Raw genomic sequence first — 54932 nt, forward strand, 5'->3', positions numbered from 1 at the left:
TGTTAGCCAACCACCTGCAGAAGGATCTCTATCAGTTTCAAAAGGAAATATTCCCTATCCACTAGTTTTGGACTTTTGGATGCAAAGACGTAGAAATGTGGAAGAGGTTACTTTGTCTTATGCTACAAATAGCATGTTCTGTACTTTAATAACCTTGGTTTGTTTAACAATTTTAGAGCTCTTATAAATGTACTCAATATTTAATTAGATTCTTGCATTTTAAAAATATATAATTATGTTTTTATATAATACAAAATTATTTTACTCAAGTATTTCTAGTTAAATATCTACAAAAAGTTTTAATAGTTTAAAAATTGTGATGAAATCCCTATACTAAACCATCTTGAGAAAAAAGGAATAAAAATTTATCTTCTAAAATAAAGAAAAAGATAAAATGGTATAATATAGTGAAAGACTTAGTTAAAAACTTCTAAACTATCAAAATTTGATAACAACTTTTGGTATATAGATATAGTAGTATATATAACATTACAATGACAATAGCAACAACCTCCATTTGCTTCAGCCCATCTTCTGAATTTCTGGGGATGAAATTGGCAAAACTGAGATACTTCAAAACTATGTCGTTTCGTGCTGGTTCCTCTGCCTCAAGATCTGTCTTGCCTGGTGGAGGCTTCATTCCTTGTTTGCGAAGAAACAAAAATTCTGAAGCAATTCAGACAATAAGAGAGCGTGGATTCAGAGAAGGAAATAATCATAATAATGACCAAGTTCAAGTTCAAGTGCTTGAACAAGAAGCCTTCATTCATGATTGGTTTCATGATGTGGAGTCAACTCTCAATCAGCTGGTTAGTAACTCAGTAATCTCTTAACTTCCCAAATTACAATCCATAACCATACTGCTGTAACATTGCTATAGAGAGATGTAACTAATGATCATGAATCCACTAGGGAGGCAATAGAGTATTTGTATAATGTGTATAATAGATTATTTATTTGGCCTAATATGAGTTAACAAATGAACATTCAAGATAAAATACTACTAATTTCTTAAACACAATACACCTATGCTATCCAGAATAACCATCCAAGTATTAAGAATAATAAACATCTAATATTCTATTGAATCAAACATCCATATACCTCCATTGTACATATTGTATAGATAATCCATTGGCTCCCTATACTTCCTCACAAATTATTATATTCTCCGAAAGATCAACGACATTATTGTTGTTGCGAAATAATAAAATAATGTTGATGGATGGTGTGTGTTGATTTACAGAGCAAGTGGATAGTAACGACCTTATTTGTGGCTTTCATTCTGTGGAGACACGACGGAGAAGCCATATGGTTTGCAGGAGGATCTATTTCAAATGCAATGTTTTCTATTTCGCTTAAGAAAATATTGAACCAGAAACGACCTTCAACACTCAAATCTGACCCTGGCATGCCCTCTTCACATGCACAATCCATCTCCTTTACCGTCCTCTTCGTAATTTTGTCAAGTAATTTCTCTCCTTTTTTTTTTGTTAAATTTAATCGTTAGTTTCTATATTTTCAGTAAAATTATAAATTAGTTCCTACACTTAAAAAGTGTATAACTGGTCCCTAAAGAGAATTAAAATTTGTAATTTAGTCCCCACTAATTAAAAAGTGTTGATTTAACAGAATGTTCTCAAAATATACTGAAAATATTCTATTAAAATAGAAAATATGATGAAAATATTCTGTTAAATCAAATACTTTTTGAACGACGGGAACTAAATTGCAAATTTTAATTCTCTTTAGGAACCTAATTACAAACTTTTAAAGTGTAGGAATCAATTTGCAATTTCACTGAAAGTGCAGGGACCAACTGTATAATTTAACTTTTTTTTTTACATGTTTGACAAATTTTTAATAAAAAAAATATTTTTTAACTTACCATTTTAAAAAAATTTATTTTATAAATAAAAAATTTTTATGAAATATTTAAACATAAAATTATTTTTATTTTTTTAAAATTTTTAAAAAAGATTTTTTTTTTTAAGTTTACCAAACAAGCCCTTGAGTGCTGATCAATTTTCCATGTTGCTGCAGGTTTCGGATGCCTAGGGGTAAATGCATACACCATTACCTGCAGTGGGATGGCCTTGGGGTTTGGTTCTTATTTTGTATGTATTTCCTGTTAATTAATTGGTACATCTTCAGATTGCTTCATTTGCAAGGAAAATATAATTTCACTTCTTTGTCATTAGATACATCGTGTTAGATAAATTCATAATTATTCAGTTTTCATTTTTCAATTAATATCAACTAATTTTTTTAACTGATCTTTTTATCTTAAATTCTAAAAATTTAATTTTGACATACTATAAATTTAAAATAGTTTTATATGTGCATTCAATTCCATAATGCTATATCAACAAAAATAACTCTTTTTTACATTAATGGCATAAATATTCATCTAAAAAAATAGATACAATTAGATGACTGTGTAAAATGTTTTACACTGTCAATACATTAAAACAAAACTTAAATTTTAATAAATTCTAAATCTTAAATAATAAAATATTAAGTTTTAGTTATAAATTGTAAATTCCTAAATCTAAATTCTCCAAAAAAATAGGATTAATAAAATAATGTTATAATAAAAAATTTAATTAATATTAATCAATCAAAACTTAATTTCTTATACTTATTTTAATTATTCAAAGAGAAATTTTTAAAAGTTAGTAATTTTTAGTATTTTTTATTATTATTTAGCCGGCACAAATATTAAATTATTTTTAATAAGTAAATTTTATTAATTTAAATATATAAATTCTAAAAAATATGAATACAAAATATATTAATTAATATGTATAAAATTTTAATAAATATAAATATAAATATAAATTATTACTGACTAAATATTGACAAAAAAAATTGATAATATTTGTTAGATATTTATTCAAATAGTTTGGCTAACTCAACATGATAGTCCCTCAATTTTATGAGATATATATCCTATCTTATTTGCACTTGATTAAACTATTTGTCTCATATATAATATTTAGATATTTTTTATTTCTTTTCTTTAATTAAATTTATCCTAAAGAATGATGCCATTTTAAAAAGAAAATACAAGTAATATTACTTGAATTTTATCTTTTTATTTGACACATCGTTTTTTATTATTATCAAGATATATTTTTGTTTTCTTTATATATTTTTTATTTTAACACAGATATGATAAAATAGATAAAATACTATGTTTTAAATTATTTTATTTTACAGATAGATATAGTTGAAAAACAAATTGCTTTATATATCTCATTCCATCTAATAGTAGTAGAGCAAAATGAATCAACTCATTGCATTAGATATATATTGATGATTTTTCTATACTTTGAGGATGGAGTTGAATCAAGTACACTCTGTCCTTTTCATCTCTTTTGATTTTTAGTCTAAAAATCTATTATATTATTCTAGATATTTTTTGTATTTTATCTAATAAACATAACCAAAAAAAATTATATAAGGAATGCTCTCTTTTCTTGTCTTCAATTTTTTTAAAAAAATGCAAACAATATAAATGATGATTTCTGCACCTCCAAATCTAAATATTTGTAGGCTGTGCTTATTGCATATCATGATGCTGTCCTTTATCCTTCATTATTATCCAATCATTAGTACAAATTAATGTTGTCATTTTTCCTTATTTTGAAGTTTGGCCCCCAAATTTGCAGCTTTCTTTCTTTCTAATTTCAGCACTATGTCTTATGCTTTGGCCTTGTGAGATTATTCTAGCTCGACTTTATTTTGGGATGTTCACTTGTTGATTTTGGATATGCCCAATACTAAAAGTAACACTCACATCGAACTAAACTAACAATTTAATTTGGATTAATTCATAATCCAACCAATTTTTGTCATCATTAAATATAATTAATTTTATCTCTGATATCTCTCAATATATATCATTAAAAGTAAAAATTTAGATGCAGTTAACTTTATGTGAACTTAATAATTAAGAATCGTTAAATGACAATTTAGTAAAATCTGTCAAATCATTTAACGATTTTTAACTATCAATTTCACATAAAATTAATTACACCTGAGTTTAAAAAAGGTTTAATTACTCTGTTGATATATTCTTATAGTTTCGTGAAATTTTCAATTAGATCCCTATACTGTTTTTTCTTTTTAATTGAGTCCCTACACTAAATTTTTTTCAAATAAGTCATTCTTAATTAGTAGTAATTGGCTTAATTTTATAGGGACCCAACTAAAAAAAGAATTGGTATACGTACCTAAATAAAAGGAAAAAAAAGTGTAGGGACACAATAAAAAAAATTTGGTGCAAAGACTCAATTAAAAAAAAAGTATAGAGACCTAATTAAAAATTTTACGAAACTATAAGGAGCAACAAAGTAATTAAACCTTTAAAAAAACATTATCACTACTATTTGAAGTTTACAGTATGCTGATTTAAGCGTAAATAAATTGCTTACGGCTATTTTGTATGCTATGTAAGCAGTCATATCTACGGGTGTCGCAAAAGCTTCATACAATGAAGCAGGTGATTGTTGGAGCAATACTCGGATCCATTTTATCTATCTCGTGGTATTGGCTATGGAATTCTTTCGTCTTAGAAGCATTTAGATCCTCTTTGTGGGTCAGGATCACCATTGCTTTGCTGTCTACTGGAATTTGTCTCAATTTTCTTTTCCATGTTATTCGCCAATAGTGGCTTAAAGAAGCATATTTTTTTTAATTATTTTTTTTGTTGTATCTACCGTCAACAACGATGAACGATAATTATTTCATAATAAGAGTTAATTTTTATTGTATTTATAGTCATTAATTATTTAATTTTTTAAATTTTTAATAAAACATTTGTTTTTTTATTTAATTTCATTAAATTTAAAGTAACTATTATTTTTTTTTCTCTTATTTGTAGATATAATAAAACCAAGAAAAAATAGTACTATATTAGTAATTTAAACTTTAAAATTTTATTAATTTTTTAATAAAATAAATTTTAAATTATTCTATTTATCTTCAACTTCAACTTCATTACTATTTTTTCTTTTCCAAATATTAAATTTTCACATTCTTCGATTACCACCGTCTTAATCACCTTTTCTGATCTATTATCAACTCTTCTATAGTTTTAGAAAAAGAAGACGAAGAACATAAAATAGACGGCAATTGCGACTCAAAAACTGAGTTATGATAGGATGATAGTAGGGATTTAGTGCTCTTGGGACTGAGAGAGGAGCAAGAACAAAAATGAGATAGAATTTTTGAAGTTAAGCTTCTGTATCTGAGTTTCTTTAAAGGAAAAGCCTTCAATAAACGAGAACTCGAATCTTTGGTTCTAAAAATTACTACAGGAAAAAGATCGGAGGACTCTCTTATCTGTTACTAGAAGAGTCTCTTGGAAAAAAAAATTATTTCTCTTCTTTATCTTGATTCTCTTTATGCTTTTTGTCTTTGTCTTCTTCACTCTACCATGGCCAGAAATTATGACGAAGAAGGAGAGGCAGTGATTTCAGTTCCCGGTGAGCTACGGCAGCTCCATCAAGGTTTCGATGGTGCTGTTGGAGCTTGAATCTGGTGGTTTTGAACTCACCACCGTACTGAGGTAGAGGTAATTTGTGCACAGACTTGAAACAACGCTAAAGCCGTCGTAGGATTTAGGGTGGGTGCCATTGGAGGTGACAGCATTGCGTGGAAATAGGTGAATTGCCTGAAGGCCTTGTCGTCGTCTTTGTCATTATTGGCGTGGAAAGATGGTAACGATGGTGGTGGTGGTAGTGGAGTAACAAAAAATAGAAAAAGTGGTTAAAGTGGTACGGTGGTAACAAAAGAATGTGAAAGTTTGAAATTCGGGAAGAAAGAGATGATGATGAAGTTGACATTGAAGATAAAGAATAGAGTAATTTGAGAATTTTATTAAAAAATTATTGTATTACACCCATTTTTAATAGGTACAATTTTAATTATTTTTTTTACGGATACTTTTATTCAGATTCATAAAATTTATAGGTATAAATAGTTATTTTTTTTAATACTTACTTTAAAGAGAATTTTGTCAACTATCTTTTTATATATTATTGGTGTTTGTTTGGTGTATGATATATAAATCCATATATAAACACAATAATGGTGAATTTTACGCTAATTATTATTATAATAGATATAGTGACTAGGGACGGATTCAGAAAGTTTAGTATGGAGGGGCCGAATTTTATATAATTTTTTTTTTCATTTCATAAAAATAATTATTAGTTAATTTTTCAAAAAATTTATCAATATATATATATATAATTAAAATTTTTTCACAATACATAAAAAAATATAACAATATCAATAATGCATTATAAAATTATAAAATACCAATAATTTATAGTGTGTTTAGTTAAAAATATCACATATCTTATTAATTAAAATTAATTCTTTCAAAATTTTTTAAAAATTTAAAAATAAATTATAAATTATTAATTATTTGAAAGACACAATACCTTTATAGAATACAAGATATAAGATATTTTTATAAAAGTTTTTCTTTCAACAACATAAATTTAGAAGAAAAATAAATATTTTTTATAAGAAAAGAATATCTAAAGTATACAATGTGATTACCAAAATATAACTACGTAAGTTATTATTAATATAATAATATAAATTTTAAATATGTTAATATAAAATAAACAAATGATTTTCTTAAATAAATATAGAGATTATTATATAAAAACTCATTTGAAAGTTATAAAGACTTGAGGGTATGATATTAAATTAGTTAAGTGAAAAATATTAGTGAATTAAACAATTAAAACATAAATCTATCACATAATAAAAAATAACACATATAAAAATACTAAATTATATAATATTTTTTATTTTTTAAATACATATCTCATATATAAATATAGTTTCTAAAAATTTTGGGGGGCCGAGGCCACTACTCGCCCTCTCTAAGTCCGTCCCTGACAGTGACTATAAAATTTTGATAATATTTAAAAATATAATTAAAATTAGAATTATATTTTTTAATTATCTAGCAAAAAGTTTGTAATTTAAAAATAAAAAAGAAAAATTATTATAAAATCCGTAATCAAATTTAAAATATTACTAAATAATTAAAAAAATCATTTTATTAATTTTAATTATAATACGTACCAATACCATATAACTAAGCTAATGATAATCATCATAAAATTCACTCTGATAATACACGAGACACCACATTTGTACAGGATAATTGATGTCGCTAACTATTTTAATTTTTTTTTTTCGCGTAGAGAAAGAAAAAAAGAACTAATTATTTGAAAGAAGCTGATTAACTTTTTGTATATGTGTACAATTGAACCATCCAAATCAATTTTCAAAGACATACAAAATTAGCAAAAACTTGCTTTATTTAATATTTATTAATTATTACATAATTAACGAATGTTAAATAATGCAAGTTCTTCTATTTTTTTTGTTACCAAACATTTCCGTTTTCAAAAGGATAAACCCACCCAAACTACAAAACTAATCAAACAAACAGATAAGTATTAATATTACTCTACATCTTCTTGAAGGGAATTAAATGAATAAAATCCAATACAATCTTGTTGTTACACAGAGAATCAAGTGTAATGAATGACAGGCTTGTTGGTTTTGAAATCCCACATGCCTCCTTCCTTCAGATACTCAACATACCTGGCGAATTCAGGCCTTGCCGTTGTTTTACTCTTCTTACGAAGATCCAAGAAACTCAACAGTGGGTGGCTCTTCTTGCTACCATTATTGTTGTTGTTACCATTACCCCTCTTTGTCGGGTTTCTTTGCAAATTTATGTTCCCAAATAATGCTGAACTACCCATTTTTCTCGAAGAAGATGATAGTGTTCTATGAGCAGGCAAACTTGTGCTCCTCTTGAATTCCTCATGAAGCAGCGCAGTGGTAGAAGATTCTTTACCTAATTTCTCATATCTCCCAGGGCCTCTCCTCGTCGTCATTGATCTCAACATCGTTGCTGAATTCTACTAGCTAGCAGCACTTTTGGATTTCTTATATCTTTCAGTGTAAAATGAAGAGAATGGAAATGGATGTGTGTGTTTGGCAGCACAAACATAAAGGAGAGGTTTATATAAGGATCTTTCAGTCGGGTCAAACTTGGATTGCTATACTTCTAATTTTCTTTAAAATATAAATAGTGGGTAGATATATTATATTGGAATTTAATTTTGATGTGCAATTAGTAATACAAAATAGTTTTATATGTGTATTTAATTATATATATTATATCAATAAAAATAATTATTTTTTATATTAATCGTATGAATAGTCATAAAAAAATAAATATGATTAAATAATTGTATAAAATTTTTTACATAATCAATGTATGTATCAAAATTAAAGTCCTAAATTTTAACTTATTAGAAAAGTGAAAATTCAAGTGAAATCAACTCCACATGAAGTCGATTTCACCTGAGTTTTTATCTATTAAAAATTATTTTATCTGATAATGTAAAAAATTAATTATAGACTAAATTATTCTTGAAAACAAAAGAAATAAATGGTGACCGGTGAGAAACAAAAATTAATAGGAATTCATTTAAGTTTTTATTCTTTTGTCATTTACATGTTTTAAATGTTCGTCAAGAGTGTCATTTGAACACTATTATATATTAGATATGCAATTGTTGACCTTGCTTTTGTGCCGTCCCTACATATATATCCATCTAAAACTAATAGTATTTGTGAAACAATTGACATTTTAATTAGTTTTAATTATAGTACACCAACATTGATTTTTCCAGTCAAAACTTCTTAAGACGTTAGGTTACGGTTTTTATTTTGTTTTACGACTTCGTTAACAGCCACCTGTTAAGCTTATTTAATTTATGCTTGACTTTTTTGAAAAAAAAAATCAAGTATATTACAAAAATATTAAAAAAACTTAAATTTTTTAATTAAAAAAAATATTTCTACATTAAACATCCAAGGACATATATTGCAGGGGAAAACTACGCCTGACGGTATACATAAGAGAATGTGACTTTAAAATAATTTTCGTTGCATACATATATTGTATGGGAAGTTTATATATATATATATATATATCTATTATATTTATTACGCCAAAAAGTTACATTTTAAAATAATAATAATAATAATAATAATTCAGAGGAAAAAAAATAATGAGTTAAAAAATATGTAGAGTTCTAAAATAATTGATAACTATATGTAAAGAGAAAGGAAAAACAATTAAAGATAGGGCACATTAAAAATAAAAATAAAAATGAGGAAAATATTGTGAAATAAAGAAGCAAAAGAAGTGATGACAGAGGAAAGAAACGAAACTAAAATACAAATGTCAAAAAAGAAAAAAAAAATGATAGTACATATAAATTATTCTATCGTATACGGTGAAAAATTCAGATTACTTGCCGATAAGGTTAGACAAAGTCTGTTTGGACCTCAAATTAAAATAATTAATGACCTGGTCACACCTGGTATCAAGTTGAATTTAAAAAAGAAATAGCAGAAGAAAGAAAGGAAAAGAAAATTAAAGAAATTAAAATGTTCTTTAAAATATTATGTATACATTTATTTACTCCTTTAAAATTTTAATAACTTAATTTAGTGTTTGAAAGATATCTAATATGAATTAAATTGATCATTTTGTTAATTTTTTGTTGATGTACGTGTCATGTAAATATTAACGTGTGTCACATTATTATCTGATAAGACACGTGAGCAAAAATTATTAAAAAGATCAATTTAATTCTTATTAAGAATTAGTATAAATTAATTTAGCTCGGTCGAATTACTAAAAAGAATTATAATAAAAAAATTATTATAAAAGTTATTAATTTTATTAATAAATGAATCTATAAAATCGTTACAGTATTATTGGGATAGATTCTGTTAACAAAAATTTTTATAACAAAAAATGAAATTATTACATTACAAAATCATATTTAGTGCGGGGTCCAATCGCAACACAACCTGAAGTCCTGAACACACCACTCTCATCTCTTCACGCTGCTATCTGCGTCGTTTCTCATTTTGTTCGCCGTCTATGTTGTTTTTTTCTATCCGTCGTCCTTCATCTCACCGTCCAATATCTCTCTCTCCAAAAACAAGTGTTCCGGCTGAAAGGTACTTATGGCCTAGTTTGAATATTGGATAGTAAATACAATTCTGTTAGAAAGACGATAAAAAATCTAAATAACGTAAATAATGAACTGCAGATTTAGTTTAATACATGTAAAAATAAGAAATATTTTACAAATTAACTAAATAAAAAAATCTAGTTATTTAAAAAAAAATACTATTTTAAACTCTAATTTATTAAAATATTTCACTTCAATATTTTTTTTAATCGGCTGTCACCCCATCTTTATCAATAATCATTCCACTTTATCGTTCATTCCACTTTATCGTTACTGTTTGGTTTGCCACACTATGTCATTGGCATCACTCACTCCTAATAAAAATAACCATCCACTTAAAGATAAAAATAATTATTCGCATACTTAATGAATTGAACATCCACATATTTTAATTATATATAACTAAACCTAATCCAATCATTTTGTAGTGAGAATGGGTTTAATTGTCGAATGAATCCTCTCAATTGTTAAAAAAATAAGAGTGTAAAGTGTGATCTTTAACCCTTCATTATTCCTTCTCTCATATTTATTTTTAGTCTCATTTATAAAATTAATGGTGAGAGATCATACTTTACTCTCTCAATTATTAAAAAAAATTAAAAAGATCCATTCCCATTTAACTGCAAATTTTAATTTTTTAAAATTCAAAATTTTTTAATTAGATAATTAATAAAAAAATATAAATTTTAATTATAATTCACCTTTCAATTTAAAATCATTATTCACATTGTTCATACATATAATTATTTTCTCATACTTTCTCTAGTAATATTTGTCCAACTCATGTCTTGATACTAGTGAGGATTTCAAATATCATGTTTCGTGGTATTGAGATAATTTAAAATTACAAAAATTTTAGGAAATCAGTAGTTTTTAATAATTTTAGTTATTATTTAATTAGTATAAATATTAAATTATTTTTAATAAATAAATTTTATTAATTTATATGTGTAAATTCTGAAAAATATGGATATAAATTATATTGACTCATGTATGTAAGTTTTGATAAATATAAATATTGGCAGAGTTTGAAAAAAAATATAGCGTAAGAAAAAAAATTTAGCATAAAAATGATGTAATAGTATTTATATTAAAATAAAATTCATAAATATAATTATTTTTTAAATTTATTATTAATATAATAATAAATAGATAAAAATATAAAATAATTTATAATAGTATTTTTTTAATATTGAACGACTTAAAATCTTCAATAATTATTAAATTAGAACTAATTTTTTTAGAAATTTTTTTCTAAAAATAACTAACCAAATTATCTACAAAAAAATTATCCTTCATTTTATTTCTTAATCTTATTTTTATTATTTTCATCGCTGAAAATAATCACTGAATTTACTATTCAATTCTAAAAACATCTTATCAATTGTTTAACTTGCTATGGTGTTATTCTTATTAGGTATTACTATTAGCGTTTTTTATTTTTCAGTTGAGAGGCAATTGGATTCTATCTTCATTTGGTTATAGAATCATAGGAGTCTTTTTCTTTCAGTCATGGAACTAATAATAAGTAAATGCAAGTAGTCAGTATTGAACATAGTAGCTCTAATGAGAGAGAGAAAATGTATGCCATTTGAACTAAATTTTTTTCATGCACAAGTACTACTAATTTTTTTATAAAAAATTTGGGATCATAATTTTTATCGTCAAATTAAAATTCTATCACTAAATATAAATATAAATTATATATTTTTTATGTATAAATATCTGCAAATATAGATTTATTAGTTTAAATGTAGCATTGTTAAAAGGAAAAGTTTAAGGAATTAGTAGTTTTTGTATTTTCTGGCCAGTACTTAATCATTAAAACAAAAGTGAATGATTTTTTACCATTAAATATAATCTCACACTATTAAAAAAGCCAATTAATAATTACAAAACATCAAAATTACTGCCTTTAGTATTCCTCTCGTTAAAAATGGCATGACTAGTGTATGAACGTGAAAGGAGACCTTCCACCTGTTGCACTCTTGTCATTTTTAAACTTCACTCCCACAATTTCGTTTCAATTAGCAGACTCCATCTCTCTTACAGAACCAACTACATGTCACTGGGCCCTCACACTGATCGATGATGAGCATGCGAATTGCAGTCTTAACTCTTATCGGAGCGCCTTTTGAACACTAGTGAGATTCCCACCCTAAAGATATTCAATGTCCATCTAACTATACAATACTTTTTCTTTCTCAGAAAGCTGATGCTCCTTTTTCTTTCACCTCTCCATATCTTTGGTCTTTAGAAGCACGCACAGAACAAAAGGAAAAGTTGCCAGATGACCTCTTATTGGATAAGGTTATATAAAAGTCTCTATATGGCCTTCGACAAGCTTCACGTCAATGGTTTACAAAGTTTTGTGCCACACTAATGCAGCATGAATTTAAGTAGTGCATCTCTTTAACCCAAAAAAAATACACCTTTTCTACCACAACATTTCTAACATTCACATGCCAACTAATCCATCACTTTATGAGAGATCTACTATCACTTTATTATCAGGAAGAAAGTCGTAGAAGCTCGCATTGTGAAGCTAGTGTATATTCCCAGGAAGCACCAATAAGTCATAAATATTTTCACCAAGGCGCTCTCAGCACCTCAGTTTTGTTTATTTCAACTTGAGAGAGGATGCATTGTTAGCTTACTCAATTGTATAATTAAGTTAGATTCATTTACTTATATTTGATATAGTAATAGGCTTTATTCCTTACATACAATACACCTATATATAAGTGAACTTATATAAGTAAATAATTCAATTCTGCATCAATAACAGAATTAACCCATAAACTCTTCCTGCTCTCTCTCTCTCTATCTCATCTAACATGTTCAGGAACCCTTAGTACTACAAAGATGATTATGTGTGCAGATGGTTATTCTAATATTAAGATTTTAGGTGGGTAATTTGGAAGTGTAGTGTATTTTGATTTGATTGATGGTTGTTCGTATTATTCAAAAAAAGTTATTGGTTACCTAGCATAATCCTAAAAACAAACCGTCTGGTACATAAAACAAAAACAAAGACACCGCCCTAACCAACCATAACAAGACAAAAATTTAACTATTTCTAAGACATTGCCATGAAAAAAATTAAATTTTTGTTATTAACTAAAAAGCATAAACAAGACAGAATATTGACACAAAAAGCCTATTACTAATTACCTAAGCAAAGCTTCTTCTCCAGGGATACATCACATCGTCGCAAACTTCATTCCCTAGTATTACTTTAAAATGTTTTGATTCCTAAAATTTTGGTCTTACCCCATTATAAACAGAAATGGGATGCCACAAATTAAACCAAGCATCATCAACATGTTTATTTATAAAAATCGCAAATACCTGCATACACAAGACGCAGAGGACAATGATGCAATCCCATGGTTTTGAATTCCACAAAATAGAAAAAGCGTGATTTATTTAATTGAACCATGCAAGATGTAAGATTATTAGTACTAGCTAGGAAGCAAGCTAAGGAAGAGAGTTCTTAGGCTAAAGTTTCGGCCAAGTAAAACCCTTGTTAATGTGTTTGTATCTCCAAATAGAAAACATATATAGAAACAATATTAACGGTCCTTCATTCTATATCTTATATCTGACTTGGTCAATGTTGTGGACATCGCGGATCCTCACTGTCTCATCAGAAACTACAAACCTATTTTCAGGATTACCCTCTCTTCTTATAACCTCTCTCTCTCTCTTTCCTTTCCCCTTCCCCCTTCAATCTCAAGAGGTCATTTTCTTTCCCCAAATTTCTGCACATCTTTTATTGCATCTTCATGATGAATAATAATTTGTTGCTGGGTTTTGCAGGTTGGAGACATTTGTATGATGAGTGCTTGATTATCCGAAATACCAAGCACAAGCATTCAACAAAAGCAACAATATGTCTGCACCTCTTTCTCCCCCGGCAGGTTTGAATTTAAACCAGCCATTACCTTATGAACGAAGATGATTTATGAAATCTTCACTTATTATTATTATTATTATGATTGTTTATGTTGCAGTCTTAGAAAAGACTGACCGGGTGGGTTCGTTGAAAAAGAAACTTAGAAATTCTTTCAAGAGGAAGGGGAGGCGAAGTAGTAGCAAGGTTATGTCCCTTGAAATAGAGGATTTTCGTGATGCTGGTGAGGCTAAAATTGTTGATGAGTTTCGCCAAGCTCTCATTTTGGACGAGCTTCTCCCTTCCAAGCACGATGACTATCACATGTTGCTCAGGTTCATTCTTAGTAATGCATGCTACAAAGCTTCATCATAATTGAAAAGATAATTGTTAACGAAAAAAAATATTACAGGACCATTAGAATTTATTATTCTTAGCCATCAATTAAAAATCAATTGGTAACTCGTCAATACACACCTTTTAAGAACTTCTTGCCAATATTAGTTAATATCAATAAGTATTTTCTAAAAGAGTAAATATCGTTTTTGTCCCCAACGTATGGAGTAAATCCTATTTGTGTTCTTAACGTTTAAATCGTCCTATTTGTATCCCTAATGTTTGTAAAAGTGATTCAATGTTATCCTACCGTCAATTACACATTATGAACGCTTTAGTTTGAATTTTAAAAATTTCTTCTCGAAGTTAGAATACAAATGTTTAGGATAAAATCGATAATCCACTCCGAAAAATATCTCATCAAAAGTTGAAACTAATTCCTACAACATTTACATAATTTACTTTTCTAAGGACATAATTGAATCCAAACACAAATAGTGGGTATAATATTAAAATCGAACACATTTAAGTGAGACCTAATTGAAAATGAATACATCCAAGTGAAAATAATTGAAAAATATAATCTGTATAATTGATAGTAGGATAACATTGAATCACTTTTATAAACTTTAGGAATACAAATAGGACAATTTAACATTAGAGATACAAATAGAACTTATCCTAAACGTTCGGGACAAAAATGATACTTTATTCTTTTTAAAATGATTAAAAATTGATTTCATGTTGTTGTATTTGTGTAATAGGTTCCTGAAGGCTAGGAAATTTGACTTAGAGAAATCAAAGCAAATGTGGGCAGACATGCTTAAGTGGAGGAAGGAATTCGGTGCTGACACAATCGTTGAGGTATTTAGTTTGAAAGCTTGCATGCACTCTCCTTGTTTAACATTATTCCTTTTTTTCTTTTATTTAATATAATTATATGTTTTTGGTACTAGGACTTTGAATTCAAGGAAATTGATGAAGTGTTGAAATATTATCCTCATGGACACCATGGTGTAGACAAAGAAGGACGACCAGTGTATATCGAGAGAATAGGGCAAGTAGATGTCACCAAGCTTTTGCAAGTCACAACCATGGATCGTTACATCAAATACCATGTCAAGGAGTTTGAGAAAACCTTTGATATCAAGTTTGCAGCTTGTTCCATTGCTGCAAAGAAACACATTGATCAAAGTACAACCATCCTTGATGTGCAGGGAGTGGTATGCTCTTTCAATTAATTATAATTCTAAATTGGTGTGTCAGAATTGGACTGGACTAGTCTATCAAGACCGATTAATTAGAGAATAATAATTCATCACATGAAGTTGTTTTATACCAAAATGATAGTTAAAAATCTTTAGATAATAATTTAATCAAATATATTAAATTATCTAATAATCTTAATAATTTATCTATTTTATATGTGTATTAATTAAAAAATAATAAGAATATGTATAAATAATTAAATTTTAATTATTCAACATTAGAAATTTTTTTAACCCTTGTTTTCTAAAAATATTTAAATTTAAAATTTAAAATAAAAAAATAATTTTAGAAAAGCTATCTGAAAAAATGGACTCTTTAGTTAAACTTAACTATCAAAATATTTGAATTAGTGAAAATTTACAAAGTTAATATGTTCAAAAAACTTGATAAAAATAAAAATAAAAAGTTTCTTTAAATAAAATTATATATTGTGTATCAATATATTATTTTGCAATATTATTTGAACTCTAATTGAATTTCAATGAAAGTTTTAAAGTTCCAAATATGGATGGTCAAACTTTCAAACCTACAATTTAGGCAGCATGGCTTGGATAGTGTGATCTTGTTAAAAGAAAATGAACCTTGATAACTATATGAGAAAGAAAAGGATTAAGTGATCAAGTATGACATTTAATCTACATAATACTTATTAATTTTTGTTTTGACGCATGTCGCAGGGGCTTAAGAACTTCAGCAAACATGCCAGAGAGCTCATCACTGCCCTTCAGAAGATTGATGGCGACAACTATCCTGAAGTAAGTCCTTCCCCTAATCCCCTGCTTTTGTTATAGTAAATATGGATTATAAAAGAGTTTATGTCTCGATCAAATGTTTAAGAGCAATGCTAGGGGACCAGTAACATTTGTAATTGGTAACCATCAACTAGCCATCAATGATGATTTAATGGTGTAGGATTGGTGTGAGATTTCATCCAATGGCTCACCTTTCTTTACTAGTTACATGCTGGTCAAAATGCAATAAAATTGCTGGCCCCTAAACTTTTCCAATATTTAATTATGTCGAAGTAGAGAGTTTAATTTTAATATCATTAAATTGGGTCTTTCATTGCAGACCTTGAGCCAAATGTACATCATCAATGCTGGTTCTGGATTCAGAATGTTGTGGAGCACTGTCAAATCCTTCCTTGACCCAAAAACCACATCTAAGATCCATGTAAGAACAAAGATTGTATGCTAATTAATCCTCTTTAGTTTTCTCAAGGAAAGTAGGATTTAAACTAAAATTAATTCTACATTTACAGGTACTTGGTAACAAGTATCAAAGCAAATTGCTAGAAGTGATTGATGCTAGGTGAGCCATATAACTCTAATTACTTTTAATCCCTTTTTAATTTTTACACTCTACATTGTTCTTATCCATTACTTTTGCATTCATAGTGAGTTGCCAGAGTTTTTAGGAGGTACTTGCACATGTGCTGATCATGGAGGCTGCATGCATTCTGATAAGGGTCCATGGAAGGATCCAGATATAATGATGGTAACTTCGACCAAACCATTGTTAATTGTTTATTTGGTTTGATTTTCATTTTTAGCGTGTTCTGTTTGTAAGATTTTGTAAACAGAAAAACAAAAAATATGATGTAAAATAAAAAAACTAAAAGTTATTAAAAACTCAAACCAAATACATTTATTGAAAATTTAAGTTTCTGTTCATTTTTGAATCCATATATGTATTATTATAAAATTATTTTTTAAAAAAATTTAATCTATTAATTTACAGCATATTATTAGTTTTTATATATAATATTTACTATCTAATTTATATATGGATTTACAGATGGTTCAGAATGGGTTCCACAAAAGATCAAACCATAAAATTGAGACAATTCCAGAGAGCAAAAATGAGGTATGATAGCTTTTTTTGTTTTTCAAGTATCTTTCTACGTTTGTTCTATTTTTGAAATCGTTTCTTTGTTATCTTTATTTTCATTTTGTTATTACTGAATTACGAAAGTAACCGTAACCAATTAGCTTGTTTAGGAACCTGAAACTCCAAAGCTTGGGGGAGCTGCCACCTCACAAGTGTCTACCATTTCAGCTGAGGTATGCTACGTACTAATTTGTAATTTCCATTTCACGTGGAGTTGATAGCTAAAAGTTGTTAGATGATTTGACTAATTTACATCTAATGATTATCAATTTCATATGAAGTCGACTGCACCTGAGTTTACACATATATTTTGACAATTATTTCTTGTCTTGTTTATACAAAAAGCATTGTTTTGACTAAAGTTTTGGTTCTCTGAGAAAATAAATGACAGGTGTGTACTCCTAAAAAGGTCTCTACTCCTAAGAAAGCTTACAATAACTACGGTGCCTTTGTCCCTGCAACTAACAAATCTGCTCCCTGGAAAAAAGTAGAAGAGAATAACAAGTTTGCAATCACAAAAGGTAATGATGAGTGATACCAAGTCATCATCATGGTGGAATGCTTCTTAAAATTTTACCATCTACAAATAACCATTTGATTATTTCTGGATTTGTAAGTTTTATTTACAAGAAATGAATAATCAGTTAAACACCTCCTTAAGAAACTCTATATCGCTTTGCTGCATAAATTTTTATTTTCTGTGAGTAGTCAAAAGTTATTACCTCTCTCGTACACATGGTATTTTTAGAATTTAATTACTTTATAATAAAATTTATTAAATATTTGTATATCTAACATAATACTAAGAATTTGATGTACACGTGTTATAGTTAAAAGTTTAATTGGAGACTAAAATATCTGTCTTGAAAGTTTTTGATAATCTATTTGAATAATTACTCCAAGAAAACATAATAGTAGTACATAGGAGAATTGTGCACGAAAATGATTAGAAGAAAAGGTGTAAGGAGATAAGGGATATGAATGAGTAAAGAATATTATTAAAAAGAAATTAGATGATTTAGGATTGCTGGCCCGTGATAAAAACAAAAATAAAAATATTATATTAAAAATTAATTATTAAATTAGTAATTATTTATTTTTGTATAAATACATATTTTATTTAACTTAATTTTTATATATATTTTATATTTTGACTTTTATTTTATATAAATAACTAATTTAATAATTAAATTTTTATGTATATCTAATATATAGTTAAAGAAAGTACAATGTGTACACATAAACAAAAATATTATTATATATATATATATAATTAACTATTAAATTATCCATTATATATTTTATAAAAATAACCTATTTGAAAGCTAATTTTTTGTATTCTATTGTTGGAATCTAAAATGAAAATATTATTTATATATTAAAATTAACTATTAAAATTAATTATCATATATAAAATATATAATTTAATTTATTTTTAATATATATTTATATTTTAATATATATTTTATACTAATAACTAATTTTGATATATAACTGATATTACCATACAAAATATATGATTTTGATTCCTGCTTCTCCCCACCCCCAACCAAACCAAAAAAAGAAAAAAAATCGTTTACTATATAATGTTTCAGAGGTGTTTTGAAGAAAAAGTTTTGGGTTTCGTTAGTGTAATTTTAGAAGTGACTGGAGGGTGCGTTTAAAAGAAAAGGCAATAATATGGTTGTAGAAAAATGAGAAAGAGTTAGGGTTGATTCCATTTTGTTATTAATAACTTATGAAGGGTGAATTGATGACAGCACAAGTAGACACATTCAGTAGTATGATTGACTCCTGCAAGATTCACGAAAGGGTGAATTCACAGATTTTCACTGGTTTGATGACGTTCCTGATGGGCATTGTGACTATGGTTAGGATGACAAGGAACATGCCCAAGAAGCTCACCGATGCCAACTTCTACTCCAACACCGCCAGCTACTCCGCCTACAGCAAAGGCCAATCCAGCTCTTCCGATGAGATGACGTGTCCTACCATTTCAGTTCAGGAGTTCATGACTGTCATGAAGCGCATGGCTGAGCTCGAAGAGAAGATGGGAAATCTCAACAATACCCCCTTCGTTATGCCTCCTGACAAGGAGGAGATGCTCAACATTGCTGTCAGCCGTGCCGATGCTTTGGAGAGAGAACTCATGGCAACCAGGAAGGTATGCCTGAACTTGATAATTGATAATTGTTAGATAATAATTTAGTCAAATTTATCGAATTCAGTACTGGATTATGTTCAAATATATTATAGGAAGAATTTTAAGTGTACCAGAAACATTGGTGTTCTAATTATTTTAACCGTTGATCTAAATTATAAAAATATATATAATATATATTAATTAAAATCAACGTTAAAACAATTGGAATACTAGTATTTCTTGGTACACTTGAAATTTTTTCTATATTATATATGAGGTTTCCATTTGTTATTGTTATTAATTTATGAACCTTGGCTTGCTTCTCTAACTATCCTTATGAATTTTTGGTTCCATGGTTCTTCTATATCAGGCTTTGGAGGATTCACTTGCTCGTCAACAAGAAATGACTGCTTATATCGAGAAAAAGAAGAAAAAGAAGAAGAAGATGGTACGTGCACTACTGTGCACTACTGCCTTATAGTCTATACATTTATTCAATACAAGAAAAACGAGTAAATTTGGCAGCTGCGAATAAAGTAATTATTTGATGGTTATTAATTATCAAAAAAGAATTTTGTATTTTTGACAAGTAATAATTAAATTAATTCTTTGATTAAATGACTTTTCCGCGTACAATAATGTATGTATACGTATACGTATACGCACATGGAAGTGGTCTTTACTTATTTTTTTTTTCTTTTGCAATGCAGTTCGGGTGGTGAACTCTCTAAGGATTCAATTTCTGGCTTTTCGAAGACTTGTTAAATGCTCACTTGCTATATATATGTTAAATATTAAACATATGAATACTTATACTAGATGTACCAATGATGCATAATATGGTACAATACTATACTCTAGAAAAGGACTTGCTTGTTCTATTTATGTGTATATAGACAGCCATGGACATTGCAAGTAAAAGCATCTCCTATTCTGGATATACCGCTATGAATATCTTATACAAAGCACGAGTAAGTGGCCCGTCGCGCGTAAACATTAACACGCTCGTAAATCATATCATACTGGGATTTTTATTTCAAAGAAATAATTCAATATTGGTAACGGATAGTTATGCCAACCATATAAGTAACATGTTAATCTAAGTTGCTCAAAAGATAAGAATCTAAAATTTTTTACACATATCTCATAATAAATTAATAATGCAAACAAAATACGTGTTGGGAATAAGACACCATTCTCCCTTGAGAAAACACCTTTGACAGAGAAATAAAATAGACACAATCACAACACAAGAATTTAACGTAGAAACTCCAATTACCGGAGAAAAAACCACGGCCGTTGTCAAATGACAACCAGAGAATATCACTATGTAAAAATTGTTATAACACATAGACTTCTTTCTCTCACCGGCACCCCAGTACACCCACACTCTCTCAAAGTAAATATCTAACTACACCTCACAACACTCTCTAATCAAAGAGTACAGAGGAAAAGAAAAATCAGATACAAGCTTAAAGTGTTTCCGACTGATGCGAAAACAAATGGAGAACTTAGCCTCATATTTATAGCCTAGGCCACCCACTCCATTTGCTATCCTAAGCAATGTGGGACTAATTCAACCAAATCCTAACAATCTCCACCTTGATTGAAATAGTCACACATCTTCAGCTTCCATTGTCAACACCGACAATTCTTTGCTGCCATTGTCTATACCGACAATCATAGTTCAGAGAACTATCATACTCCACCATGAAAGTATACTCACTTGGAATTAGACCACTCCAAGCATTTCGCCTTGGTACAGATCGAAACCTTGCTGAAAATTCATGGTGCAACTTCTAAATTGGCTTTTCCTGGAAGTTCTTCAGCCATCGACCTAACTCCGCCACACACCTTGCATCTCAACGCCAACCAATGCCCGTGTGCAATTGTGGACCCGATTGCCACAACTTATCCTTATCCATGGCAGTGCGGTAATACCATGAGGATACTTCTTGTCTTCTAGAGAACATCATCTTCCATACCAGAGATCTTCTCCTTCAACGCCTTGTGCAAACCTGATTGTATCAACATATCCTTGACTTGTATTTGCCACAAGCCAAAATTGATTCTTCCATCAAATTTCTCTATTTCAAGCTTCACAGCACTTGAATATCCTGACATTGTTGCAACCGTATACTGGAATAGTATAATTCAACTGTAGACCGTGCACTAGAAAGGGTCCCCAGGAAAGAGAGGTGGGTCACAATGGACACACTTAAATACCAAGTCTTTCCTTAGCCAGAACCTATCCAAACTGCACTCTCACAGTGTCACACTGCCTTCCAGCAACAACAACAGCAACCAAAAGTCAACATCAAGCCACAGGACAAAATTCTTTTCTGATGTGGAAGGTCAGACTAGGCTGCAACCACAGAGCATACTAAGAATAAATCCCACCGAACCGAAGCTCTGATACCACTTGTTGGGAATAAGACACCATTCCCCCTTGAGAAAACACCTTTGACAGAGAAATAAAATAGACACAATTACAACACAAGAATTTAACGTGAAAACTCCAATTACCGGAGAAAAAACTACGGCCGTTGTCAAATGACAACCAGAGAATATCACTATGTGAAAATTGTTACAACACATAAACTTCTTTCTCTCTAACACCGGCACCCCAGTACACCCACACTCTCTCAAAGCAAATATCTAACTACACCTCACAACACTCTCTAATCAAAGAGTACAGAGGAAAAGAAAAATCAGATACAAGCTTAAAGTGTTTCCGACTGATGCGAAAACAAATGGAGAACTTAGCCTCATATTTATAGCCTAGGCCACCCACTCCATTTGCTATCCTAAGCAATGTGGGACTAATTCAACCAAATCCTAACAATACGTTATAATTATCTCGTTGACATGAGATAAATCATATTTTATAATAGAATTTGAATCAATCTAAAAGATAAAAATCAATATAGCTTGTTAATATTTGAATTATATTAGTTTGTTTTTTATTTTTTAATTTAATTTAATTTTAAATTTTAAAATATTTTAAATTTAGATTACATAATTCATCCAAAATTTTAACATATGTATTTATATATAAATATAGTTTAAATAGTACTTCCATTTTTTTTTCAACGATGATAGAGACTGAGGGAGAAACTCTGTTTGAGGCAATAAAACACGATACAGGCAACTTGATGTAGATTTTGGAGGAGAATAAAGTTAGGCAATGCTGGCGAAGGGTGGCCGGAGGGGCTATCGGAGGTAGTTGCAAGGAAGAAAGAAGAGAGAGGAAAATGGGAGAGAAAAGAGTGTTTTCGAAAGTGAGGGGAGGGGGTCTCGCATTTTTAATTTAGATCAAGTTTACTGGCGAATTTATCGGCGAATAAATTTGATGGTAATACATTGCGTATGACCAAAATGCAACGTTCTATTATTTGAGTTTTATCGGCAGATAATTCCGACAGTAATACTTGTACCAATTTTTTTTTCTCCAAATATTATCGAGGGATTTACTGTCAGAAAATCCAATTCAACGATAACTTTTTTACTTGACAAATTTATTGTTAAGCCGAAGAAAAGAGGGCAAAAGCCAAAGGATTTCTCTAAATTCACCTTCAGTTGCAACTTCATAAAGGAAACAATGACGTTTACAAGTCTAGTGTGATTTCTGTCCAACCATGTCATCAATCTGTCACTGAAAAAAACTGTTGTTAAGTTTAAGGACAAATTTAGGATAATTTTAAATTTAAAGACGAGTTTGAGACTTGATTACAAATTTAGAGACCACTTTAAAATGTAAACCTTTACAAATTTACTTTGATTACATTTTTACTATTGTCAAACTTACTTTCTTTTATCTTTTAAATACATTATAATTCATTCATCCAATCGTGTCCCTTTATTCTTTATGGCATGAATTATAGTAGTTTTTACCTTGCAATTCTATAAATTGTACATAATTTCTTTTCATATAATAATAATAATATTGTTATACATATTGTTTCCAATCCAAACAAATTGATCATTGCTATATAATTATGTATAATTTCGGCAAGTTTAACTTCACATAAACTTAATCATAAATCTTGGATTGTTTCCTTCTTCTCATTTTTCCTTTATGTACTTCTTTTGGTACCTATAGGAGGAGTAGTTGTGCTACTCCCATATTAGATCCTAAATATAATAAAGATTAGCAGTCGAAAATGATTTCAACAAGAACTAACACTGAAAAATCAGTAAAACATGTATGAATGCAGAATCCAACATTTTAGCTTAGGGCTTGTGTATGTGTAACTCAATTAACTATCATCTTCCTTGTGGGTTACTTCTTTTCCATTACCACCATCATGTTGCCGTTGCTTCTGCTGTTCTTCCTCGTCTTTGGCATCTCGTTCCTTCTTCTCATCCTCCAGTGCCTGATCTTGTTTCTTCTTTCTAAGAAAGTCTATGAGCTCTTTAAGAGTGGTTTCAATGTCGCTGCTCTTGAGGAGTTGCTCTGCCACTTCCGCTGGAGTTACCTTGGTTGTCTGAATTGCATCCTCAATCTCTCCGAAAAGGGTGTGTTCTGTAATTCCGAGGTACGTGGAAGCTAGCTGCCTAAACCCATATGGAGTGCAATAGGACATGTGGATGTGAACGTCCATGCGACCAGGTCGCAGCAAGGCTGGGTCAAGCTTGTCTTTGTGGTTTGTTGTGAAAATTATGATCCTCTCATCGCCGCAACTTGACCATAATCCGTCAATGAAATTGAGTAGCCCAGACAGAGTCACCTGTGATGTGTGTTACAGAAATTTATAGTGATGAATTTTCTGATGATATTTCAAACAAGGTAAATAGAAGGAGCAGTACACTCGTGTTTCTGGTTCAATTTTTTTGACCTGCTCATACTGAATAATATTATCAAATAAAGACCTATACGTATTTTAGATTGGTTTAATTTTACAAGTAATATACATTTTCCTTAACTCATCCCCAAGTCTATATTGCACACAGAAATGAGCCAAATGTTTGACAACAAACAAAAATGTATGCAAAACCAATGGCAAGAGCAAACAAACACCCTTGGCCATTCATCTTGGTCTTCTAGACTTTTTATTTCCCTTGTCTCAACCTCTGTTTTTCTTTCCTACTTTCTTTTGAAGAATTAAAGTAGCAAACAAAGGAAAGAAAAACTGTTAACCAAAATGGACGATTTGTACCGTACAATGGGATAGTAAACATCTTCTCAAAAGTTTAAACTGATTTTCGGATTCACCAAGGAGTCAAGAATCAAACTCACCTTTTCGGATCTAAAGATTTAATACTATGTCATGATATCACTCATCCCAAAAACTTCAGCTGATGGGAAAAGGTAACACTAATGGTTATATCTCTAATATTTCATAAACCTCCATTTTACACATTGTATAAATATTCCATTGGCCCCTCATATTTTTCCTTATCTTAAATTTATTCACAAATTATCTAAAGAAATTTTTTACTACAAAAAAACTCGGTTAATACTTAATAGAAAAAGTCTAAAAGACCAGTATTTTTATTAAAATTTAGCCAACACTTAACTACTAAAAGAAAAGTGACTAATTTTATACCATTAGATTTAATTTTATACCATTAAAAATATTTATGATGACTAATTAATGACTACAAATCATAAAAATTACTAGTCTTAGTACTCCTCTAATTAATATACTCAGTTTAGTTAGAAATGGACAGGAAAAAAAGAGTTGAAATTCGAAAGAGTAAATGGTCAAAATCTACGTGAGACAAGTTGGTTTTTTAAATTTCAATGGGATCATATTTGATGAGTTTGGAAAACTCTAAATTAATATTTGTGATGACTAAACATTATTAATATGATTAATTGCAAAATTAATTTTAGATTTATAATTGATTAAATTAATTTTGTAATGCAGGTTTAATTTGGGCCAGAATGAATGTTATTGATGCAAGCCCAAGAGAATGCTTTCTTGTGTGCTCAGTGTTTGATTCAAACTTACCAGGAAAGCAAATGCTTTTAGTGGGCCAAAATTCAATAAGCCCAATGTGTTTTATGCATGCTATGGTCCTAAAGGAAAATATTATTGGGCCAATTTAAATCCTAATGTTACCAAGCCCAAACATTGCTTTGATGAAAGCTTCCAAGTCTGGCCCGAAACCAAGTTTAAATGAAAGCATAAAGGCTTCTTGCTTTCCCACGGATTCCATTGCTTGCTAAGAATGGATTTCAAAATTAATATGCTAGCTTTGGAACTATGAGAGAGAAATTGACTTTGATTTGATGGGAATCATTATGATTAATGATACACGCCACTCTAAGCTAGGGAAGTGGGACTTTAATTTCATTTTGTTATTACCCATTAGTTTGAGTTCAAACTTCTCTCTCCTCTCTCTTACCTTTACTTATTCTCTTCGGTTATTACACAGGAAGCCATGGAAGCTACTTGGAGCTACCAAAAGGAAAGAAAAGCAAGGCTAAAGACCATCGAGTTGATGGCACGAAAAAGAAAAAGAAAAGTATGCTGTGGCTGAGATTATCACCTAATCTGGTAAGATTTGGTGAGGTAATCTCGGATCCTCCATACCCAAAAAGAAAGAAGAAGATTCGGCCAGTAAGGAAGATCCTTGGAGGCATGGCTTGTCTTTGATTCTGCTCAACCACCACAGGGAGTAGCTAGAGTGGCGAAGTGATGGTTGAAGGCAGAGATTGAAGCAGATGAAGCTATCGTCATCATGAAGCATCAAGGGCCAGAAATCCATCTTGGAAAGGAAGCCAAGGATGGAGCGCTCGGATTGATGAAGAGTGATGACCAAGGAAGGCCTAGAGGTATTTGCATGTTGGTTTCTGCATGAGTTACCTTTTTCTCTCTGGGTGGCCGAACCGGTTTTTGTTGAAGGAAAAGAAGCTGAGCTCGGATTTGTGTTTCAACTGTGAAGGCTTCACTTCTCTATAAAAGGGGTGAACAGTCATGGTTTGATTCAAGGAGTAAGATTTGAGAGTGCAAGGCACAGAGTTCTCAGAGCTACCTAAGCTAGCAGTTCTCTTCTCCTTCAATATTTTCTGTTTAGTATTTTTCTGTTTAATTTTGTCATGTCTTGAGTCTCATGGAAAAAGGCAAACAGTGAGGTTTGTAGAAAAAGCCATAGAGCGGAAAAAGGAAGAGAGTGCAAAATTAAAAGAAAAAGCCATAGATGTCTTAGAGGTCCTTTGTACATCTGTGTTGTGTTTCATGATTCTGTGGGAATCCCCTTGTAAGTTGGGTTAGCACTTTACAAGTTGTAATCTGGATGATTATAGTGAAATTCCATCATTGTTGTGATAGAGACTGGATGTAGGCTGCACTGCACTTAGCAGCTGAACCAGGATATATCTGGGTGTTCTCTTCTCTCTCTTCCTACTTCAATTCTATTTTACTGTTCAAGATGCAATATCAAAAATGTCTCGTGTCAAATGACGAGACAAAATGAAAATGTCTCGTGCCTAGGGACGAGCTAAAAACAGAAAAGCTTTCTCTAAGTCCAGCAAGTTTCAGCAAGCGAAAAGGGGCTAAGATTCAACCCCCCCTTCTCTTAGCCACTGAAACCATCAATTGGTATCAGAGCTTGGTCTCAAAGAGATCAAGCTTTGCAGCTTGGAGTAAAGATCCTAATGGCGGAAAACAGTGGCGCAAATGTGGTGTCTTATAATCTGACCGAAGGACAATCAAGCAACAGACCTCCTCTTTTCAATGGGAAAAATTATACCTATTGGAAGGAGAGGATGAAAATATTTGTACAAACTGTAGATTACAGACTTTGGAAGATCATCTTGGAAGGTCCTAAATTTCCTACTACCACAAATGCTCAAGGAGTAACTTCTCTTAAACCAGAAGCAAGCTGGACCGAGGAAGATAGGAAGAAGGTGGAGTTAAATGCCAAGGCAACCAATCTGCTCAATTGTGCTATCAGCTTTGAGGAGTACCGACGAGTATCACGATGCACAACGGCAAAGGAAATCTGGGACAAGTTGCAAATCACTCATGAAGGAACTACCATTGTAAAAAAGACTCGGACAGACATGTTAAACAGGGAATATGAAATGTTTACAATGAAGGAAGGAGAGTCCATCGATGAACTGTTCGAACGGTTCAATGCCATCACTATTGGCTTAGATGCTCTTGGAATCACACATTCAGAATCTGTGCTAGTGAGAAGAGTGTTGAGGTGTCTCACAAAAGAGTGGGAAACAAAAGCCTTAATTATTTCTGATAGTAGTAACTTAGATTCCATGACACTTGATGATTTGAGAGGAAACTTACTTGCTTTTGAAAACTCCTATTTGAAAAAAGATTCAAAAAAGAAAGGAATTGCATTTTCTTCTGTGACTAACCCTCTGGATGATGAATCCAGTGATAACTCTTCTGAAAATGAGTTTGTGTTGTTTGCAAAAAAATTCAGGAAAATGGCAAAGCTCAAAGGCAAAGGCGGCAGCTCCAGGAGGACAAAGAAAGATCTTAGCAAGGTAACCTGTTTCAATTGCAAGGAAATGGGGCATTTCAAATCTGACTGTCCCAAGTTGAAGAAGGAAGAAAGGCCGAGAAAAGGAAAGAAGAAAGGACTAATGGCTTCATGGAAAGAGTTGGAAAATGACTCAGATGATGATGATGAAAAATCAGAAACCAAGTCCCAACAGTGCCTTATGGCAGATCATGTACATCAGGTAGTCTTTCATAACCCTGACACTGAAGATCTTCATCTTATGATAGACCACCTTTCTGAAAAAATAAGATGCTTTCTACTGGAAAATCAAGAACTTGAACAACAAGTCACCATTCTTCAAGCTGAAAATAATTTTCTAAAAGAAAAAGTGAGAGAGGCCGAAACTGCTTGTGATCTTGTTGAAGAGAATAAGCAGTTAAGAGCCCAAATTAAAAGTTGTGAAAGTGACCATTCAGTCCTTGCATATGTGAATTGTTTTAAGCAAAATGAAGAGTTGCTTAAAGAGGTTAACAGACTTAAAGAAGACTTAGCCAATTTCACCCAAAGTTTTGAAAATCTGAATCAAATCTTGGCTAGTCAAAAACTTCTTTATGATAAAGCTGGGTTGGGCTTTTATAAATCTGAAAAATCACATTTTGAAAACATGGCTTCATCTTCAAATGATGTAAAGTATCAAGACCCAACTTGCTTTAACAAAACAACAACTCCAAGATTTTGTAGACTATGCAATCGAAATGGACACTTTCCTATCCAATGTTTCTTTGGTGAAAGAATGATTGGTGACAAAGTTTGTAAAGTTGTTTTTGATTACAATGGCTTAGGACATAGAAGATGGTTTAACGTTAAAGGATCCAAAAAGATTTGGATACCTAAGGGCTCTTAAGCATTATTTTGCAGGTGTGCCTAGCATCCAAAAGAAAAGAGAACACATGGTACATGGATAGCGGATGCTCTAGGCATATGACCGGAAAGACAACCTTCTTCATAAAGCTTGATGAATATGATGGAGGTTTTGTCACATTCGGTGATGATGCAAAAGGAAAAATAGTTGCTGTTGGGAAAGTGGGTAAAAATCTCTCATCTTGTATAAATGATGTCCTTCTTGTACATGGATTGAAACATAACTTGCTTAGTGTTAGTCAATTGTGTGATTTGGGTTTTGAAGTTATTTTCAAGAAACTTGTTTGCTTAGTGGTTTGTGAAAAAACTGGGGATGTTCTATTTGAAGCTAAAAGATGTAATAATGTGTATGAATTAACTCTTGAGGATTTAAAGGAACAAAATGTAACATGCTTCACCTCTCTTGAATCTGAAAAATGGCTTTGGCATAGAAAGTTGGGTCATGCTAGCATGTACCAAATTTCTAAGCTAGTCAAAAAGAATTTGGTTAGAGGAATTCCAAACATCAAGTTTGATAAGGATCTCACTTGTGATGCTTGCCAATTGGGCAAACAAGTAAAATCCTCTTTTAAATCAAAAGATGAAATCTCAACCAAAAGGCCATTGGAAATGTTACATATTGATCTTTTTGGTCCTACTAGAACTCAAAGTTTAGGAGGTAAACACTATGGTCTTGTGGTGGTAGATGATTACTCTAGATTTGGTTGGGTACTTTTTCTTGCTCATAAGAATGATGCATTTTATGCCTTTTCCACCCTTTGTAAGAAAATTCAAAATGAAAAGGATTTGAAAATTGCCCATTTAAGAAGTGATCACGGAAGAGAATTTGAAAATCAAGATTTTGAAAAATTCTGTGATGACTTAGGGATTTCTCATAATTTTTCATGTCCTAGAACCCCCCAACAAAATAGGGTGGTTGAAAGAAGGAATCGAAGCCTTCAAGAAATGACTAGGGCCATGCTATGTGAGAATGAAATTCCCAAATTTTTATGGGCTGAAGCTGTGAACACAGCATGTTATATTCTGAATAGAACAATCATTAGAAAAGGGTTAAAGAAAACTCCTTATGAGCTATGGAAGGTACCCCTCCAAATCTTAAGTACTTTCATATTTTTGGATGTAAATGCTTTGTACTTAACAATAAGGAAAACCTTGGAAAATTTGATCCAAAATCCTATGAAGGAATGTTTGTTGGATATTCCACCACAAGCAAGGCCTATAGAGTTTATCTCAAAGAACATAGGACCATAGAGGAATCCATACATGTTACCTTTTGTGATTCTAACTTAATTCCCAGTATTGTAAAGGAAAATGATTCAGATTGTGAAGAGGATGGAACAAGCAAAGAAAATTCCAAAACTATGGAAAATGAAGAATCTGTCAGCCCTGTTTTATCTCGTCAGATTGAAGGAGAAACTTCCATTTTGTCTCCTGAGCAGACACGAGAAACTGAAACAGTGAGACCATCAGAAGTTCATCAAAGCTCAACACCTGTCCGAAAGCCTAGAGAATGGAAGTCCATGAGGGGTTATCCTCATGATTTCATCATTGGTGATCCCTCTCAAGGTGTAACCACAAGATCCTCCACCAAAAGGCAAACCGAACCTAGCAATCTTGCCCTCTTGTCACAAATAGAGCCCAACAATGTCAAACAAGCTCTTGAAGACCCATCATGGGTCAAGGCCATGCAAGAGGAACTTGCTCAATTTGACAAGAATAAGGTTTGGACTTTAGTACCTCATCCGGATGGTAAGAAGGTAACGGGTACTAAGTGGGTATTCAAAAATAAACTTGGTGAGGATGGACAAGTTGTTCGTAACAAGGCTAGATTAGTGGCCCAAGGTTACGATCAAGAAGAGGGAATAGATTTTGATGAGTCTTTTGCTCCGGTAGCTAGAATGGAAGCAATTAGGTTGCTTCTTGCCTATGCTGCCCATAAAGGTTTCAAAATGTTTCAAATGGATGTTAAATGTGCTTTCCTTAATGGCTTTATTGATAGAGAAGTGTATGTGGCTCAACCCCCCGGTTTTGAACATAAAGATTTTTCTAATCATGTGTTCAAACTATCAAAGGCTCTTTATGGCCTTAGACAAGCTCCAAGAGCTTGGTATGAAAGGCTTAGTGCCTTCTTGTTAGAAAATCATTTTCAAAGGGGAACCACCGACACTACTTTGTTCATTAAAGTTTCTAATGATGACATCCTTCTTGTTCAAGTTTATGTGGATGATATTGTGTTTGGATCAGCCAATGAGACCTTGTGTGAAGAGTTTGGAAAACTCATGACTAGTGAGTTTGAAATGAGTTTAATGGGAGAGCTAACTTTCTTTCTTGGTCTCCAAATTAAACAAACTCCTAGTGGTACTTTTATTCACCAAGGCAAGTATGCAAAAGAATTGATAAAGAAATTTGGCTTAGAAAATTCCAAACCAATGGGAACACCAATGCATCCTAATACTAAACTTGATAAAGATGATGATGGCCTAGATGTGGATGAGACACGGTATAGAGGAATGATTGGTTCACTAATGTATCTTACATCCTCTAGACCGGATATTGTTCAAAGTGTGGGTGTATGTTCAAGATTTCAATCTCACCCAAAAGAATCCCATTTAACGGCTGTTAAACGCATCATTAGGTATATTAAGGGAACATGTGATTATGGTTTATGGTATCCAAAATCTGATGATTTTTGTGCAGTAGGGTTTTGTGATGCAGATTATGCGGGAGATCGAGTGGATAGAAGGAGTACTTCGGGCATGTGTTGCTTCCTTGGAAGCTCACTCAACATGTGGTCAAGCAAGAAACAAGCCACAGTGGCTCTATCCACAGCTGAAGCTGAATATATATCCGCATCTGCTTGTTGTTCGCAATTAATTTGGTTAAAAACTCAATTGGAGGATTACAAATTAAAGATCAATAGCATACCCTTATTTTGTGATAACATGAGTGCAATAAATATTTCAAAAAATCCTGTTTTGCACTCAAGAACGAAGCACATTGAAATTAAATATCATTTCATTAGAGAACATGTGCAAAAGGGTACTATTGATATTCAATTTGTAAAATCTGAAGAACAACTTGCTGATATATTCACAAAACCCCTCTGTGAAGATAGATTCTGTTTGTTAAGAAAAAGTTTGGGAATGATTGATTTAAATAATGTTGAAAATTTGTGAATTTCTGATTCTGTCCAGTTTTATCTCGTAGGAATGGGCGAGATAAAAACAAGGCATGATGGAGGAGCTATGATTAAGGGGGAGGCTGCGCAGACTTAGCTTCTAATGGGCCCCACATAATCAAGTTTGACCCCTCATTGAATTTTTAATGGTTCCTCACTTTATGCTGATCAAATCTTTTGAGTGTCATTTCAAATCTCATTGGAAGTGGTTATTGTCAAATCAAATCTTTCTCTCTCCATCTAATCCCTTGAAATTAGGAAACCACTTTTTCAAAACCCCTTGGTTAATAACCGCACCATTATGGTTATTAACTTCCCATCATCTCTCTCCAATCCTCATTAATTGCACCACTAACCTCCTCTCTCCTCACCCTCACTCGGCACTCTCACCCTTTCATATTCAACTTCCTCATTCTCCCACCATGAAAAAGAAAACGGCACAAAAGAGAAGTAACCGAACCCCCATTCCAAAAAATCCTCCATTCTCATCACCTCAAACTCACACACATATCCATCTTCATTCTACCTCCTCTTCTACACCATCACCTCCTTCCAAAAGGGCCGACACCATGCGGCGCAAGGTCATTGCTCACAAATCATCCGGGAGAGGAAAGAACAAGGAGCCTAGTGTTCAAGAAGAAGAAGAGGAATCACATACTTCTCCACCTCCATCACCGCCGAAAAGACCAACCTCAACCACCAAAAGCTCTCAAAAAGGGCCGAAAAGCTTTGTTCTGCATGACACAAGGGAACCGGCAAATTTGGAGTCTCTCGACTTCAAGAACAAGTTTCACAAAACTCACTCCCATTTTGATCCCTCCAGGTTTTACTCATGTGCCTTCTATGAGTTTCATCAAGAGGTTTTGCTGAAACGCCCTCTCTGTCTTTCATACCTGGTAAACCTTGAGAAACTGGCAACCAAAGGAATCAACTTTTCTGCCATGTTTGATGCTCTGAAATGGACTCTACTGCTTCACATTCAGAGACTTGTGTACCCGAGGCTGGTTCGGGAATTCTATGCAAATATGCGTTTGATTGATGGCTCAATCCACTCCTATGTCAAACGTGTTTACATGACCCTCAACCCTCAAACAATAGGCGCTGCCCTTGGATATGAAGAAGAAGGGCCAAAAGTTTACATGGTTGACAAGTGGGATGATCAGGTTGGCATTACACAACAAACGGTCTTACAACACATCTGTGCAAATCTCTCTGGTTTGGATGGTCTCCTTCCAACTCATCGAGCACTCGGTCCTGAGAACTCTTTGTTGCACCGAATCATTACTCACATTCTCACTCCACAAGGCGGTTCTCACCATAGAGTAACAGTTTCTGACTCTGTTATTTTATTTGCACTTCTTACTTCTTCCCAAATTTCATTTGCTTATGTTATGATACGTCATATGTGGGAAGCAGTGAAAAGTACCAAAAAGGCTAACCTTCCATATGGCATGTTTCTTACATGTATATTTGAGTATTTTAAGGTTGACTTAACTAATGAAACTGTTGAGAACAAGATTTCAATGATTAAAGGAGGAGGAATTTCGGGCAAAAAGAGCAAGAAATCTGTTTCCTCTGAACCGTCTCTCAGTGATCCGGAGAGCCATCCTGAGCCCTCAAATGTTACTGCATCAATCCGAGAGGTTCTCAATGAGATGCGCAACATGTCAAAGCTGATGTTCAAATCCCACAAGACTGCCAGAAAATTGGAACACGAACAGGAAAGGGCTTGGAAGAAATGTCATGATAGAGTTGGCTTCATGATAAAGACCTTTGATGATGAAATGGGGACAGGAGACTTTGAAGTCGATTCTGGTTCAGAGTTCAACCTGTCTGATGATTGATGGCTGTTGTTTATCTTTATTTGATATTGGCTTCATTAGGCTCAATCTATTTTTTGTATGAGCATGACTTGATACTCCCTGCTCGGTGATACTTTAATACACTCATGTTATTTTGTTGCTTTGTTATTATGGTTATCTTGTGGTATTCTTCATATTTTGTGCAAGTGCCCCATGATGACAAAAGGGGGAGGAAAATAAGTTTCCAAAATTGAAATAGGAAACAAAGAAAAACAGGGGATAAGAAGGATAAGAACAGAAGGATAAGAACAGGGATGAAATTTTCAAAATTAAAAATTCATGATCTCCCTTGTTCAAAAAAAAAATGCATATTAGTTGATGATAATATTTGCATTGTTCAAACTACATTTAGTTTATCATGTTTAGTTAATTCTGATTTGGCATCTGGTTTATAATTATGCTTGATTCTTTATGCCTGGCTGTTGATTCATCATTGATAGACTTATTGGATTGACAATGTATTTTTGGCAGTTCCTTTAAATTGTGAAAAGTATCAAAAACTGCCTTATTTTGCTCTACAAATATTTTCCTTCATGTTATTTTGCTCTGATATATTGAACAGAAAAATGTTTGGATTTTTTTTTAAGTTTGTAATTCTTGTTTGAGCAGAAAATCAATTATGATAACAAATGAGTTTTGATTATCACCAAACTCTGCTCATAAATCAAGCATTCAACATTTTCAAAATAAATATGTTGAATAACATTGTTACTTGAAACTTGATTAAATTGTTACAGGTTAAAGCTTCCCTTGATAAAAATGGCATATATTAAGGGGGAGCCATGTGACAATTTGAAAAGGGGAGAAATTCAAATTCAAAGGGAGTATTTCTTTACTCAATCTTTAATTTCTTTCTATTTCAATTTTAATAATGTTTGTCATCAAGGGGGAGATTGATGAGTTTGGAAAACTCTAAATTAATATTTGTGATGACTAAACATTATTAATATGATTAATTACAAAATTAATTTTGGATTTATAATTGATTAAATTAATTTTGTAATGCAAGTTTTATTTGGGCCAGAATGAATGTTATTGATGCAAGCCCAAGAGAATGCTTTCTTGTGTGCTCAGTGTTTGATTCAAACTTACCAGGAAAGCAAATGCTTTTAGTGGGCCAAAATTCAATAAGCCCAATGTGTTTTATGCATGCTATGGTCCTAAAGGAAAATATTATTGGGCCAATTTAAATCCTAATGTTACCAAGCCCAAACATTGCTTTGATGAAAGCTTCCAAGTCTGGCCCGAAACCAAGTTTAAATGAAAGCATAAAGGCTTCTTGCTTTCCCACGGATTCCATTGCTTGCTAAGAATGGATTTCAAAATTAATATGCTAGCTTTGGAACTATGAGAGAGAAATTGACTTTGATTTGATGGGAATCATTATGATTAATGATACACGCCACTCTAAGCTAGGGAAGTGGGACTTTAATTTCATTTTGTTATTACCCATTAGTTTGAGTTCAAACTTCTCTCTCCTCTCTCTTACCTTTACTTCTTCTCTTCGGTTATTACACAGGAAGCCATGGAAGCTACTTGGAGCTACCAAAAGGAAAGAAAAGCAAGGCTAAAGACCATCGAGTTGATGGCACGAAAAAGAAAAAGAAAAGTATGCTGTGGCTGAGATTATCACCTAATCTGGTAAGATTTGGTGAGGTAATCTCGGATCCTCCATACTCAAAAAGAAAGAAGAAGATTCGGCCAGTAAGGAAGATCCTTGGAGGCATGGCTTGTCTTTGATTCTGCTCAACCACCACAGGGAGTAGCTAGAGTGGCGAAGTGATGGTTGAAGGCAGAGATTGAAGCAGATGAAGCCATCGTCATCATGAAGCATCAAGGGCCAGAAATCCATCTTGGAAAGGAAGCCAAGGATGGAGCGCTCGGATTGATGAAGAGTGATGACCAAGGAAGGCCTAGAGGTATTTGCATGTTGGTTTCTACATGAGTTACCTTTTTCTCTCTGGGTGGCCGAACTGGTTTTTGTTGAAGGAAAAGAAGCTGAGCTCGGGTTTGTGTTTCAACTGTGAAGGCTTCACTTCTCTATAAAAGGGGTGAACAGTCATGGTTTGATTCAAGGAGTAAGATTTGAGAGTGCAAGGCACAGAGTTCTCAGAGCTACCTAAGCTAGCAGTTCTCTTCTCCTTCAATGTTTTCTGTTTAGTATTTTTCTGTTTAATTTTGTCATGTCTTGAGTCTCATGGAAAAAGGCAAACAGTGAGGTTTGTAGAAAAAGCCATAGAGCGGAAAAAGGCAGAGAGTGCAAAATTAAAAGAAAAAGCCATAGATGTCTTAGAGGTCCTTTGTACATCTGTGTTGTGTTTCATGATTCTGTGGGAATCCCCTTGTAAGTTGGGTTAGCACTTTACAAGTTGTAATCTGGATGATTATAGTGAAATTCCATCATTGTTATGATGGAGACTGGATTTAGGCTGCACTGCACTTAGCAGCTGAATCAGGATATATCTGGGTGTTCTCTTCTCTCTCTTCCTACTTCAATTCTGTTTTACTGTTCAATATGCAATATCAAAAATGTCTCGTGTCAAATGACGAGACAAAATGAAAATGTCTCGTGCCTAGGGACGAACTAAAAACAGAAAAGTTTTCTCTAAGTCCAGCAAGTTTCAGCAAGCGAAAAGGGGCTAAGATTCAACCCCCCTTCTCTTAGCCACTGAAACCATCAATATTGATTCGCCATGTTAACTAACGTTGATTAGGACACGAGGAATGATATTGAATTAGAATTTGCACAAGGAAATTATTCCCTGAAATAGAAAAGCGTTACTAACCTGCTTGTCATTTCTTCCCGTGGCAGCAGTAGATTCTGCCATGCGATCCTTGAATTCAATGGTGCAATCAATATCCTCCACAACAAGAATGGATCTATTGGCCATCCCAATGAGCAACCTCCTGAGCTCAGAGTTATACTGCAGCTCCGTCAACTCCAAATCATAAACATCGAAATGCAAGTAATTAGCCATGGCTGCAATTAAGCTCGATTTCCCAGTCCCAGGAGGACCATAAAGCAAGTACCCTCTCTTCCACGCCTTCCCAACCTTTCTATAAAACTCTTTCCTCCTCACAAACCTCTCCAAATCCTTCATCACTAATTCTTTCATGCCTTCGTCCAACGACACCGTCTCGAACGTCGCCGGATGGTCCAGGTTGGTCCCCACCCACGCATCGCTCGCGTTTCCGTACATGTTCTGGTAATCCACCGTGAAGATCCGAAGAGATTTTGCTTCTTGCTTCATCGATTTCGCTTCTTTCAACACATGTGGAAGGTAGGTGTTCAGCACCATTGCCCTGTGCTTCTTGTGGAACGTCAGTTCCAAGGAACGAAGCTCCGAGCGGAGGGTGGAGTTGATGTCCCTAGCGCTGTGGAAGCTTCCAGAAGACTCGACTTGGCGGCAGATTAGGATCCACTCGAAGCTCACGCCGTTGAAGGTGTCGGTTACGGAGCCGCCGCGTTCCATGGTGAGTGTGAAGTCGTTCTCTGTGTCATGCTTGGCGACCTTTAAGCGCTGCGCTGAGGGGGAGATTTTGGCGCCGAGGTAGGTTTCCGCTGCCTCGTAGATTTCGTTGTTGGAGAGGCCGTCGAATTCGTCGATGACCATGGTGACGGTGGAGGAGAACCGGGAGAGGACGCGGTGGATTCCGGCTAAGGCGTAGTCGCGAAGCTCGCCGGGGACGAGGTCGTTGGCTACTGACCGAATGATCATTACTGTGGCGGCGAAGGAGGCGGCCGCGGAGAGGAAGGTCTTTGCTGTGGTCAGGTTGGACTCGGCGGAGGAGGAAGAAAAAAATGGCATTGCCATTGTATTTTTTCTTTTCTTTGTTGAGGGTTGGTCTGCACCCTGTATACCCTTTCTATTGTATTGTAATATGATTATTTATAATTCTTGGGTAATTGGGTTGGTAGTGTGGTTGGAAAACTTTGGTTTTTGAATGTAAATGAGTGTATGTTGGGAATGAAAATGTCAAACGGGGAAGATGAAGGGAAGCAACCAAGGTCCTTCTTGTTAGTTTGAATGTTGACCCCGTTGACTTGCTAAACATCCAGCCGTGCTACACAAGTGTCTTTTCTTCTTAGAATAATTTTAAGAAAAAGTTTAACAAACAACACTATTATTAAAATTTGACTAATATTTAATTATTAAAAAAAATAAATAATTTTACATCTTTAAATTTAATTTCATACCATTAAAAATCCTAATAATAATTAATTGATAAATTATAAATCACAAAATTTACTAACTCTTATCACTCCTCTAATTTTAATTCATTTAATTAAATATAATTAATAATATGGTAACCAAAAATAATAAAATTTTAGAAAATATAAATAATAAATAAGCAATGTGACAAAATTATTGGATATTAAATATAATGAAAACTTACATATAGTAAAACTGTTAATTAAAAATTATTAAATAATTTGATATGTTTAACTAAAATATTATTTAATTGTTTTGGATGATCAAATTTACGTAAAAACAATTGCAGGTAAGTAATTTTTATTAGACATAGATTAATTAGATTTCATAAATAGCTTTAGAAACAAGGTTTTGATGTGATTTTTTATAAAAATTATTTAAAAAATTAAATATTTTAATTTTTAGAATTTAGTAATTTTATATTAAGTAATTTTTTTAATCTTTTTTATGGCGACCAAATTCGTTTTAAAATGTTCTTATATTGTTGTATATTTGTTTCTAACTCTTCTCTCTTTGTTAATTATATATAATATGTAATTTATGAAAAAGTATAATTAGACAATGAGAATACTAGATATATCCAATGTTCAATTCAATAGGTATACAAATGATTATGTTCATTATTTTTAATTTGATGATTATTTCTTTTGATTCGATTTATTCATGCACAGTTAACAATAACTAAATGTTCAATTCACTTGGTGTGCAGATGATTATCCTAATATTAAAATTTAAGAGTAATTTAGAGTGGAGTATTTTTTACTTTATTGGGTGGATTCCAAAGTTCATTGTTCACATTGTTTACAAAAATTATTATTTATCTAACAAAACCCATAATTTATTTTAAGAAATGTTAGGTGAATAAATTATATTTTTAACTAAATTAATCAATTTTTTTATGCTTTTCTTTTTTTTTCAATTCATTTTTATTTTACTAATAAATTATTGGACTACCTTAATTGAATTTAATTACTAAAATATATAATTTAGTCACGTAACATCACTAATTTTTTTATTCATTTCATTAAAAGTAGTTTTAAAGATCTGAACTACTTAAAATTTTCATAAAATCACTAACAAACATCTTCTGTTACTCAAAAACCTAAAAAACTTGAAAAACTTTCTGAACTTATATTTGTGTTTAGAAAAAAGTTTCCTAAACACGACTCAAATATCATTTTTGTGTATTTTTAGCCATTTCGTTTTGAACATTTTCTTTTGTTTTTTTTTCTTTATTCCTTTTTTTTATAAAATATTTAAAATAACACAAAAAATAAAAGAAAAAAAAGATAGCAGATTCAAAAGAAGAAGAAAAAAAAGGTACATAAACTGTTAAAAGTCATGTATAGCAAAATTCAGTTTAACTTAATTACTAAAAAAATTGATTAGACAACACTTCTAAAGAAGTTTATTTATTGTAATATTATGTCCTACAGGTTTTAAAGTCCACTAGAGTTTTCCATTTAATAATTCGTAAGTAATTGACACGCGTTATTAACATCATGAGAGATAGCCCAATAAAATATGATTCATTGGTAACCTATAAGATTCAAATGGCCTTTGTAATTTGTAAAGATTTTCGGACTAGATGAGATTTTATATGCAATAATTTTGCGTGAAGCTACAAGTCTACAATTAACTTTTGAGTTTTGAGGATGATTTTATAAGAAAATATCAATATACTACAACATTAAAAAAGAATAGAATATGTATGCTTGTGCTTCTTTAAATGTGAAAACTCAGGTAAAGTCGACTTCACGTGAAGTTGATATCTGAGAGTCGTTGGATGAAAATTTAGTAAAATCAATCAAATCATCTAACAATTCTCAAGTATCAACTTCACATGAGTTTTCACCTTCCTTAAATTTGTTGTGGAAGACCATGCATAAAAATTGGCACTCCCAGATCCGCAACTTCGGCACTCCTCCTTCAGAATCACTTGACATTTGTCATATGCAAATAATGTTAAAGAATCAAAGTGACTTACATCTTAAATTTCAATAATTAAATTAATTCATTTTAAACTTCAAGAAATTTAAATATTTACTCGAAAAATTAAACATGTATTAATTAATATCTAGGTAGATAACACCTTTGGCTATTGTGATGCCTCTTCGGCTTGTGAACTTTGATAATACTCGACAAGAACCTTCCATCCAGATGGGCACATAAAACCATTTGGTGGATTTTCACCATTTTTTGCATAAGCCCTCATCTACAAAATAAATCATCCAAATATATTAATAAAATATTGTGATCAGTTCTCGTTGACAGAGAGTTGTTATTTTGAAAAAACACAATCTTACATGCAAGTGAATAAGTTTAAAGAATTAACATCATCTTAAGGGGGTAGCTCACAATTTAGTGTTCACTTCCCTCTCAAATATAGATAATCATATTATAGATCATATATTTACGGTTTTAATTATTTTGTACTCTAATTAGAGCACAGTTTAAGAAATTAGTAATAATTGTTTTTTAAATTCTGATGCATTTAATGCATTAAAATATGAAAAAATTTATCTTTTTAAAAATTTTAATAAAATGTTTTCTTTTACGATATTCTTAAAATGCGTTCTAAGAACGCATGTTAATAAGACCGTATATTTATTACTAAAATTTTACAACTACTTACTTTGAACACAAATTTTTTGGAAGCTAACTCTAACCAAGAAACACAAGCAAGAGCAAGAACAATGATTTGACACTAAACTTAACCTTATGTGATTAGGAGGTGAAAGTATGGTAAGCTATTAATAGAGGCTCGTACTTCTACTCATTTTAGGTTTAACTTGTTTTATTAAACAGGTCAAATCTAAGGTTTTTCTAAAGTCTATTAGTTAAAAATGTTAGGTTATAGACTTTTAAAAAGGTTATAAAATTTGTTGGATTGAACTCATTAAAATATTTTTTGTAAAAATAAATTATTTTTAATTAGAACTTTCAACTATAGATTTATAATAGATTCAAAACAAAACTTAAGAAAAATCAATAATCAAGACTAATTAAGATAGTAATTTTTTTGTTCATAAGGAACGATTGATATATAAACAAATTGTAATTTACATATTATGAATTATAAATGATAGAATGTATTTTATGTTTATTAGATATTTTAAAGTTTTTATTTCGAGTATAATTTAAGAAACAATCTTTTCAAATAGTTTCATGGGTTTATCGGATTTTTAAACCGACCAAACTCAAACCTAAAAAAAAACTTATAAACAATCACAGTCTAAACTTAAGCCATATATATCATATGTGATACATTGTCTATATTATAATTCAATAAGAAATGAAGAATGAGCTAGCTACTCGTGATAGTAAATAGATCTTGGAATAATGAGAATCAGATACATACCTTGGTTCCAGATATAAAAAGGAAATCTTTAGCACGGCCGGGATCAAAAAATGCCATCTTATTTTCCCTATTATCATAAGCTGCCACCTGTAATTCAAATATGGAAAGAAAAGCAACAATCGTCATCATACAAAAGGCCAATAATTATAGTGTAAATATAAGAATTGACTAGTGTTAGATAAAAAATAAGACAAAAACATAGAAAAAGTGTTGTCCAGCTAAAATTTCTCGGTAATAAAGAAAAATACCGAGATTATAGAGGGCAACAAAGAAAATTAAAAAATTATTAAAATTTATTATTTTTAATAATTAATTAATCATAAATATTTAAAAATATAAAATAAAATATATTATTAATTAAATTAAAAAAATTAAACTACAAAAATTAAATTAATGACTAAGTGATAATTAAACAATAATAAATTTTAAGAAAAGTCTAGGGCCAACAATTTTATTAAATTTTGGCCAGTATGTAACTAGCAAAAAAATAAACTATTGGATAAAATCTTACATTAATCTCACACCATTAAAATTATCATTGATGGCTAAAAATCACAAAAGTTACTAGCCTTCTAACATTCCTCTGAGTTTTAATCTTCTCTAACATTTCTAACTTAAAATAGAGGACAAGTTGTTGAGGAAGTTATATTATGATTGAAAGTATATAGAGAGAGGAGCATGAAGAGAAGACTTATTACCTTGAAAGGCAAAATGTTAAGCTTGTGAAGGCCAGGAGCCATGGTGAGAACCTTTTTGCCATGATCAGGATCATAGAGATCCCTTTTCTCAGTTGGATGAGCCATGCCGGCAGGATCCCGACCAACAATATAGAAGTTGGCACCGGCATTTATTCGTGCCTTGGCATGCCACTGCACTTCCGTTGGTCCTGCATAATGCATTGGTGATGGAAATATGGCCACTATGGTAGTCTCTGGATCAAGAACACCATCTTCTAGAACCTAACTTGACAATTAATCAATATATACTTAGATCAAGCAATTTTTACTGGTAAAAATTTAACTTTACGTGAAGTTAATAACAAGTTTAACTAAATTGTCATCTAACGGATTTCAATTATCAACTTCATAGGAAATTAATTGCATAGGTATCAATTTCACTTAAAGCCGACTGCACATGAGTTTTCACCAATAACAAGTTATATTATTTTTGGAGTATAATCACCTTGCTATGTTGTTCCATCCTAACATCCAAGGGTACATCATCAGCCTTTGTGAAACCTCCAAGAGGATGAAGCAACAAAATTGGATTCTTGTATCCCATTTCCAACAGGCGCTTCCGAGTATCATTCATCAACAAAGCATGACCATTATGCACTGGGTTTCTTAACTGGAATGCAAAAACTGCATCAGCTTTACGCGATTCAAATTCTTTCCGAAGTTGTTTAGGGGAGAGTCTATAGTTATCAAGTCCATCACTATATTTGATTGGTTTTAGAACTTCCAAATCTCCTCCAATTAACCAATCCCCTGATGGAGTAATCACTTCATCAACATAAGGCAATCCTGGAGCAGTTGTTCCCCATGTTCTGGCAATTCTTTCTTCTTTGTTATGCTTGTATATTTCAATACTGCAAAAAATGTTCCATTGATACAGATACGAGATACGATACAAGATACGCACAATTCGAGTATGGAAAAGTATAAGGTACCAACATATTATCCGCCAACTTCTGCCAACTCTTATTTATATTTATGTTTTATGGAAGTGTGTTCGTAGATGTGTCTAATAATTAATATATTTTAAATACATATATAAAAAGACACATCCAGAAAATATATCTATAAAGACACTTCTATTAAACACAGTTATAAAAAAGACATTTTTATTAGACACATCCACGAACACACTTCCATGAAACACAATTATAAATAAAAGTTGGCAGATATGCTGTTGGTAACGTAGCGGAACCGTTCAAGTATTGAACAATAAACTAACCTAAAAACAAGAAAGGTTTAATTTAATTTGGTGAAAAAGAAAGACTAACCTTCGAAGAATAGCAACAAAATCTCCAAGAGGCCCAACCAAAGCAACATGCAAAGATGAGCCGATTCTCTCTTTTATTTCGTCGTCAATTGCCAACACAATCGGAAGGGACATATTCACAACAGAGCCATCTTCCATCCTCAAACAATTAAAATGCAAACTCTGAAGGTACTCATTCTCTCTCATGAACCCTCTCAATGGGCTAGCCCACCCTTCACTTATCACATGCACCCATTCCATATCAATTCTCGTGAGATTTACCTTCGCCATCGACTCTACCTCTGCCATCTTCGAATCTCTTTGGCTCTCCGGCACTATCAGATCCACCAATGTACCTCCATCAGGCTCTATCAATGAGCTCTTTATCATATTCTTATTACTATTATTACACTTTATTCTTTTTTTCACCTTGCACTTCTTGATAATGATCAATGAGTTAATGTTGTAAATAGATTTGGCAAGATTGTATTTGCTCTTGTGTCTGAGGTTGTTGAGTTGCGATGTTAGATGTAATTTGATTGTTAGAGACATTATTATTCTATAGTGGGAAATTATATTATGTTTTTTTGAGAGAGAAATTAACAAGTAACTAATGTTGTAGTGTAATACAAGAAAATACTATGTGTAGAGAGTTTAATAAAAACTAAAGTGGTGTCTATGATCATGGCGAAAATGTTGTAACGGTAGAGGACCATAAAACACAAGTGGCTCTCTAGTGCTTTTATTTTGACTTTTTAGCGCTTGTAGAGAAAAGAAAATGTAGGCCATTGATGCACCAAACATGCATGCAGCCACCAACATATATTTTTTTCATTTTTATAAAAATGTCATGTGGATACTACAAAAAAAATCAGCGTGAATGAATTATTATGTATTTTTATATAAATATATATTATTTAATTTATTTTTAATATATATTCTATAAAAATAAATGATTTATTGTCTAATTTTTTATATTAATAATAATTTCGGGGCTTTATTTGAAACCGGTGAATTGGACTGTAAGGAAAGGTCTAAATTTAAATGGAAGTGGTCTTTGACTTGTACTACATTCTGAAAGTCGTTGTTTTTGAGTTGTGAATTTGAAGGAATGGAAATAGTACCTGTAAGATACTTCAATACTTAAATCAGTAAGAGATTAAAATAAGTTTAGAATATTAGAATTTTTTTGCATTTGAGTGTCAGAGTATTTATAGGAAGTGAGCCAATAACCACGCTAAAATAGTTCTACTTCTAAAGTGAATAACTGTCTCTTTATTTTAGAGTTGTTCAAATATCTCTTCTAAAAGTGAAAGAAAAATTTATAGAAATTTAGGATTAGACCTTTTAACTTAATTTGGGCCTGACTTTATTATTTGAGTTAAGATATGAATAATAATTTTTTTAAATAATTATAAAAAAGGGTTATAAAACTTTAGGGTTGGAAAATATGGTGACGATGATTTTGATTATTGTTAATGTATTTGGTTGAGGGCTTTAAGAGAATGAAGATGATGATGGATGATTAATTTAAGAATTTAACGTTCTTTATTAGCGAAATCAACAAAATTCAATAATTGAGTATTTTGTCAAATATAACTTATTTTTTATGGTTATAAAAATAGTTTGATTATTTTATAGTTAATTTTATCAATATGTAATGAAGAAAGAGATTATAAAAAAAATTATAATAAACTATAATATTATAATTACTATTAAGATGAATTTTATTCAATTCTTTTTAAAATAACATATAAGTTATTTTTTATGATGTATGTGTCATATTTTAACTGGTCATTATCCTAATCATAGATAGATTATTTTGTAATTTATTATTTGAGATGGATAATGATATAATTTTTTAAAATATCAAAACTCTATTCTCGTTAATTGAAGTACCTTTCGACCTCTCTATTCTTTCTTCAAGTAGTCTTTCCAAGCATCGGCATACTGCCCTCTCACGCAATTTCTCTTTCTCTTTTTATCATCTCTTAACGACGTCATCGCTATCTCACTCCTGTCTTCTCACTAATCCAACTATGACTAAGATAATGACCAATTAAAATATAACACATCATAAAGAATAACTTATATATTATTTTAGAGGAGATTAGATAAAATTCACCTACTATTAAATATAGTAGATATTTTTGAAAATGTTAGCCGGTGATTATTTTTTGTTCCGTTTATTTTGGTAATTTTTCATATTAAAAATTGGTGTTACTCAGTTCTTTTTTTTTTACCTATTTTGCTGATATATTAATTTTATCACTCTCTGCGTAAATTATTTAGTTTGCTTTTGTTCCAACTCTATCTTATCCCTAATAAATGGTAGCAAAGTCACTTTATTTTAGAGTAAAAGTTCAATTCTTCATATACTTTGCGTGGTTGCAGGTTTGTCTAATTTTCTATATTAGAAAAAAATTTACCTTAATATAAGATGTCGATCAAAAAATTTAAATTTATAATGATAAAATTTAACGGTTTAATGACTTCCAGTTATAAAAATTAAAGGTACAAACGTTGTTAGATCAACAAGACATAACTAGGACAGTAAATGGAATAATAGAAACAATGTGGCAAAAGCAAGAAGTACAGTTCAATTATACTTGGCAAACAACATATTAAGAGAAGTAATTGATGAAAAAACTGCTGATTTATTGTGAAAAACCTGAATAAAAAAATGTTTATCAAGACTTTGTCTAACAAAATATACCAAAAGAAAAGATTGTATACATTTAAATATTTACTGGAGGGTATAATCAAATTCTAGTATATATATGTTACAACACTCAGAATTTTACTATACATTCACCACAGTATATATATATATATATATATATATTTCTTTTTACCAGAGATAGGAGACTCGAACCTATAATCTTTTAATTGAGTATAGAAAGACTATGTTATTTAAACTATAATTTATTGGCACATTCACTACAATATTACATCACTACATTAGAAGAGAACTTATTACTTAAAAAATATTCGAAACTTTGAACTTGCTTCGTTGCTTCTTGCTATTTGTTTAGTATTTTTTTTTTTTTGGTGTATTAAAACATTAGATCATCTCTTATTTATAGGCAACAAAAAACTTCGATACCACTTATTAAAAAATTGTGATGTCATAGCTTACATTTTTAATTAATAATATCTCCAACAACCACTCCACCACCAATGTCTTCTTGAAATTTTAATGCCCTGCTTTAGATGTGGCTAGAGAACTCATTGCCTATAATCTATATATATGAGATGGTCTGAAGTCTCAATACACCAAGAAAACAACGAAGCAAGTTTAAAGTTTCGTGTGTTTTCTAATTGAATTCTCTTGTAATGTATAGTGAAATTTTGAGTGTTATAATCTTAATATAAACTAGAATTGTTATACCTTTTAATACTCACCAAGTTTTACAAATTGTGATAAAAGAAAATCTTATTACTATAATATACTATGTCATAACTACCGTTAAATATTATAGTAGATATATTATTTTAGAATGTTATTCTGTAATTTTTGTCCCATTTATTTAAAAAAAATTATATTAAAATATTAGTTTTTTTATATATTTATCTATTTTGTTGGCCGGATTTTTTTATTTAAATTATTTAAATATAATATTAACAAAAATTGTGTAATATGAAGTGTATTTACATATCCTGAATACAATGTCCTAAATTAAGTTAAACGTACATTCCGGGTACACTATATCCTGGATATGAAACAACGTAATGAAACACAACAACGTGCTACCCAAATATATCTAAAATGCGGTAATTGGATACTATATATTCGAGATATATGCATAATAAAAAAAGGGCAAAGTACATAACATGTATTGGAATGCTATATAAAGTGTGTAGCCGAGATCCTTGCCTTCATTCTAAATTCTTGATTCTCATTAGTCAATTTCATATGAAGACAATTACATGTGAAAAATAAAAAAATTAGTAAAAATCTCAGATTCAGTTATTTTTATGTGAAGATAATAATTAAAAATTATTAGATATTAATTTGGTAAAACATATTAAATCGTCTGTCACCAAAAAAAAAAATTAAATCGTCTGAAAATCTTTAACTATCATTTTATATATATAAAAAGTGGTGCAATGGATAGATGGAACTTACAAAGCCAAAACCACGAGTTTTAAATCTTGGCTCAACCATGACATACTTGGAGCAATAAGTTCCAAGAAGGTGCATCACGTAAGGGACTTCGTCAAAAGCCGCATCGATACCATCATTAGCACTTCCTTTTGTGAAGAGATCATTGCATTCTTCTGCAGATTTATATATCTTAAGCTGGTTTTCATGGAACCCCAAATCCTTCAAGATTTCATGAACAAAAGAACCTTCCAAATAACCAACATTCAACCAATTCTTTAAGAGTTGATGAACATCTGTAAATGCTGGGCGTAGTCGTTCAACTGTTAAGAGAGGTAAGACTTGCAGTGTAGCTTTGAACCAGAATTTGAACTACAAAAACCGCAACTAGTTGTTGTCATGAAATAGTCCAATAAATGGTGCAGTGATGAACTTTAAGGCGTATGAAATCATGAAAAACCTGCCATGGTTGCAGGTAATATTCATTGAACTTATCATGAAAAGAGCTGTCCTAACTTGACAATTAGTAGCACAAAACCAATCAAGAACTTATTACTTTCCTCTCAAACTCATGCTCTTACGCTTCTGGCTTAGTGCATAACGTCTTGCCATAGCATGATTATAGAACTTCCTCATGTGATCTGAAAGCCTGTGAATGGCATGGAGATCACCAATTGTCGAGAGTTGCATCAAAAAGGAATCGAACTTCCTATATGGCAACTTTATTCCCTTGTTTATCACTTCTTCCAAAAGAATAAAAGCGTCGTCAATTCTATTGCAGCGAAATAGCCCCTCAACCATCACACAGTAAGTGTGTGTGTCCGGTCTGCAAACTCGCTCCTCCATTTCGTGCCAAGTCTCAAATGCCCCATCAGGATCATCCATATCAAAAAACATTGAAATCAGCATATTATAAGTCTGAACACTAGGAAGGCAACCGAATTCAATCATTCTTCCATATAGTTTAAGGGCTTCCTCAGACTTCTTATTGTCACAAAGGACCTTGAGGAAACAATTATAAGTAACAATATCTGGAGGGTAACCTTTATTTCCCATCTCATCCAAGAACTTGTAAGCTTCATCTATCTTTCCATTCAAACACATCCCTTCAATTATATCCTTGTATGTTGAAACATCAGGAAGGCAACCATTGCTAATCATATGCCCCGTAAGTTCAAAACACTCCTCCATTCTATCATTTTGCACAAGCGCCACAATTACAATTGCATAAGTCTTTGCAGTGGGAGAAGATATGGTTGAACCTTTCGTTCTCATGAATTCGAAAAGATTTAGTGCCTCGGTTATCATGCCTGCCTTGAAAAAGGTATCAAGGGCGGCGTTGTAAGTGAAATTGTCAGGCTTATGACCCAATTCAATCATCTCTTCCAGGAATTTCATTGCCCTAGTCGGGTTTCTAGCCCTACACCAGCCGAAAACCAATATATTGTGTGTATCTGCATTCGGCTTGATCCTTTTCCTAACTTTCTTATACAGACCTTCAGCATCCTCAACTAAGCAACACTTGCACAGGGCATCCAAGAGCAAGTTAAATGCATTTATTTCTGGCTGCGTCTTCACTCTTATCCTCTTCTTCTTCGCAAGCTTCTGCACACGAGTCAGATACTTCTCTGTATACCTCCTCAAAATCGTCAAGAGGACTTCAACTGGCACCGTGTTCTTGTTATGCCTCTTCATATACTCCAGCATGTCGCAAACTATCTGGAACTGCTTAGTCTTGTACTTAGTACAAGATAAGATGTCCATCATATCATTATAAGCACAAGGCTCATGTGAATAATTCTGTTGACAGCCAGCCCAAGTGAAGAACCGAAATGCAATCTTTTCATCATAACGAAGCCTATACAACACCCCGGTGACCAATGGGGTAGACAATGGAACACCCAATTGATCAAGGGCATTTTCCAAATTGGTTAAACCTAGTGAACTATCCATCACAGAGTTGTAAACTTTATCAACATAGCTCTCTAAACCATTAACTTCTTCAACATTCACACTAAAGCTAGAATTTTGGATCACTGAGACAGTTTCTGAACAATAATTCCGCATTGGAACAACATGTTTACCAAAAGAGTGAATATGCAGTGATAAAGACTGAATTAAGTAAACACAAGAAGCATGTGATCTTGAAATATGGCAAGGGGAGTGCTGAAAAGAAGAAAAAACTGGCAATTGAAGTGTGGCTTCAGTTTGAGGTGGAGCTTGAAGGGTTAATATCGAAAAGGAAGGACTTTTCAGATAGTTTAGGTACCTATGAAACATACCCACCATCGTTTTGCTTCTTGAAATCGAAGGCATTGATGAAATAGATTATAGCAATACAAATTTGGATTGTGGGTATGTGTAGGTTTTATGCGAAGTACTTAGAAACAGAGGAATGGGAATGGGAGGGAAGAGCTTACAGTGACTGATGATGCAGCTTCGTTCCAAATTCGGCGTCGTTTTTGAGAGGGAAGACTGGAGGGGCCAAAGAGTAGCATAAGGCATAGTGGTTTTCATTTTTCGGGCATCAAAACGACGCCGATTCTGGGGGTATATGACAAAATTCGATTTGATTTTTACAACAACGATAAAAGTAGATAAATAAGAGTTATATATGAGAATATAAAAGAGTTATATCTTAGGAGAATATCCTTACTTTTTGATTTATATTGCATCTGAATTGTGTATTTTATTCTTTATTACAATTATTATAATTGATTGACCATTTAACCTTTTTGAAATATACCTCCTGCTATTTGTCTATTTTATCCCTCCTTTTGTGTATTTGGTGACCAATCTAACCCCAGAAGATTTTTTTCGTTTTAAAATTTTTGGGCCAGTTATATATATATTATTTACTTGCTGTAAGTGTAGATCTCTATCATAGTTCATCATGCTAACATTATTCTAATTTATTTATTAAAATTTATTCACTTCAATTTAATTATAATAAATAATAAAGTATATTTTGTAAGAAACCAAAACATAAATAACAGAAATATAATTTGAATTTTACACATAAATATTTAAGCATTTCAATGAGTTTAATTTTAATCCACTAATACTATAAATAATTTTACAACTAATCAAATTCATATGTTTTGATAACTTATTTGTTTGGTTGTGTAATTATTCCTTTTAGTTAAATTTAAACTCTGGTCGTTTTATCTTCTTGCTGTTTATCAATGACACTTACTAAATTTAATTTTGAGGACAAAGCAATGATTATAACCTGCATAAAACATGTCTCTCAGGAAGAAAGCCAAGATGAAAGTAATTAATTTGTAATAAAATTACTTCATGGAAAATATACTAGCACCTGTATTAAGGGAATACAATACAACCTCTCAGTCTTTAACTGGTTAACACTTAACACAAGATAAAACACTCAAAATCACTGTGTAAGCAAGTTACCAAATCAAATCTATACATATTTATATTATCTAATTATTAGAAGGAGGATGAAGCCTAGTTTGGTACACAGACTGCACTCTTGATTCCAACAAACACACATATTTGTCAAGCATAGAGACCACAACTTCAAATTCAGTTACTTGCTTCTCTATGGCATCAATCTGCTCAACATATTCGTTGAAGCTACCACTCTTGCATTTCAACTGCTCCACAAAAACCCTCAACCCTGAAGCTAAGTCGCCATAACCTTTGTACTCTTCCGCAACCCTCACATTCATCTTCTCTAATAACTCAAGTTGATTATTAGTCCCCTAACTCACATAAAACCATTGTCAAACTTGATATTCCAAATAATGTTGTATCCTCAGATAGTTTACATGATTTGTAATTCATTGGAATTGTTTGGAACAAGGGTTTTTACCTGAAGCTCCGATTTGATCATTGTGCTAATGCTGCTAAAGAGATCATTGAGTGACTCTGTAAGTTCATCACGCTTCTGATTTTGTGGTTCACCATTGTTTGCGCCATCCATGGTCACACCGGGTAGTTAAGACTCTGCAATTTGCAAGGGAAGGGTTGTAGTAATGGAGAAACCGAAGATGGTGATCTAACCACTTGTTGTTTTTGAGGTCCAGACCGCTGCTGTTTCATATATATGTATATATATAATCAAAATAAAATTTAACAAGAAAAGAAAAAAGAAGAAGAAAACTTCCTAATTAGTTGTAAATGGATTATTTTGGTTTCTTGTCTTTCATTTTTCTTTACTCTTTTTTTACTATTTAAAATTTGTCCCTTTAACTTCTAAAAAAAAATTATAAATCTTATCTTTTGAGCTATATTCTAATTTAGTCCTTTGATCACTTACTCTTAGAATTTGTCAATGCAAGGTTAGGTGCTACTGGAATCTGCAGGAGCTGAAAAGCGACAAGGCTGATTCGGCTTTATCCTTTAATTAAATGAGGAACTTATTTGTGTTCTATTATTTTGAGGTGAATGAAACAGTGATTCTTAATGGGTAAATACCAAATATAGTGGCTGGACTTGGAGAATCTAATATATTTGAGGAAGTATAATTTAGTTTCACCTTAACAGAATGAACACAACTTAATTTTAACCTGCACAGAGGTGATGCAGACAGAGGCATAGATCACCATCAATCAACCATTAAAGAATTTCTCTGTAAGTCAGTTAAAGAATTTTTAATTCCTAGACTTGTGGATGTGCAAGAGATATAAGAGCATTTGCATGGGACCTTTAGATACTATCCTGGGTAACAGATTGACATTGTGGCTGTTTATGTGATATCTATCCTTCCCCCAATTTAATCATTTGAATGTATATTGATTTAGTGGTTTTATTCTAATCTTTTTGTGATAAATTAGCAAATATTACACAAACATCTTTGAAGCATGGAGAGTTTTACATGAAAATATTTGTACCCTTGTTATAAAAAATAGAAATCTAATAGATTCAATCTTTACAAGTTAACACCTAATAAATTGTTAAACTAATCTGTGCCTTGTATTTAAAAAAGATAACCAATGACCTTGGTAGATATATAGTTAGAGTACTATTAAACAGCTATAGAATGTCAATTCTACTAACATATAGCCTGCATAGTCCAAAGTTTCTAATGCTATATGGCCAATCTAGTCTACCAATATATAGTTTGCATAGTCCATGGTCCAATGTTTTTCTAAATGGTGTATAAAAGAATTTCATATAAAATTGTTTGATTTAGCACTTCCCCGCGCATAGCGCTATGCGCAGGCACATATACTAGTAAGATAACAATTCTAATTTGACAGGATAAAGATAACAAAGCAATGATGAGGCCAAACAAGATTTTGATGTCTATGATGAGAACAAAGAAGGGTTGATTGATGCCATGGAGTTGCAGAGAGTTCTATGCATTTTGCTACTTAAGGAAGCAAGAGTTGCATCTTGGATGTGGTGGTAAAAATAATAAATTGCACTTTTTTTCAGGTGTCATTGTTGAATATACACATCTTGGAGGCAGGTTTCAGGTTTGAATTATATTGCTTTTGGGAGAGGTATCCAATGCAATGTAATACTTTTCCCAACATCAAAGTTTATCATCAATAACAACAAAAACTCAACAGCATAGCAACAAATTCAACAAAACAGCAACAGCAACAGCAACAAAGACACAGCAAATTACAAAAAAAAATAGCTAAGGCAATAACAACTCAACAAGACAGCAAGGGATCAGAGGACAGAGGACCTACCGGAACGACACAGCGAAGCAACGGGCAAGACGGCGCGACGGGAGGTGACGACAGGAGGTAGCAAGGGAGGCGGAGGCGGTGGTGGAGGGAAGGAGTCGCCGGCTCAGAAAGACAGAGGAGAGAGGCGCTGGTACGAGGGACAAGGGAGAAGAAGAGCTGAAGAGGAGCATGAATTGGGCTGGTGGGGTTACATTTTTTTTTTTTGAGAAAATACCCGTCCGTCCATTTTTAGGAACATCAAAAGGTTAAAAAAAAAGAGGATAAAAGTAACCCAAATAAGTTGAGATTATTGATTCTTATAAGAATTTAATTTTGCCAATGAGCCTTGGCTCTAGTGGCATTTCTCCCCTCTCCCCACCTCAAGGTCTAGGGTTCAACCCTAGAGGATGCAATTGAGAAAAAAATGTGATAAATATGTGAGGAGTGTGTGGATGTGTTGTGTATCTAGGATTAGGGGTTGTCCAATCCATTTAATTTTGATGTATTCCGTGTAAAATTATTTAAAAAAATATAAAAAAATAACGTATATATTAAATAACGTGATCAATGAATTAGAAAAAAAAAGTGAAATTAATTTTAAAATTTAAACTTTTAATTAATTGAATATTATCAAATTTTAAAATAAAAAATTTAGGATTAACATCCCTAAACACATTTATATTATGTACAATTCTTAAACATTTTTTTATCTCTGCCACGCAATCTCTAGAGGATACCCAACCCGACCCAACCCGGTCGGGTAGGGTTGCCAACCCGATCCGCTGCGGGTTAAGTCTCAACCCTACCCGCCCTACCCGCACCCCCATAATATGTGTTATATATGTTTAAAAATGTTACATATGGGAGTTGAATCAAGGACCTTAAGCATGTGCAAAAGGTTCCTAGCCACTGAACCAAGGATACTTGTGTTATTTGTGAGATATTTGTGTCATTATAATATTTTTTTTGTCAACCCGCGGGTAGGGTCGGATACCCGCGGGTTGAGCGCGGGTAGGGTTAGGGTTGGGTATTTCTCAACCCGCGGATAGGGTAGGGTTGAGTGTTAGTTAAAAACTCAACCCGCGGGTAGGGTTAGGGTTGGGTTCAAACCCTACCCTACCCTACCCATTGCCACCCCTACAGCCAGTGCTGTTTCACGATCCCGTATTTCCGCTTACGTTGCTATTCACGACTCCATGGCCGCCACCTCCACAATGCCCCATCAGTCCGCATCCATAGTTCGCCATCGCCACTGGTGAGAGCTTTGACGTGAGGTGCTTGTCCAACCGAGAGTGTCGTTATCCAGTGATACCTATGCAGCCGCAGCCACTACTGTTTTGCGATCCCATGCTCCCGCCACCGTTGTTGTTCACGACTCTTATCAACTAAATCGGATGTTCATTTTACTATGTATGCGGATGGTTCTTTTCATTCTAAAGTGGATATTTATTTGGGTATATTATTAGTATTTTACTTGATTTGCTTGATTCTGCATGCACATGCTCCGCATGATGTTCATTTTACTATATATGCGGAGAGTTCTTTTCACTAAGATGTGAATGTTTATTTGGGTCAATACCATTTGGGTGAACGAAGCAAAGCGGCACGCGAT

The 54932-nt window shown here is 32.0% G+C and overlaps 6 protein-coding genes across 9 annotated transcripts; 2 read left to right on the forward strand and 4 right to left on the reverse strand.

The window, feature by feature from the left end:
• The first annotated feature begins 466 nt into the window (after window positions 1–466).
• On the forward strand, window positions 467–4749 carry LOC130939739 (lipid phosphate phosphatase epsilon 1, chloroplastic-like). Its single transcript, XM_057867828.1, has 4 exons — window positions 467–809; window positions 1247–1469; window positions 2044–2117; window positions 4466–4749. Exons 1-4 carry the CDS (start codon window positions 495–497, stop codon window positions 4673–4675), a joined length of 822 nt encoding a protein of 273 aa, XP_057723811.1. The 5' UTR covers window positions 467–494; the 3' UTR covers window positions 4676–4749.
• A 2722-nt stretch (window positions 4750–7471) lies between these two features.
• LOC130944215 (uncharacterized) lies at window positions 7472–8056 on the reverse strand. The gene has a single exon (XM_057872430.1). It carries the CDS (start codon window positions 7950–7952, stop codon window positions 7569–7571), a length of 384 nt encoding a protein of 127 aa, XP_057728413.1. The 5' UTR covers window positions 7953–8056; the 3' UTR covers window positions 7472–7568.
• Window positions 8057–13688: 5632 nt separating this feature from the next.
• On the forward strand, window positions 13689–20413 carry LOC130940547 (phosphatidylinositol/phosphatidylcholine transfer protein SFH12). Of its 2 annotated transcripts, XM_057868723.1 has the most exons (15): window positions 13689–13845; window positions 13926–14026; window positions 14120–14333; window positions 15099–15198; window positions 15291–15557; window positions 16281–16358; window positions 16675–16776; window positions 16865–16914; window positions 17001–17100; window positions 17401–17469; window positions 17604–17666; window positions 17885–18014; window positions 19254–19657; window positions 20007–20084; window positions 20347–20413. In XM_057868723.1, exons 2-15 carry the CDS (start codon window positions 13999–14001, stop codon window positions 20356–20358), a joined length of 1695 nt encoding a protein of 564 aa, XP_057724706.1. In that variant the 5' UTR covers window positions 13689–13845; window positions 13926–13998; the 3' UTR covers window positions 20359–20413. The 2 variants fall into 2 exon arrangements, with proteins under 2 accessions (XP_057724706.1, XP_057724702.1); XM_057868719.1 differs by lacking the exon at window positions 13689–13845 and having other exon boundaries at window positions 13968–14333.
• A 3245-nt stretch (window positions 20414–23658) lies between these two features.
• On the reverse strand, window positions 23659–37944 carry LOC130963436 (protein HYPER-SENSITIVITY-RELATED 4-like). The gene is made up of 2 exons (XM_057889554.1): window positions 36799–37944; window positions 23659–24366 (listed from the first exon to the last, which is right to left on the reverse strand). Exons 1-2 carry the CDS (start codon window positions 37825–37827, stop codon window positions 23896–23898), a joined length of 1500 nt encoding a protein of 499 aa, XP_057745537.1. The 5' UTR covers window positions 37828–37944; the 3' UTR covers window positions 23659–23895.
• Window positions 37945–40324: 2380 nt separating this feature from the next.
• LOC130939183 (ATP sulfurylase 2-like) lies at window positions 40325–50077 on the reverse strand. The gene is made up of 7 exons (XM_057867292.1): window positions 49832–50077; window positions 45814–45841; window positions 43593–43988; window positions 42770–43175; window positions 42286–42546; window positions 41588–41674; window positions 40325–40441 (listed from the first exon to the last, which is right to left on the reverse strand). Exons 1-7 carry the CDS (start codon window positions 49989–49991, stop codon window positions 40325–40327), a joined length of 1455 nt encoding a protein of 484 aa, XP_057723275.1. The 5' UTR covers window positions 49992–50077.
• Window positions 50078–50972: 895 nt separating this feature from the next.
• LOC130940139 (biogenesis of lysosome-related organelles complex 1 subunit 2) lies at window positions 50973–53580 on the reverse strand. 3 transcript variants are annotated; one of them, XM_057868196.1, is made up of 3 exons: window positions 53342–53580; window positions 51511–51731; window positions 50973–51400 (listed from the first exon to the last, which is right to left on the reverse strand). In XM_057868196.1, the coding sequence occupies exons 2-3, from the start codon at window positions 51619–51621 to the stop codon at window positions 51119–51121; spliced, it is 393 nt and encodes a 130-aa protein (XP_057724179.1). In that variant the 5' UTR covers window positions 51622–51731; window positions 53342–53580; the 3' UTR covers window positions 50973–51118. The 3 variants fall into 3 exon arrangements, with proteins under 3 accessions (XP_057724179.1, XP_057724173.1, XP_057724187.1); XM_057868190.1 differs by having other exon boundaries at window positions 51511–51728; window positions 53342–53567; XM_057868204.1 differs by having other exon boundaries at window positions 51511–51644; window positions 53342–53564.
• Between the last annotated feature and the right edge of the window lie 1352 nt (window positions 53581–54932).

This window comes from Arachis stenosperma, chromosome 1 (assembly GCF_014773155.1).
Source record: "Arachis stenosperma cultivar V10309 chromosome 1, arast.V10309.gnm1.PFL2, whole genome shotgun sequence".
NCBI lineage: Eukaryota > Viridiplantae > Streptophyta > Magnoliopsida > Fabales > Fabaceae > Arachis > Arachis stenosperma.

Bases quoted from the DNA above. Each gene is read 5' to 3' on its own strand.
- LOC130939739 (XM_057867828.1), top strand. From the start codon at position 495: ATGACAATAGCAACAACCTCCATTTGCTTCAGCCCATCTTCTGAATTT. The intron at 810-1,246 runs GTTAGTAACTCA...GTTGATTTACAG, and splicing joins AGTCAACTCTCAATCAGCTG to AGCAAGTGGATAGTAACGAC. The intron at 1,470-2,043 runs GTAATTTCTCTC...ATGTTGCTGCAG, and splicing joins CCTCTTCGTAATTTTGTCAA to GTTTCGGATGCCTAGGGGTA.
- LOC130944215 (XM_057872430.1), bottom strand. From the start codon at position 7,952: ATGTTGAGATCAATGACGACGAGGAGAGGCCCTGGGAGATATGAGAAA.
- LOC130940547 (XM_057868719.1), top strand. From the start codon at position 14,071: ATGAAATCTTCACTTATTATTATTATTATTATGATTGTTTATGTTGCA. The intron at 14,334-15,098 runs GTTCATTCTTAG...TTTGTGTAATAG, and splicing joins GACTATCACATGTTGCTCAG to GTTCCTGAAGGCTAGGAAAT. The intron at 19,658-20,006 runs GTATGCCTGAAC...CTTCTATATCAG, and splicing joins AACTCATGGCAACCAGGAAG to GCTTTGGAGGATTCACTTGC.
- LOC130963436 (XM_057889554.1), bottom strand. From the start codon at position 37,827: ATGGCAATGCCATTTTTTTCTTCCTCCTCCGCCGAGTCCAACCTGACC. The intron at 24,367-36,798 runs GTTAGTAACGCT...CACACATCACAG, and splicing joins CGGGAAGAAATGACAAGCAG to GTGACTCTGTCTGGGCTACT.
- LOC130939183 (XM_057867292.1), bottom strand. From the start codon at position 49,991: ATGCCTTCGATTTCAAGAAGCAAAACGATGGTGGGTATGTTTCATAGG. The intron at 45,842-49,831 runs GCCATATTTCAA...TTACGCAGAGAG, and splicing joins TTCTTTTCAGCACTCCCCTT to TGATAAAATTAATATATCAG. The intron at 43,176-43,592 runs GTTAGTCTTTCT...CATTTTTTGCAG, and splicing joins TTTGTTGCTATTCTTCGAAG to TATTGAAATATACAAGCATA.
- LOC130940139 (XM_057868196.1), bottom strand. From the start codon at position 51,621: ATGGATGGCGCAAACAATGGTGAACCACAAAATCAGAAGCGTGATGAA. The intron at 51,401-51,510 runs GTAAAAACCCTT...TATGTGAGTTAG, and splicing joins TGATCAAATCGGAGCTTCAG to GGGACTAATAATCAACTTGA.